Raw genomic sequence first — 61,107 nt, 5'->3', positions numbered from 1 at the left:
TTTCTTAATCCTGAGTTCTAGTTTGATTGCACTGTGGTCTGAGAGACAGTTTGTTATAATTTCTGTTCTTTTACATTTGCTGAGGAGAGCTTTACTTCCAACTATGTGGTCAGTTTTGGAATAGGTGTGGTGTGGTGCTGAAAAAAATGTATATTCTGTGGATTTGGGGTGGAGAGTTCTGTAGATGTCTATTAGGTCTGCTTGGTGCAGAGCTGAGTTCAATTCCTGGATATCCTTGTTAACTTTCTGTCTCGTTGATCTGTCTAATGTTGACAGTGGGGTGTTAAAGTCTCCCATTATTATTGTGTGGGAGTCTAAGTCTCTTTGTAGGTCACTCAGGACTTGCTTTATGAATCTGGGTGCTCCTGTATTGGGTGCATATATATTTAGGATAGTTAGTTAGCTCTTCTTGTTGAATTGATCCCTTTACCATTATGTAATGGCCTTCTTTGTCTCTTTTGATCTTTGTTGGCTTAAAGTCTGTTTTATCAGAGACTAGGATTGCAACCCCTGCCTTTTTTTGTTTTCCATTTGCTTGATAGATCTTCCTCCATCCCTTTATTTTGAGTCTATGTGTGTCTCTGCACGTGAGATGGGTTTCCTGAATACAGCACATGATGAGTCTTGACTCCTTACCCAATTTGCCAGTCTGTGTCTTTTAATTGGAGCATTTAGCCCATTTACATTTAAGGTTAGTATTGTTATGTGTGAATTTGATCATGTCATTATGATGTTAGCTGGTTATTTTGCTCGTTAGGTGATGCAGTTTCTTCCTAGCCTCGATGGTCTTTACAATTTGGCATGTTTTTGCAGTGGCTGGTACCAGTTTTTCCTTTCCATGTTTAGTGCTTCCTTCAGGAGCTCTTTTAGGGCAGGCCTGGTGGTGACAAAATCACTCAGCATTTGCTTATCTGTAAAGTATTTTATTTCTCCTTCACTTATGAAGCTTAGTTTGGCTGGATATGAAATTCTGGGTTGAAAATTCTTTAAGAATTTTGAATATTGGCCCCCACTCTCTTCTGGCTTGTGGAGTTTCTGCCGAGAGATCAGCTGTTAGTCTGATGGGCTTCCCTTTGTGGGTAACCCGACTTTTCTCTCTGGCTGCCCTTAACATTTTTTCCTTCGTTTCAACCTTGGTGAATCTGACAATTATGTGTCTTGGGGTTGCTCTTCTTGAGGAGTATCTTTGTGGCATTCTCTGTATTTCCTGAATTTGAATGTTGGCCTTCCTTGCTAGATTGGGGAAGTTCTCCTGGATAATATCTTGCAGAGTGTTTTCCAACTTGGTTCCATTCTCCTCGTCATTTTCAGGTACACCAATCAGATGTAGATTTGGTCTTTTCATATAGTCCCATATTTCTTGGAGGCTTTGTTTGTTTCTTTTTATTCTTTTTTCTCTAAACTTCTCTTCACCCTTCATTTCATTCATTTCGTCTTCCATTACTCATACCCTTTCTTCCAGGTGGTCGCATTGGTTACTGAGGCTTGTGCATTCATCACGTAGTTCTCGTGCCATGGTTTTCAGCTCCATCAGGTCCTTTAAGGACTTCTCTGCATTGGTTATTCTAGTTATCCATTCATCTAATTTTTTTTTTCCAAAGTTTTTAACTTCTTTGCCATTGGTTCAAACTTCCTCCTTTAGCTCAGTGTAGTTTGATCTTCTGAAGTCTTCCTCTCTCAAGTCATCATTCTCCATCCAGCTTTCTTCCATTGCTGGTGAGGAGCTGCATTCCTTTGGAGGAGGAGAGGCACTTTGATTTTTAGAGTTTCCAGTTTTTCGCTCTGTTTTTTCCCCGTCTTTGTGGTTTTATGTACCTGTGGTCTTTGATGATGGTGACGTACAGATGGGTTTTTGGTGTGGATGTCCTTTCTGTTTGTTAGTTTTCCTTCTAACAGTCAGGACCCTCAGCTGCAGGTCTTTTGGAGTTTACTGGAGGTCCACTCCAGACCCTGTTTGCCTGGGTATCAGCAGCAGTGGCTGCAGAACAGCAGATATTGGTGAACTGCAAATGCTGCTGCCAGGTCGTTCCTCTGGAAGTTTTGTCTCAGAGGAGTACCGGGCCGTGTGAGGTGTCAATCCGCTCCTTCTGGGGGATGCCTCCCAGTTACGCTACTCGGGGGTCAGGGACCCACTGGAGGAGGCAGTCTGCACGTTCTCAGATCTCAAGCTGCGTGCTGGGAGAACCACTACTCCCTTCAAAGCTGTCAGACAGGGACATTTAAGTCTGCAGAGGTTATTGCTGTCTTTTGATTGTGCCCTGCCCCCAGAGGTGGAGCCTACAGAGGCAGGCAGGCCTCCTTGAGCTCTGGTGGGCTCCACCCAGTTTGAGCTTCCTGGCCGCTTTGTTTACCTACTCAAGCCTGAGCAATGGCGGGCACCCCTTCCCCAGCCTCACTGCTGCCTTGCAGTTTGATCTCAGACTGCTGTGCTAGCAATGAGCGAGGCTCCATGGGCATAGGACCCTCTGAGCCAGGTGTGGGATATAATCTCTTGGTGTGCCATTTTTTAAGCTCATTGGAAAAGCGCAGCATTAGAGTGGGAGTGACCCGATTTTCCAGGTGCTGTCTGTCACCCCTTTCTTTGACTAGGAATGGGAATTCCCTGACCCTTTGCACTTCCTGGGTGAGGTGATGCCTCGCCCTGCTTCAGCTCACTCACAGTGCACTGCACCCACTGTCCTGCACCCACTGTCCAGCACTCCCCAGTGAGATGAACCTGGTACCTCAGTTGGAAATGCAGAAATCACCTGTCTTCTATGTCGCTCACACTGGGAGCTGTAGACTGGAGCTGTTCCTATTCGGCCATCTTCGAAAGATCTTTTAAATAACAGTCTCCTACTTTTTCCATTATACCCAAATGAGAAAAAATATATAGTGCAAATGACTGATACGGTTTGGATGTGTGTCCCCTCCAAATCTCATGTTGAAATGTGATCCCCACTGTTAGTGGTGGGGCCTAGTGGGAGATGTTTAGGTCATGGGGGTGGATCCCTCGTGAATGGCTTGGTGCCATCCCCTTGGTGGTGAGTGAGTTCTCACTCTATTAGTCACTATTACAGCTGGTTGTTTAAAGAGATTGGCACCTTCTCCTCTCTCTCTCTCTCTCTCTCTCGCTCCCTCTCTCATTGTGTGATACATCTGCTGCCCATTTGCCTTCCACGATGATTGTAAGCCTCCTGAGGCCCTCACCAGAAGTAGATGCTGGCACCATGCTTCTTGTACAGTCCGCAGAACCATGAGCCAAATAAAACTCTTTTCTTTATAAATTAACCAGATATTTCTTTAGAGCAATGCAAAATGGACTAACACAATGATGAAAGTACTCAGGTTTTTTAAAATGAGCAAGTATGCTCAATATTAATTTGCACTCCCCTAAATTACCCCACATGACATAGTTTAACAATTTAAATATCCATGTTTGATTTACCTGAAATGACCAACAGATTCAAAAGTGGAAGAGATTAAAAAAACAGAAGGAAAGGAGGAGGACTTTTATCCAGACAAGAGTGTTATTAAAACATGAACAAATACCACAGGTAAATTTAGGACTGAATGGTTCCAGATAATGTGCACTTGTTTGAAGGAGACTCATAGTAGTTTGTGGGAATCTCTTAATATTATTCCTCGAGTTTGTTTTAGCAAGTCGTTTGGATTCCTTTTTCTATATTTGGAAACCAAATCTACTCAAATCCCTTTGGACTAAAAAAAATTGTGGAACCTTAGTAAATTTTGCAATGATACTCTACATAGAGTAAAATAGTATTCTTTTGGGTTAATGGCAAGCACATTTATACATTTATATTAAGTTTTATAGTAAGAGTCAGTGGAACTGGTAAAGTAAAAAGCACAAATACTTTAATGGTAAATATCATCATCCTAATTCCACTCTACAGGGGAATGTCAACATGGAGGTGAACACTGGCCAATGTGAGGGAACAACACATTAAATTACAAATAAACAACAAAATCTAATGATTGGCTATACTGATGCCCTACAGAAGGATAATGAGCAATGGAGGTCCTTAACAAATAGTGAAAGCTAAATATAACAGCCAAGGGGCTTACTGTGTAGTTTATAAAGAGGACCCCTCTTTTGTAGTTAAAGAGCAACACAGCTAAAGAGCCCACTCAAGATCTGACAGGTTTATTGAACTTCAAAGATAGTAGAATGCTCTGCCAAGGCAAATATGTAATGCTAAATTCAGCACCCTAGTAGGAAAAGCCTAGGAAAACATGAGATGGGACATTTGAGTGAATACCCTCAAATATTGAGGCTCTCCAGAATCCCCCGAACATTTAGAGCTGCAGAGGTGCCACTGCTCCCTCCTTTAATCCCTCCCTATTAATTGCTAGCACTTTCCCTACATAGCAGCCTCTCCCTCAGGAGTCAGCAGAAGGCTCTCTTTAGGATATGTCCTCACTGTTCTGCTGGCTGCCAGGCTGATAACTACAGTTAATCCTCAGATATCCCAGCTGAATTCATGCAGGGTATGTTAAAGTATAAGGAGATTATACCCAAAGCAGTTGCAAAAGTTAACTAGCATGTTTTAGTAGGAGCCAGGGGAGTACCAATGAGATTGGATTTTAAGGATGCTTGATCAAGCAAAGCGGAACATAGGACTAGATAAGAAATAATTCTTTAATCCCAGAGGTTGAGGTAACTGAATTACAAAAGAATACACTGCAAGAAGGGATTGGAAAACTCAGCAAAGTTGGCATGTTGGGATAATATATTATGTGAAGGAACAATACTCTCTAAAAGATTTTATTTTATAGGAAGTCGTAGAGGACACATAATTTACCAATGCTCTCAGGAAGGCTCTGGTGAGAGGAATCAAGAAGATCATCCTAATATCAGTGATGGATCCCCTCCAAAGACCAGGAATGATGGTATAAAAGGTATTAACACAGCCTGCCTCATCAATAATGAAGGTAAGAGCCCAAGATAAGAGTCTAGATGATGAGGCTTAACTGCCCACTTCCAGGGGGCTGCACATTCTGGGAGAGATAGTCATAGAGCCTTGACCCACAGGGATTTATGCAGATGTTTACTAGAACATGGCATTCTTAGGGGCAAGAACAAATGGACAGTGAATGAGGGTACTGCTTATTACACACAATAAAAGAGGCAAGAATAGATGAGCAGGAAGCTTTTGGCAAAGGCTCACATTTTCTTGGTCCGTTCACAAATCTGAACCAGTTTTAAGACCAGGAAACAATTGACTGACGAGGTGGATGGTTTGCCAAAGAAGAACCCTGCAACCCCAGGGCAATTGCATGCTATGATGATTCCCTTGGTCTTTCCCCAAAGAGATGTATGACAACTTATTCAAGTGATTGATATTGGGTCAAGGGGAGTTATAAGACATTTTGGAGGTTTTGGACACAATATCATTTCGCTGTTAGATTGGGTAGAAAGTTAATAAATAGAACACTGGTCAAAGTCCATCTTATGACAAACTTACTGAGTTTGTAAACTAAGCTTTGGTCATCTCCCTGGTCCCTAAATGTATAATTGGGTTTACCATACTTGGTAATTGGTGTAAACCTTGTATTGAATTTCTAGTCTGTATATTAAGAACTATCATACTGGGGAAGCCCAAGTAAAAGTTTCTGAAACTGTGCAGCCCCTCAGCCAATGTACTAAATAAAAAAAAATACTACATTTCAATGGAAGGGGGTTGACAGAGAATAGTGCCATCACTAAGGATATTAATGATGCAGGGAAGTTTGTCTTTACTATCTCTCTGTTTAACTCAACAGTATGGCCCTTGCAGGAATCAGAAGCATCCTGGAGATTGACCATAGATAGAATACCACAAGCTCAACCAACTGGTGATCCTGACTACAGCTGTGATGCCAGATGAGGTATGTTATAATTCCCTAATTCACATTGAAAGTGTAACTATTAAATTTAAAATAAAAAACAAAGAAGACTAAGTCTGGGAAACTTAGTTATCCCACATTGGAAAAGTACATAATATCATATTATGGTATGGTGAAGGAATTTGTTCTATCTTAGTCAGAAAAGAGCATCAGAAACAGTTTACTATGTGGATCAGACAGCACTAAACATATTGTTCCCTCTGTACTTTCAAGTATTGTTTCCTCTGTACTTACAAAGGCCTGAATCATCACATTGGCCACATCTGACACTGACAGATTTGTACTGGGACTGGCATAATTCTCCTGTTGTATGTCATAATCTGAAGACCACCTGGATATAACTGTAAAACATGATATTGGTTCATTACATCAATAACATCAGGATAAGCAAGGGCAGAATGAAGAGCTTGGTAAAATGTACACTCCAGAGGGCATGAGATGAACACTCTGAAGATTCAAGCACCTGCTCTTTCTGTAAAAATTTTAGACATCTACTTGTCAGGGGCATATTGGGACCTCCCCTCCAAAGAAAAAGGTAAATGGTTGCATTTTGCTTTCTTAATTCCAAAATGGAAGTACCATGGTTTGCAGGTCTCACTGGGTTTTCTAAGGCAATATGTTTCATAGGAATATCCCTTTGGCTCATACATGGTTTGACATAAAAGGGAATCATCTTTGAGTGGTGTCTGGAACAGAAAAGAGCTGTGCAGCAGATCCAGGCTGTGACATAGCAGCTTGTCTTGGTGATTTCAGTTTACCATAACAAAATGCCACAGAACTGGGTGGCTTAAATAACAGAAATTTATTTCCTCACAGTTCTGGAGGCTAGAAGTCCCAAATCCATTTCTGGCAGAGTCAATTCCTATTACGACCTCTTCCTGGCTTGCAGATGGCCATCCTCTTGGTCTGCCCTCACATGACAGAGTCAGAGAGAGTTGCTTTTCTAATAGGTCCACCAGTCATATGGATTAGGGCCCAACCTTTATAAAATCATTTAGCTTTATCTTCTGAAGATCCTAACTCCAAATACAGTTATGTTGGAAATTAGGGCTTCAACATATGAATTCAGGTGGAGGGGTATGTAAAAACAGAATCACAATTTAGGCCCTAAATTGTGGGTTCTGCAGCAAGGTCATGCCATTTAAAGTGGAAAATTAAATGCCTATTAGGAATAGCTTCTACATGCCATTGGGCCCTGGTAGAGACAGAGCACTGGACCATGGGATACCAAGTGACCAGCCACCCAGAGCTGCTCAATTGAGCTAGGTTTTGTTGGGCTACAATCAAGTCATAAATTTGGGTGAGCACAGTAGTTTATTGTAAGTGGAGACATTACTTTAGAGTGGAAGGCGTGAGTAAGCTGCATGAGCAGTTAGCTCAGACTTGCTTGTCAGCCAGCACCTCTCCCTCTAGCTCACACCTTTGCCTTTTATGGGGGCTTCCTTATGTGGGTACATGCTGAAAATGCATGATAGAGTCATATCCAGGGGTGGTTTTGAAGAAAGTGGTGAGGAAAATATCTTAAAAATAAGTGGAGCTTAATCATCACCTCCCCTTGTTTTTTTGGAGCTTTTTTTTTAATTGAAGTGAAATTCACATATAAAATTAACCATTTTAAAGTGTACAATTCGGTAGCATTTAGTACATTTACAATGTTGTGCAATCATCACCTCTACCTACATCTTAAATAGTTTCATCACCCCGAGAGGAAATTCAATACCCATTAAGCAGTCACTCTTCAATCCCTCCTCCTTCCAGCCCCTGGCAATTACTGATCTGCCTTCTGTCTAGATAGATTTATTGATTCTGTATATTTCATATAAATCATACAATGACCTTTTGTGTGTGTCTTCTTTCACTTAGCATAATGTTTTCTAGGTTCAGCTATGTTGTGGCATGTATCAGTACTTCATTTTTTTATGGCTGAATAACATTCCATGTTATGTATGGATATACCACATTTGTTCATCCATTCATCCATTGGTGGGATTTGGATTGTTTCCTCCTTTCAGGTATTGTGAATGGCCATTCGTGTATAGTATTTGCTTTATTTGCTTGAGTATCTGTTTTAAATTCTTTGGAATGCATACCTAGGAGTGGAATTACTGGGTCATATAATTCTATTGTTTGCCCGCCAAAATATTTGGAGGAACTGTCAAATTATTTTCCACAGCAGCTGCACCATCTTACATTCTTATGAGCAATTTACAAGGCTTCCAACTTCTTTTCTTTAAAAAATTATAGCTAACCATCTTAGTGGGTGGTGAAGTGGTAATTATTGTTTTTGCGTTTTCTTGGTAGCTAATGTTGCTGAGCATCTATTCATGTGCTTTTTAGCTGTTTGTATATCTTCTTTGGAGAAATGTCCATTCAAGTGTTTTGCCAATTTTTAAATTGAGTTGTTTGACTGTTTTTTGTTGAGTTGTAAGAATTCTTTATGTATTCTGGATACTGGACCCTTATCAGATGTATTTGCAAATGCTTCCCATTGTGTAAGTTTTTACTTTCTTTGCAGCATCCTTTGATGTAAAAATAGTTTAAAATTTTGATGAAGACCAATTTAGCTGTTTTTTTCTTTGATTGCTTATGCTTTTAGTGTCATACCTGAGAATCCATGGTCAAATCCAAGGTCATTGGGATTTACCCCTATGTTTTCTGAGTTTATCTGATGAAACTTTTGTGGAATAAAAGTTCTCTGAGGTGAGAATATATATAGTCATGTGCAGTGGGCTTATGGAGTGCTTGCTCCAGAAGCATGAAATCACACTCAACTTAGCATCTAACCAGGGAGCTAGCCCCATGACTGTGGTCATTGACCATATCACATAGCGCACGATCCAGGACCAACCAGCCTGATTGTGTTGGAATAGCCTGCTAAAAGCACATTTGAGGCACCAGCACAGGGGCAATACCCATGATAGTGGGGTGCCGTTTTCCTGAATGCCACATGCACATTGAACTTGAGACTTCTATAGAGTATTGTGTTTCCAAAAGGAAAAACTAATCGGCCTGGGAAAAGGGAGATGAAAACAGGAGTGGCCTCATTTACCATCACTCCCAGTGACTCACTATGGACTTTGTGCTTCCCATCCTTACAATTTGGGGTTCTGCTTGGTTACCATTCTGATCTCCAAAGGAGGCTTATTCTTATGTGGGGCAGAGCAAGGGTTTTACTGAACTTACAAGCTGTGGCTGCTGTTGAGCCATTTTGGAGTCTTTAAGCACCAAGCGAGCAGGAAACAGTTGCCCTCTTTGCAGGGGTAATTGATCCTGATAAAAACGTACGTAGGGCTGTTATTACACTATAGAAATAGGGATGAATACGTATGAAGCTCAGGTGATCCACATGGGCACCTTTGTGGTAATTCTTTGCCCAATTATGACTGTGGATGGAGAAGTGCAGTGACCCCCACCTGAAAAAGTTACTGTTGTCTTGGATTCAGACCCTTCAAGAATGAGGGTGTGGGTCACACCACCAGATAACTCACCCAGACCTGCAAAGGTAGGTGATGGCTGCTAAGAGAATTCAGAATGGATGGTTGGAGAGAGAGATGAATATCAGTTGTGGCCCCAAGACCAACTGCAGTGACCGAGTTTGACCCACTAACCTTTCTTTTCTAAAAGTCTTCCCCTCAGGATGAGAGGCCCACTGAGGAGCTCCTAGGATATGCATGGAGAAGTGGATTGATTTGGTACAAGGGGTGAAAAGTGGCAGTTATGAAGTGTGCTGTTTAGATCTCCAAAATATAACCATCCACATGGAGTGCAGTTATCTGACAGCACCAGTTGCAGATGCCCTCAGGATCTTCCTTCAGTGTCCAAGCCAATGAGCTGAGGCCATTCATTCTGGGCAGTCCACAGGCAATGACTGCACATGGTGTTGGTATCAGGGCTCATCGTTTCTAGTTAGTGTAAGACTCCTCCTCTATGGGCAGTCTTGGTGCTGGAGCTCACTGCTAAATTGGTTGAGACTTTCTCAGAATGAGCAGTCTGAGGCTCTTCCTACCTAATCTTACTTCTCCTTTCATAAGGGTCAAACCTGCATCAGGGGCAGAAAGATTTTTTTTCCTACTTGTGCTCTCTCTCCTCTTTATATTTTATAGGCATTATCTCCAACCAACATCTTGTACTTTGAACTGCCTCTTGGCTTCTTCTTTCCAAAGGACCTCCTATCCCAGACTTGCATCATCATCATCACTGGTAGATGATAACTTAGGCTTGAATAAAGTAAGTGGCTCACCTCAGGTCCCACAAATGTTAAATGGACTATTTTTTCACAATACTTATTCTCATACTGAATAATATCCATGAAATCATGCAATTGATGTGCAAGTTATAATTCCCTAATTCACATTGAAATTATAACTATTAAATTTAAAATAAAAAACAAGACTAAGTCTGGCCAACTTAGTTATCCCACATTGGAAAAGTACATAATATCACACTTTTTGTTCTATGAAAGCATATTTGGCCAAGAGTTAATTTTTGAGATTTAGTCAACGTAGTCATTCTGAAGAAATGGAATACCTATCATCTTACTGAGAAACCAATTTCAGTGTTTATGGCTGCCAGCCTCTGTTAGACACTTCATCTTAGTGTCTAACATAGACACTTCCATCAAAACAGCAAAGGAGATAGTCCAGTTTTATGCCCTCCAAGCCAATATTCTATTCCTATGATCTCTAAAATGGAGTATGTGCACTTAAACAAATATGCAAGATAAATTAGAGTGACAAAGGAAATATTTTAACTCTATGAGCATAAAATTAAACTTTTACTAATAGGTTGGTGCAAAAGGAATTGCAGCTTTTGCCATTACATTCAATAGCAAAAACCACAATTACTTTTGAACCAACCAAATACTTAAATAGGTAGACACCAGTTCATATATTCCACATGCATAAAGTATGTACGCTCAAAAATGGAGACAATTGTTAAAACCTGCTGTCTAAAATTAACAAAACACAAACCTTACATTCCAGTGGAGAGGAGGACAAATATAATACATTAATGCTATATGCATATACACCATACATAAAATATGTCCTAAGTGCCATGGAGAAAATGTAGAAAAGGAGAACAGTGAGTGCTAGTGTGAGATTCAAGATTAAATGTGGTTCTGAGGTAGGACCTCACTGTGAAGGTGATGACTAAGCAAAGACCCAAAGAGGGTGTGAAAGCCAGCTCTGTAGGTAACTTGAGAAAAGAGTGCTCCAGAGAGGAACTAGGATTGTCCTTTTGCTAAGGGCGCAGCCTAATAAAAGTGTAACTAACATCCTTTTTTATTACAAAGTTGGACATTCAATAAAATCACGAGTCCTTGGTTATGACAAAAATGTTCTAAGATATGACATTTACCATAAATAATTATGTTGTTAAACATTCTGCTAAAACTGCTCTGGGTGAAGAAAAGATCACATTTTTGGATATGGATGTAAAATCTGGGTGAACTTAGGCAAACAGAAATTAAGAGTCTGCACTTTGGAGTCAGACTGTTGGGGTTTAAATCCCAGCTTTCTCACTTGCTAGGCAGGCAGCACTGGATGTTTCTTAAGGTTTGTGTTTTAGTCTCCAAGCCTTTAAAATGGGATAAGAGTATACACCCCATAGGGTTATGAGGAGCAATAAATGAATATTTGAAAAAATGCTGGAAACATACAAAACATGGTATAAATGCTTTTAAAATAAAACAATTCTCTCTTTTTAGCATGGATAGTGTTTTTTTGTGAGACAGGGTCTCACTCTGTCACCCAGGCTGGAGCCTCAACCTCCTGGGCTAAAGCAATCCTCCCACCTCAGTTTCCCAAGTAGCTGGGACTAGAGGCACGTGCCACATGCACCCAGCTAATTTTTGAATTTTTTTGTAGAGATGAGGTCTCACTATATTGCCCAGGTTGGTCCTGAATTCCTAGTCTCAAGTGATCCTCCTGCCTTGGCTTCCCAAAGTGTTGGGAATATAGGCATAAGTCATCACACTCGGCAAAATGGAATTCTCATTTAAATTTCCTTTGCAACGTTACTTCCAAAGACTTACTTACCTCTTTCACCTTCATCAAAGAAAAAAGACTTACTGACAATTCCTGAGAGACTTTTACACAGAAATGTTTAAAATAGAACTTTTTATACATTATAAGTCTAGAAGCTCTGTCAAATTTATATCAAATCTTTAACTGAATTTCAAAGTGAATGGTGTAATAGATGACCACAAAGATTATCAAATGAATACTTTATTAGAGACATAACACGTATAAAATAAATTTCTTTTCATCATGGAGTTACCAGATTTTAAAACCAACCAACACTTTCTCATTTTTACAGCTAAGACATGTCAAATTCTTAAATGCCATAATTTTTGTTCAACTGCTTTGTCATTCAACTCACAAATCTAGAATGCAATTAATCTACAAATCTACGTATTCACAGATGTGTCTTAGGCCTGGTTTGTAACAATCTAGAAGCAATCTGTTTACCAAAGTGCCACCAAAGTATTTTAAATCAATTTAATGCCACCAAACATAAGCCTGCCAAACCTGGGAAACAAAAATAAAATCTCACAACTAAATTCTAGCAGACTAAACGATTCCAACTAGAATGGACTGTATATCCATATGGCACATTTATGACTTTGTAATATGTAATTCATAATACAGGTTTAGGTGTGTGGTATGGAGCTAGGAAATCCAAGGAAGTGTAGGATATTATAGAAAAGATCTGATGTAAGTATAAAGTCATATGCCTGACTTCCTCAAGCCTTTTGTTTTTCCTCATGTCTTCTGTCTTTATATTTTTATCACAAACCAAGATCTAACAGGGTTCTTTCTAGAGGATTATTAGATAAGTAACACTTGATCATTAAGCACTGATCATGCCACTCATTCACGGTTGTTCTATGTTCCATGAACTCTAATAGCCCAACTTATACATGGCACTCCAAGGGGGTGCTTCAGCCAGAAAGTTAAGGGCTGAAAGAGTAGAACAATACAAAAGCCCTAGTGTGGTGGGAACTGTGGCCTCACTCTTACTTGTTCTTCCATTCAAAACAGTTTGGCACCTTTCCATGACCAGGATCTCTACAGGTAGGTTAAAATACTTTTCTGTGCTATTCAGCCAGAAATAGTTTTTGTGCTGGCTATGATTTTAAAACAGATTTTGTCTGTCACCAGTGCAAAAACAATACAGATGTCTGGGCTAATACAAAAACACGTAAGAATCTACAACTTTATATTTAATACTCTATTCAAATTTAACTCAAAGTAATGCAAAATAATTAGAAGTAAAAACTTAATTCTTCTGAGAGCTCTATTTGGAAAAGCTTCACATATCCACACACAAATATGGGTATATTCATGCACAGGGCAAACAACTGTATTCTGAAGCATAAATAAACTCAAAGTAAGACATCAGTAGCTAGATACCAGTTCCAGTTCCAGTATTGGTTAATGGTCTCTGGGGATCCCATTTTAAGCACTCTCAGATGAGGATCTTGCTCAGTTGTTAGACTATCATTAGTGTGATTAAGCAACTGAAGTTTACTTCATAAATTACTTTTTCCTATATCCAGGACTCTGCCTGAGACAGTTTGAGAAATTTTATACATTCCTCCAAAGGTAAGTATTTGACTATTAACACAAAGGCAATGTGATTATTGCATAATGAGACTAAATATTATGTGGCTTGTCTATTAGGTTTATAAGTTTTCATGATCAGTTCAAGAAAATGCAGAACATATATAACTAATGTTTTACACCAGTGGTCGACAAACTATGGCCCACAGGTTAAACCCAGCCTCCCCTTGTTTTTATAAATAAGTTTTATTAGAACATAACCACACTCATTCATTTCTGTATTGTGTATAGCTGCTTTCACGCTATAACAGCAGAACTGAATAGTTGTGACAGAGACTGTATGGACCATGAAGCATAAAAAATATTTACCATCTGGCCCATTCTAAAAAAAAGTGTGCCAATTCCTGGTTTACACTAAAATATAGAGTTCAGTGGGAAGCCTATTTGAAATGTGTTTTTTTAGGGGCTGTAATTACCAATTAAAATTAAGGTTCAGGTGACTCAGCAACCAAACAAAAGGGATACTAATTTTTTATGAACAATATATTTGTATTTTATGGACATAAAAGGAAACTTTCAGAAGGAAAGGGAAAAAGGAAGAGAAGGGGAGAGATGTAAAATAAAAGGCCATTTCTTTAATACCATAATAAAATTAACATTCCATCCATGAAATAAACCAAAACTTGAGCTTAGAGTCTCTCTCTACTAAACACATTACTTTTGGAATGTTTTTGCATCTGGACAAAATGGTATCCAAATTGATCAGACATATAAAGTAGACAAATGAAACTAACACACGACTGCCAGTTTCTAAGGAGTGTTACGGTCGCCATCTTCGTAAAGCCAGACCCAAACTGCAACCATAACAAGCTGTCGTCATAAAGGCAAAAATCTAAGAAAAAAGAAACAAAAATTCACATGAGATTTACAACACTGACTTATAAACACTGTCCTAAAGAAAAACCATATGAAGTTTGACCAATCTACCTAAAGACACTTCACTTACAAAAATATTTTATATTTTTTTGATGATTTGTACAACTGTTTTATTCCCTCATACAATTACCCAACCCCCTTCCTTTAAACATTTTAGTCCCTAATAATTTTCTCATTTGTGGACAACTTTACACTGAACATTTGTTCACATTCTGGGCTCACTTATTAAGTATTTGTGAATCCCTAGGCACTGTATTTAATTCAGCATGAAGTTCTGTTCATGTAGTGGCTTCACAGCCAAGGAAGCCAGCAACTATCAGAACCTGAGGATGCATCAAATAATTTCGGTGATGATGGAAGGTAACTTTAAAACTCAACTAAGACAAGTGGAAATGAATCATCAGGTTGGCTTGCTCTTGTATGGGAGACAGTCCCAACAATGATCTCTAACAACAAAAATAATATATTATTTCCTCAAATTATCTACACAAAATGACAAATTCACTCCAGTATATGAATTAAAGATGATTTAAAAAACTTAATAAATACCCCAAGGAATATATTTCATCTGCCTATCATCTACTGCAATGGCTGGCATATTTGCCTCCCTTACTCACCTGCACTTTCCTTAATGGCAGGAACTGCAACTTATTCACCCCATCCTCAACACCCAGCAAAATTACTTGATAAATTGTAGGCCCACAGTAACTATTCATTGAATAGAAATAAATTGCAAGCAGCTATCGAATACTAAAGAACAAAACTGGGAAATCTCCCTTACCATCTCTGAAAGTAATCAGAAGCAAAAAACACAATTCTTTTTGCAAAGTAGACATTGCTGTGCAAAGCCAAGCAGTCCTACTGGCTCGCTATGATCTTACATGAACATCAACCTCTTCGTGCTACAGTTTAATCACCCACAACACTGGGGGTGGTCATGGCACTTTGCTTACAGGGTTATTGTACAGATAAATAGCTATCATATATTTAATGCCAATGGCTAGCATTGAAGAAAACTATTGTTGCCTGAGGAGTTTCTTGGAGGCCTTGACAGTAGAGCGGAAGTGCTGGTGAATGGTACTCATTGAATACTTACTGAGGCTGCTACGTTTATGTTATACTGGTTATCACTCAGGAGCGGCTGCCCGGTCACGGTTGCATTGCAATGTAAATCATGCAGGGATGTGGCTGCTGCTTCCAATAAAAAGGCTCCAAAATAGAAGACAAATACTGTAAAATGGTAGGCAAAATCCTAAAAGAGGAGAGAAAAGACATCTGCAATTAAAAAAAAATAAGATTTTTTCTGTTCCTTATTTTAAATGATGAAGTTTAGGTTAGCAAGATCAAAACATTTAATTAAACAATCTTAACTATATTCACTGTTTATCTTAGCTGCTTTACAAATGTCAGGCTATTAGAATCCAAGTGAAAATCAACTGACCCATCTTAATTGGCACATTGGTAAACCCTTCCATATACTGAATTTTATAATAATATGTAATTGTAATTTGGATTAAGATGCCATAGAGATCAATGTTAATTAGGATAATATAAAAAAGCCATAACATATGCTGTCTTTAAAATTCAAGTAAAATAGCATTTAACATCTTTTTATTATGGTTATGATAGGTATACATTATATAATTATTTTTGAGCAGTTATTTTTATCATTAGAGATTTTCCACTGAAAGATACAGAAGACTAATAATAGAATTCAATAACATATATTCATATATTTCATTAAAAACTACTAACATATATACTTCCACGAAAAGTATAAGAACTTGTTTATTAGGTTTTTTGTATGTTGCTGACTTCCATGTGAAGCATAACACTATTACAGTTCATATTGTCTTACCTGAATTAACATACCATCAACACATCACTGTTTAATAGCTCCCACATATCAGGTACCTTATGTGCATTATTACTCATCCTTATAACCACCATTTATTATCTCCATTTTACAAAGAATTTCTTCTTTCTTTTCAGTTAAATGACTGTTTAAAGCCACATAAATACTAACTTTTGGAGGCAGAAAAACATGTAGTGTGTCTGGTCCCAAAGTCCAGTTTCTTTAGTTTTCAAAAAAAATTATTTTAATTGACAAAAATCATACATATTTATCGTGTACATGTTTTGAAATATTTATACATTGTGGGATGGCTAAGTGGAGCTAATTTATATATACATAAATATATATATATATATATATATAAATATATATAAAACCTCCCATAATTATCTTTTTGTGGTGAGAACATCTAAAATTTTTAGCATTTTTTTTTTTTTTTTTTTTTTGAGTCGGAGTCTTGCTCTGTTGCCCAGGCTGGAGTGCAGTGGCACAATCTCGGCTCACTGCAAGCTCCGCCTCCCGGGTTCACGCCATTCTCCTGCCTCAGCCTCTCCGAGTAGCTGGGACTACAGGCGGCCGCCACCACGCCCAGCTAATTTTTTGTATTTTTAGTAGAGACGGGGTTTCACCATGGTCTCGATCTCCTGACCTCGTGATCCGCCCGCCTCGGCCTCCCAAAGTGCTGGGATTACAAGCGTGAGCCACCGCGCCCGGCCAAATTTTTAGCATTTTTCAAGAATACAATACACTGTTATTAACTATAGTCACCATGCTGTACAATAGATCTCTTGAACTCATTTCTCCTAACTGAAATTCTGTATCCTTTGACCAACATTTCCCCAGTCCCCCATCACCCCATACCCTGGTAATCACCATTCTATTCTCTACTTCTGTGAATTCAACTGTTTAAGATTTCACATATAAGTGAGATCATGTGGTATTGGTCTTTCCATGCCTGGCTTATTTCACATAACACAATGTTCATCTATATTGTAAATGACAGGATTTCTGCCTTTTTAAAGGCAATTAGGATTGTGAATATATACTGCATTTTCTTTATCCATTCATCTACTGGCCCTTAGGTTGATTCCATATCTTTGGGTTTTGAATAATGGTGTATTGAAAATGAGAATGCAGATATCTGATTTCATTTCCTTTGGATATATACCCAGGCGTGGGATTGCTGGATCATATGGTAGTTCTATTTTTAACTTTTTGAGGAACTTCCACACTGTTCTCTGTAACGACTGTACTAATTTACATTCCTACCAACAGTGTGCAAGGGTTCCCTTTGAAGTCTACCTTCTTTCCTATCAAACCTGTTATTGATTTCTATTACTGTTATAGCAGTATTACAAAGGAGAGCATTGCACTGCCTTTGTAAATTCCCATACAGCAAATGATACTGTTTATAGAGACTGTTCTCACATCTGGCCGGGCGCGGTGGCTCATGCCTGTAATCCCAGCACTTTGGGAGGCTGAGGCGGGTGGATCATGAGGTCAAGAGATAGAGACCATCCTGGCTAACACGGTGAAACCCCGTCTTTACTAAAAACACAAAAAAATTAGCTGGGCGTGGTAGCGGACGCCTGTAGTCCCAGCTACTTGGGAGGCTGAGGCAGCAGAATGGTATGAACCTGGGAGGCGGAGCTTGCAGTGAGCCAAGATCGCACCACTGCACTCCAGCCTGGGCAACATAGCAAGACTCTGTCTCAAAAAAAAAAAAAATGTTCTCACATCTAAAATACTCTGCTAGGACAAATTTAACCATGGGTAAGAACTACAAAGGTGTGCTTTCTATTAAATAACTGTCATTTGTAAACTGATTCACAAATGCCTTCAAAAGATTTAAAAAAAGTGTTACATACTGGCCACTTGTTTATAGGAGAGATGCTCAAATACATGTGGTTGTTCAACAAATTATTAGTTGATGAAGGTCAAACCCCAAATTGAAATGTCACCATTTTTAATGGCTAAATGAAATGATGCTAGATCTTAGTAAAAAAAATTAAGAGAAAATTTGTCTGAGATCATTAGGCACTCATTTAACTTACTGAGGTGAATCATCAGAAATAGTTTATCTTTAAATAAAGAGATTTGGTGACAGGACCTGCAACTCTTCATGTGATCTGATCCCTTGATTTCTCTACCATTACAAACCTTTTTCAATGTCATCCACATTCACCTCATTGTGGTCCCTAGGAAGCATGTTATAGCTCAAGGATGCTACTCTTTACACATGGTATTGTCTCTGCCAGAAAGGATTCTGCCCACAAGCAATTACTGCTTGCCCCTTCCCCCTCTCTCTCTATTCCTGCCAATTTTGCTTCTTCCTCCCTCCTTTTCGAAGTATCTGAATGAAATTGTGGTTTCAAGGCTTTCCTGTCCAATCCTATTTCTTCCCCTTTCATCTTTTATAGGTGTTACTTCCCAATACACTTCTTGCGCTTCTCACTCCATATGCTTGGGTCATCCTATCCAGCCAGGGTCATATATACTCTTGGGAGAAAATACATAGTGTGGAATTTATGGCAATGCCAGTGTGAAAATCACTATGGAGGTTCCTAGAGTTTTAGAGCCTCTAGTAACCTGCACTGGAGAGTGACAAGTCTTTGAAAAGCAGCTCCTGGTACTAGACCTGGTAGAGAAGAAACACTTGATCATGAGACACCAGTGGCCAGGCATCCAGAACTGCTTAATTTGAATTGGGTCCCATGGAAGCCACTAACTCAAAAAGTCAGGTGGGCTAGCAGCTGTCTCCTTGTGATAGGAGGGGCACATATGATATTGACCTGAGCAAGACCAGTTAACAAGAGGTAACTGCATGAACAGGTAGCCTAGGCTCTTAGACTCTCATATTACCCACCAGAGTGGAACTGCTCTCCTTCCTCAGTTCATATCTATGGCCACAGGGAAGAGGGGTTTCCTTATGCCCACCTGAAGGAGAAAAAAACCCTGGGCTTTGTTTTTGGAAGAGTTGGCTCCTGTGTGGTTGCAAGGTGGAAAGGGACGGCAGCTGTATTATATGTGCATTATAGCCACATTCAGAGTTGGCTTTGAAAGACAGTGGTTAGGGACTATTTTCCCAATGGGTAGAGCTGAGTGATGATGCATGTCATACACTTTACTCAGAAAGAAAAGTGGCCCATGGCTGGGTGTGGTGGCTCGTGTCTGTAATCCCAGCACTTTGGGAGGCCGAGGTGGTGGATCACTTGAGGTCAGGAGTTCGAGACCAGCCTAGCCAACATGGCAAAAGCCCATCTCTACTAAAAATACAAAAATTAGCTGGCCATGGTGGTGCATGCCTGTAATCCCAGTTACTTGGAAGGCTGAGGCAGAAGAATTGCTTGAATCCAGGAGGCGGAGGTTGTAATGAGCAGAGATCCTGCCACTGCACTCCAGCTTGGGGGACAGAGCAAGACTCCATCTCAAAAAGAGGAAAGAAAAGAGGCCCACAGTGAGAATATACATAGACTGATGATCAATAGCAAATAGCCTACTGTACTTGTCAGGGCCATGGGATAAAACAGATCAAAGCTTCAGGGACAAGGAAGGGATACGGGATTAGGCATAGTATGTGGAGATCTTTCTGTCACTTGGTAATGCTTACCAGAAGCATCGCTTTGGAATGCTATGTAGCCAAAAGGACCCTTCCAGTTGATGTTAGCAATCCTTTGTCATCAATTGCCCCATACCTGGCATTATGGGCACACAAACAGAGTACCCATGGTCAGAGAAAGTGGCCATGGAAAGGCCCAAGAGCATGGCCTCCTTATTGCCAAAGCTGATCTACCCACTGCTTCCTCTGAATGTTGAACTGCCAGCAACAGAGACCAATTCTGAGCTCCTGATAAGGGATTATCCTCAAGGGGACCAACCAGTCACCTGTAGTAAATGAATGAAAACTGAGCTCCTACCTTCCTGGAGGGCAAAATATTTCACTCTCACAAAAACAGACACCTGTAATCGTTATTCTCACTAAAATAGAATTACCTAGGGCATCGATTTATGAATTTGCTTTTCTGACTCTCTGAGCTTGAGCCACCAGCTATATCCAAGGATTTACAGACCGCATTCACTCACAGGCATTCACGCAGTCTCTGATCAAGGAAACCACTTCTCAACAAAGCAGGAGTGGAAAAGGATGCCTACCCATGGGCTGCACACATACTGCACCACCTAGAAGCTGCTGGCCTGGCCTGATAGCATAAAGGAATAGCTGGCTGAAGGCACGGCTTGGAGGCACTAGTGAGGATGGGGGTCATCCTTTAGGATGCAGTAGATAAACTGAAGAAGAGTTTCCTACATGTTATTGTGTCCCCATTGGAAGAATGTAAACTTAGTAAAAGCAAGAGTTTCTCCACTTGTCATCGCTTCTAATAACCTGCTGAAATCCTTTATGTCCCCACAACTCTAGGTTTTTCATAGTCAGGGGTCCTTGTCCCCTCTGTCCTTGACAGAGGATACAGCAATGGTCCCATTGAGCTACAAGCTATGGCTACTCTCTGGCCACTTTGGACTCTTTTGTCCAGGGACAAAAAGGCAGGAAGAGGAGTTACCATCTTGACAAAGGTAGTTGCCACTAAACATCAAGAGAAGGTAGAGCTGCTGGAAGTCAGGATGGCAGTAAGGAGCATGTATTGCCCTAGTGTATGTGCCACAGGAGGGCGAGAGGAATTATATGTAGACCTCAGGTCATCTGCTTGAGGTCTTCTTGGAAGTCTCTCTGCCAATTGTGACTAAAAACAAACAAGTGTAGCAATGCTGGCCTGAAGCAGATGTGGTTGCCAGGTGCCCTGACTCTCTCAGGAATGAGATTTGGATTCACCACCAGGAAACCACTGAGACCACCAGACAGGAAAGCTGAGAAGAGGAATGTAAAATGGTCAGTGGAAGAAGAAGAGTACCAGTTGGCCTTGAGACCAACTCCAATGAACGGAGATGTCATGTATCCCTCTAACCTCTCTCCTTTAAGTCTTTCTTCAGGAAGAAAGGCACACTGGAACCCCAGAGGAGCGACTTCACAGATGCGTATGGAGAAATGGATCTGCAGTATGAGAGGAGAGAATGGAGCATCTAATTGTGCACTGCACACATTTTCCATCAAGAAGGAACTTGGTTTAGCTGTGAGGCATGCAGGTAGCTGACAGCCTCCAGCTTCAGTGGATTTGAGATCTGCTACAATGCATGAGCCAAGGCCACATTCTTCCTGGATATCCCCCAACCCCACTAATGACAGCACAGTGGAGGTACTAGTGCTTGGCCACTTGTGCCCAACACAAAACTCTCAAAGGACAGGCTGTGCTCTGACGTTTTGTATGAATTTGGTCAAGACTTTGTGGAGTATATCATTCTGGGTCTTCTTCCTGATCTTACTTCCTCCTTTATTTTCTTTTACAAGTGTTATCTCCCCTTTCCCTTAAACAAACAACAACAACAAAATGCACAAAAAGCCCAAACCAAAACTCTTGTACTTCTCAGTCCATCTTAGAGTCTGCTTCCCAGTGAAGCTGAGATGACACGTATGTTGTTTTGGCATGCTAGGATTTTCCTTTTTGGCTATTAACATAACAATGCATTAATTTTGTAACAATTTCTTTACTTACATTGTCTACTACAACAAAATCTTTGAGAGCAATAGATCTGTCTTTTTTCACAATTGTATTCCCAGGGCCTAGTATAGGGCCAACTACTCAGTAAATATTCCCAACCCCTGGTGGACTGTACCTGTGTTTGTATTTGGCCATCCTGAGTGTACTATTCCAATTTGTGCCAGGTGTGGGATGTGCGTTGGATGTGTGTTAAGAAGGTCTTCCACAAGGCTCACTCATTGCATTTGACAGCCCAGATCATTTCTGCTAAGCCAGTGGTTCTCAAATGTTAGCCTGCATCAGAACCACCTGAAGAGCTTGTTTAAACAGAAACAACTGAGTCCTACTCCCAGAGTTTCTGACTTAGCAGGTCAGGGTGGAACCTGAGAATGTCCATTTCTGACACATTTCCAGATGCTGCTGCTCTTCTGGCCAGGACCACCATTTGTGAATCTCTGCCCTAGGCCCCTGGCCTCCACTATTAGCAGATGAGCCCAGCCTCTTTCTTAATTGCCTTCATGTGCTCTTGCTGTTTCACCAATCTTATCAATGCTCACATACCCCAGAGCACTGCCCACTCTGTGTTTGCCTTTCCTCAGCCTCAAGCATAGCTTCCACCCCACGCCCCCGCAAGTGACTATATCTCACATTCTTGTCTTAAGCCCATGCTTTGCTCTTTGGTTCAGGGTCAAACTTCCATCTACTAGTTAGAAAAAAGCTGCATTGTGTATAGGGGGATCCTCGTTTACATTAGCAGCAGCAAGAAAAATGGATGACAACCACTTTGAACCTGTTTTCTCATTTGTAAAAATGAGAACAAGAATACTTATCACCCATAAAGAATTGTCATTAAGGTCAAATAAGCAAATGAATATGGGGCCAGAAAATATAGCTGAGGACATGTAAGATATTAAGCAGTGGATGGAGCTGAAGGCCGTTATTCTAAGTGAAGTAACTCACTTATTTGAAAACCAAATATTGTATGTTCTCAGTTGTAAGTGGGAACCAAGCCATGGGCATGCAAAGGCATACAGAGTGGTATAATGGACATTGGAGACTCAGGAGTGGGTGAGAAGAGGGGAAGGAGGGATAACAAACTACATATTGGGTACAACGTATACTACTCAGGGGGCTGTTACACTAACATCTCAGATTTCACCACTATGCAATTCATTCATGTAATAAAAAACCACATGTACCCTACAAGCTATTAAAATAATATATTTTTTTAAGAGTTTTTTTTAAGTGATGTCCATAACAGGCAAATGATCAAATGTGTGCCAGTTATGCTTTGGGGGAATAAAGGGAAACATGTTTAATTGCATAGGATTTTTAAATAGCTCTATTTTTCTAAAATGTTATCTTTCCTTAGTACCCTTCCCCTACAAAGGGGACTATAAATTTAGAATCTTCTGTTTAAAGTTCCACAAAAATGGTATTTTTTCCTCTCCAGAAAAAAAATACAGAAAAGCTATTTCAAAACCAAAGTCTCCTTATTTTCCTGGAATAGAATGAGGCAAGTATTTAGTACTTTATATCTCTTATTAGATATTACATTTTTATTTCACAGCTAGAAAGCTCAGGAAAAACTGCTGAAGCTATCTATCATGAATGTAAATTTAATTTCTTAGTCAATAAAACCCAGAAGAAATAGTAAACTCAATATCCTACAATAAATACATCTAGTAAATAAGTTCTTTATCAAAATGCATTCTTGCTTCCTTCAAGCATGGTATAAAATGGTAATAAACTATCATCACAAGAGAAAACAACTATTTTTGAGCCATTAACGTCTAACAGTTCCAGAATGCGACAATTAAAAATTGTTACCAACTTGTGACAATTCCCTTATATACATGGCTAAAAAGTTTTCCTGGGAGAGGGTACAAAGTATGTTACCAAACCTATCAAAAGCAAGCCATGCAATAAAAAATGACTGAATGATAAAAGATACACACACAAAAGAAGAAAAAAAGAAACCCTTTCAAAATAGGGAAAACATTTAATAAATTCCTTGAAGACAAGAGTTAGATATTAGAAAGCACGCCTACCATACAATCAACCCTGTGCACTGCTATTACCATTTTGCCTCAGTAACAGTGGACTACTCCAGCTAAAAGACCACAGGTAACCTCTGCAGCTGACCTGTGAAACAAAGATTTCCAATTTCAGCTGTCACTTTCATAGAGTAGCACAATTAAAACAACAGAAACGCTTGACATTTAATTTTCTGAACATCAGATATAATGCTACAAATGGGTGGGAAATGCAAACTTGGGAAAACAAATTAATAAGGACATGAATGACTGTACTCAATACCACATATATTATTACCATTTTACAGAGGAAGAAATTAAAATTGAGAGAGGTTAACAATTGTGCCCAAAGCTACACAGCTACTAAGCAAACCAGATCTATGCTCAAAGGCCATGCAGGACTGTAACCATGGTACTCCACTTCCTTCTTAGCTTTATACTAAGCTATGCCATTTGCCCCAGGGCTGGCTTAAAGGCCAGCCACATTCCCTACACTTCACCACTAATAACATTTAGGATTACAGTTCCTCTTATGCCCTATAAATAAAACAAGAACAGATATTTAACATCTGCACTAAAGCTGTGGAATAATATGTTATACTTGAAAGGAATATATATAAAGCCTGACTGAAGGTCTGATGTAAGCTTCTAAACACCAAAGTGTGATCATAACCTAATGGGGGTTCTTCCTGAACTTCCCTGAAGCACTGAGATCCACTGAGTCATTCTAAAACAGTCTTAGAGAATAAATGGCTGCAAGCATGAAAGACAAGCTCTATATACTAAACAAAAAGTTGATCTAATTTAATGGTGTCATAATTTTAAAAATTGTGTTGATTGCAATTTTTTTTTTTTTTTTTTTTTGAGAGACAAGGTCTTGCTCTGTCTCCTTGGCTGGAGTGCAGTGGTGTGATCATGGCTCACTGCAGCCTCGATCTCCTGGGCTCAAGTGATCCTCCTGCCTCAACTTCCTGAGTAGCTGGGACTACAGGAGTGCAATACCATGTCCAGCTATTTTTTGTAGTTTTTGTAGAGACAGGGTTACACCACGTTTCCCAGGCTGGCCTTGAGCTCCTGGTCTCAAGTGATCCTCCTGCCTCAGCTTCCCAAAGTCCTGGGACTCTGGGCATCAGCCACTGTACTTGGTCACAATTTTTTTTTTTTTTTTGAGATGGGAGTCTTGCTCTGTCACCCAGGCTGGAGTACAGTGGCACAATCTAGGCTCACTGCAACCTCTGCCTCCCGGGTTCAAGCAATTCTTCTGCCTCTGCCTCCCAACCAGCTGGGACTACAGGCACACCCCACCATGCCCAGGGTAATTTTTATATTTTTAGTAGAGTCGGGGGTGTCACCATGTTGGCCAGGCTGGTCTCGAACTCCTGACCTCATGATTCACCTGCCTCGGCCTCCCAAAGTGCTGGGATTACAGGCATGAGCTACCATGCCCGGCCACAAATTCATTTTAAAAAACCCACCAATTTTTAATTTGGGACAGACATTTATTATCAATATGAAACATGCCCTTTTCTAAGTATTTGTTTTCTAAAAAAAAATACATATTTAAATATCTGAGGCAGAAATTAATGGAAAATTTCAAGATGTGACAATCTTTAGTTCCCAAAGGCATTTGTTCAATTGTTTGATAATTGTAATGCAATTCATTTGCCGTATGAAATGAAACAGTTTTTGAGTAAGAGTCATCTAAGTTGTAGGAGTAGCAGAATTATTTCTCAGCTCTATCAACACAGAGATTTCACAAACTGGGGCCCTGTTGTCCATCAAGGCAGCCACACAACACCACAGCACCACAGCAGTCTCTGTGGTTGGATCGCTTCTCTCCCATTAGAGGCAACAGGCAGAACTGGGACTCTGGCATTTCAGAACAGAATAGGATACAGGTTTCTCCCATCTTCCCGCAACAGACTTAAAATAAAAAGTCCTTACCAGGAAGTTCCAGTTAGCATCAATTTGAGTCACCATGCCAGAGAGGAACATGCCCAGAAAGAGGAGCGAAAAGAAAAATGCCGTCACGGACACAAACATGACCCATCCTTGTAGTAGAGGTAGAGGAACATTGGAGGAGGCAACCAAAATCCAGACAAGACCCCCGAACAGCTGAAAGAGAAAAAGAGGGTAATTGGTTTGCTTAAAAGATACCTTTCATACAACAGAATTAAACATGCTTGTATTACCCTCAGCGTTGCCTTCATTTTCCTCCCAGACCCCTGCACATATTCCAGCAACCCCACCCCTTCGATTTTCCCCTTATTATGTAAGATGCCTTCTTTCCTCAGGTGCAAGACCAATCCTCCTGCTTGGAGAACTGATCCAACTCCACACCTGTATCTTCAGGCTGGACTCTCTTCTTCAACCCATGTACATGCCCGGTATTCCCTCATCATTGACAAATACCTTCCTTTGACTTACTGATTCTCTGACTACCACCTTTTCAATGAAGGTATTTTTTCAGTCAACCATTTTAACAAATTCATCTTTGCTTGGTCTCCACTTCCTCTCCTTGAAGTTGCTCTTCACATCACTATAAACCAGCTTTTGATCTCATTGCTTCTTACACAGTTAGTAAAAATGGCTAGAATAATAGTTGCAGCTGTTGTATATGGTGGTAAACAATAAAAACTACCATCATTTATTGAGTATCTACTATGTGTTCGACATAGGAATAAGTACTTCACATATCTGTGGATCTAAGTATCAATAAATATCTACTACAGCTCAGGCATTATGCCAGGTGCTGGGAATCAAATGGTAAACAGGTTACACTTGGTTTCTGTCACCACAGAACTCACAGTCTATTAGAGGAAACAGACAAGCAAGCAATTAAAAAGCTGCTTCATAAATGTCACAATTGGGCAAATACTGGGCACTGCAGGTCTACACAGCAAGGGCTATAAATCCAGATTTGAAAATACTTGAAGCAACAATCCCAAAGCACAGGGCTATGGGGTAAAGCAGAGGAAGGAAAGGGGGGTTCCAGGGTGGGAGCTGAGAGGAGCCCCGCACAGGTGAAGAACAAAGCTCAGCAAGACAGGAGGGGCATGTGCTGGTGGGGAATGGAGAGAAGTGCACTGGAGACTGAGCGAGGAGGTGCTAAAGCTCGGGCTGAGGAACTGAACTTCACCTAAGGGTGATGACAAAGCCAAGATCATCTTGAGCAGAAACTAGCATGGTCAAGATTTGCCTTTAGAAATTTCTCTCTGGCTAGAAAGTGAGAATGGACTGGGGAGGAAAGGGTGGATGGTGGGGGAGCACATCTCTGTTTCTCAGCTCTATCAACACAGAGATTTCACAAACATTGGGTAACACAGGAGACTGTTACACCAACAGAGTGTAAGAATTAGAACATTGAGGACAGAGAGAAAGGAATGGATTAGAGTGAAATTTAGAAGTAGACATGATAATAGGTGGTAACTGATCAAATGTGGGACACAACAGAAAAAGGACAGATAAGGAAAATACCCAAATTTCTGGCACGGGCCACTAGGCTTGAGAGAACACCACAGGAGAAATGGTGTGAAGATAATAAGTTTAATGCATCTATCACCATTGGTCTCCTCCATACCACCATGCATTCTTTGCATGGCATTCCAAGCCACTTGTGGTCTGACATGTCTTTTTCATCCTTGTCTCTTGCCACTACGCCCCTCACATTTTGTATTAGGGGGAGAAAAAAAATCCACAGTTCCAAGACAAAGATCTTTCACATCAGAGTGGCCTGTTACTTGCATGCCGTGAATGTCATTCCCTCCCTATGTGTACTTGAGATTCTCCCACTCATATCTAATCTTGAGCACATCATTTACAACATTTTTACTGAGATCCACCCCTGCTCAGTTATGCCTCCCTCCTCTGGGCAACCTCCCTACTGGGCTTTGTTACATCAGTGAGATACACTGTAATTAAATCCCTTTGGCTCTCCATCTGCACTACCAGGCCTTCTTGGCAGCATACTGCTTTAAATGTCTCTGCATCCCAAGCCATTTATTAATCTACACAGTAATCCTTTCCTAACCATCAGTCAGGTACTATGCTAGATTTGGCAGCACAAAACCTTAGGCTACACACCTGCCCTGAAGACACCTCAAAGCAAGTGAGAATCAATCTCTCTCTCTCTCTCACACACACACACACACACACACACACAGGGAGAGTGACAGAGGACACTCTCAATTATTTGCTTAGTAAACAAGCTAGTGCTCATATGAGAACAGTTTGAGCTCCAAATATTAAAAATCAATACTCATCTGTACATTGCATTTAAGTATCTAGATATCCAAATTACTCCACAAGTCACTGGAAGTTAAAAACACAAGTTTTAATTCAAGCTTCAAGAAAAGGCCCGATGATATAATTTGTTACTACTTTGAAGAAACATTTTTGAAAGCATAAATGATCACTTGATCAATGATAATCAAATCAGCAGTCTAAAAAAATGTATAGTTGTGGTGTATACCCCAAGTCCTAATGTCAAATCAAAAATTAACAATTGATCCAAAGTGTTATGAAATAAATCTAATGAATATCAATGCATCTTAAACATTTAACTACCACCTTATCAGTGCCTATAAAAAACTTGTTCCTAATAAAATATTATTTACCTTTACATACTATTAAATAAATATCTGAAGGTGATAAGAATGTCTTCAGTGGATCAATCTTTCCTTTTTTTCTACTTTCTTCTTTCTGGTAGTCTTTTCTTACTCTCCCACGAAGAATAACCTACATAACTTTAAATACAGTTTAAGAAATATACATTATTAAGCCGGGCGCAGTGGCTCACGCTTGTAATCCCAGCACTTGGGAGGCCAAGGCGGGCGGATCACGAGGTAAGGAGATCGAGACCACGGTGAAACCCTGTCTCTACTAAAAAATACAAAAAAATTAGCCGGGCGTGGTGGCAGGCGCCTGTAGTCCCAGCTACTCGGAAAGGCTGAGGCAGGAGAATGGCGTGAACCTGGGAGGCAGAGCTTGCAGTGAGCCGAGATTGCGCCACTGCACTCCAGCCTGGGCGACAGAGCGAGACTCCGTCTCAAAAAAAGAAAAAAAAAAAGAAATATACATTATTATTAAGTATCTCTTCTGAGTTATTTCCTGAGAACCTATGTGCAAATATAAAGGATAATAAAAAGCATTTGGCCACTGTTTGTTAGGGACAGGCAGAGCCAAATAGACAAACATAATAATATGAGTTAGGGATTATGATACATTCACACCTCTAAAGAGGAGGCTATATGATCCTTTGGAATTAAACACAGCATTTACTAAACCCAGACTGGACCTCAAACAGGCCAGCCCTGAACCTACTGCTAGGTACTATAGAAGAACACTCAAGAAAAAACAAAAAAGGCAAGGTTCCGTCTCCAGGAGCTTGAAATAAGGAAGAAATAGACACCATTAAACTGATTCAGGAGCAGATTGTGGTGGGTGCTATAAAAAGAGCTCAACACAGTGTGTTCTGAGAGGCTGGGAGAAAAGAGAAGAAATATAATGGGAAGAATCTGGAAAGGTAGGCAGGGGAGGCAGGCTTCAGAGTAAGCTTTCAAGACAGACCAAGGCTTTGACAGCAGAGGCTATACTGTAAAAACAGTATAGATTAACCGTTCTTATCGTACTCAAAATTACAGCCCTTCAAACACCTCAAAGGCTTAGAAGGGAAACTAAACGCTGTATGAACAGGAGTCAGATTCACCTCCTCACTTGTGGGGTATGTGCTGCATGGAAAGGAGAGAGGGAAGGAGTGTATGAATGCCCACCCCCACCCCCGCCCCCACTCATGTAAATACATGTGATACATCCCTAGAGCTGAGATTCTGTGAAATCTAGGCTTGCTTTGGAAGAGAGAGGATGGGCCAGAGAACATAATTGAGCCCACTTTGGAGGGCCACCATCCTCATTTTGAGACTGTCATACTGGTGTATGGATCACTCTGGCCTTGACACAGTTATTATTCCTTACTTTGTGATTTCCTTTTGACGAAAGCTACTTTTCTTCTTGAGCTTCCCAACTTGGCTCCAACTTAAAAAACTGAACTTAAAAAATTGAGATGACCAATGCTCAGTATATTCATTTCATCTAATTCCGGGCATTAGTGAACTTAGTGTTTGCAAAACGGTGTAATTATCAGCATTCCTGTTTAGTAGAGATGACTCTGGAGGTGGCCATATTTTTAGAAGTAGAAAGCAGAACACAAAAATGGTTAAATCTGACAGAGAACAGATGATAAATACCATAGCAACTGCAGAGTACACACTGTGAAGAAAGGTATTCGGAACTATTATATGTTTCACCCATGTTGTTCTCATCATCTTGGATCTGAATCCACATTCTGACCCCTTCTCTACCACTGCCTTCCACTGCTTTCTAGTGTTCTAAAAAAATCCAATAATTATGTATAAAATAGCCCAATGCACCTCAATTTGAAATGTCTTTAGGAAACTAAGTCAGTGCTTATGACTTCAAACCTCAAGCTCTAACAAAAAGACAACCTTTGCTTCCAGGCAATACAAAGGTAAAAACCTCCTAGGAGTAGGTATCAGACTTTCCCGGCAACTCAGTTACCTTTTATCTTCTTAACCCCACTTTAGGTGTACTGGGTGCATACCACAAGTACTCAAATATATTCTGAGTTGCAGTTATTAAATGGCTACACATTCCTAAAACAACTGATCCTCTTTCTGGTTTAACATACATTTGTTGTTTGCTTGTTCTCTGCAGACCAGAAAGGTATGACTTGGCTGAATCCCTCCCATAAGAAAACCACAGAAGTATTTATCCGCAAATCACACTAAACTGAACCCTCAGGGTTTGATGTTAAAACATGTTTTCACTAGAAACTGTGGAATGGGAAAAATACATAGTCCCACGGGAAAACATGGTCTTGAGCAAGTAGCAACTCTTGCAATTCTGGGTGCATGAATTACAGACTTCTTAACTCATCCCCTATTTGGACAGTCTTATGTTCCCAAAGGATTCCTTTTGCAAATGCCCTTTTTCTTTTCAAATGTCACTTATTTCCTAATTACCTGCTTTTAAACATACCCTCTGACAGCTAAAAATTTTTTCAAACCAATTTGACACCTCCATCTTAGTACACCCACAAAGTAAACAGGCTAATTTCTACTGTGACCTATTTTCAATTAATCTTTGGAATGAGAATAGGAAAAGGTAAGTGAATTTGAAAGGATAAAGACTGGCTAAACTACCCATAAGGGAAAACATTATTTAGAACTTTCTGTATTAAGCTCCCTCCTTCTAATTCTATTATCTCTATACTGGATATTTCATTATTCTACTGCAGTGAGAATGAACACCCAGCGAACATAGAGGAAAAGCAAAAAAATATTTGTCTTCCAGTCTGGCTTGTAGAGTTAGAGTAAGAGGTTGAAGCTAATGGTGATAGCAGAAATATTACTTAACATTTACTGAGCTCTTATGTTATAAGCACTGTTATGAGGGTTTTATTAGTGCCAATTTAATCCTCACAAACCTTGAAAGACAATATTATTATTCCTACTTTATCGATAAGTTAATTGAGGTACAAATCCATTAATAACTTGTCCCTAGTTATATAGTTAATAAGTGTTGGACCTGAAATTTGAACTTGGCAATTGGCTTCCGGAACTTATGATTTTTAACATTCTGCTATTCTGCCCCTCTCATGGTTTAGTGTTTATTCTAAAGCAGGGTTTCTACCCATATTCCATATGATTTCCTAAAATCATATAAAATTGGGTGGACAAGGACATATGCATTTTTCTGAGGACACAGTTGACACCTTTCATCAGAATCACAAAGGGGCATGTGGCCCCGCCACCCAGAAGTTCAGAACACTTTATCTACTTGTAACCCCTTCCATTTCAATGGATGTTTACTTATGGGGTGCTGCACAGGAAACATCATGGTTATAGAAGTGTTCAGTATGTTCAGAAATTTATCAGCTAGAAAAAAAGATTATCTACAATTAGCTACATTTTACATACAATTCACATTTTGAAAGATTTCTTTAAACTAGAAACATACTTCAGCCAACAGATACAATATAATAACTGGTAGATGTATTTACAAAGCAGCCCACACAAGTGTGGATTCATTCACAATGCGACTGTAGATCACTGGTACCACTATGAGGCATACTGCTGCCCCCCTCCCCAAGCTCATCATCTTCCCTGTAATGCTTCTTTTCCTACCACCCTCTCTCTTTGCACTCCAGCCTCTACCCCTCATCCCCTGAGCATACAGAAATGATCACACTTGACCATGTTTCTGCCCAGCATGCTGCCAGTAAAAATTCTGCTGGATAACTAAACTTCAGCTACCATGTTTTCCAGAAAGACTTCCCTGGCCAGGTGCCATCCCTCAGTGCTTCCACGGTTACCGACGCGTGTATTCTCCAGAGCAATTACAACTGGATCAAAATCATGGATCCACATGCCCATTTCACCCACTAGACTGTGACGTCAGAGTTGGTGACACTGCCTTCAACATCTCTGTATGCTCATTACCCAGGATGGTGCTTTCTACAGAAGGTCCTCAACCCACCCGCCTTGAAATGAACAGAAACCAACCAGCGTGTGTAATGAATGGTTCCAGAAGAGAATGCTCTAGGAGTGCAGCTTGGGATGCTAGGAACACACTCCTGTCTGGATCCCAGCTCACTCCCTGGTTCATGGTGGATGTCCAAAAATAGGCATGAAAATGAGTGAAGCGAGAATATGTACTTCACAATTCTCAGGTTATTATTGGTGACACCCGCCACCTAGTACCAGATCTCAGGAGGCTGATATGGAAAGTTATGGGAAACTTTGTACCTCTTGCCAGTTGAATTCATGACACCCAATTTTAAATCTTTTTTCGGCCCCAAATTTGCCCACATGACCTATTTCTATTGTAACTGCCACTGGAACTTTTGACCAGGGTAAATCTTGTGCCTTCTCCCAGTGCCTCCTGCTCCCCTCATCAGTCCCCATCTGTCCTCTAACCATGCTGACTTCCGTCCAAACTGCTTCTGGACTGGCCCTGGCATAGGCCTGCATTAGAGATGCAAGGCAGCAAGGTGTTTATTTATTTAATTAGGAAAACAGAACAAATTCTGGGATGTAATGAGAAATGACAAACACATAAGAGGTTTATGACCAAAATACGTTAATACTCATTGCAAAAGAAGTTCTACTTTTTAACTTTACATTTGAAGGCTTTAAAAATACGTCTGAGAGTGCTATAGAGAGTTATACTTTCTTCCTCCCCATGTGACCTAAAACTCCAATTCAGCTGCTTAAATAGCCGACACTGACCCTAAAATGGATAGCTCATATTACAGAGGAGAAATATGTTCTGGTTCTTTTTATTCCTCTTTATAATAATTCCTCTTGATTTTGAAAATTATCTTTTCATGTTTGCAGGTAACTAGTTATCACTTTTAGGTTAAAATTGTTCCTGTGTGCCAATGCCCTGATATTGGCCAGACCCATATAAATCACTGCCTCTTTACTTTCTTTTTACCTTCCTCCTTCTCATAGCTATTATAAAAAAGTTGAGATTGTCATACATGTTGTCTATAAAAGGACGTGGTCTTCTCATATAAAATAGAACGCTTAGGAAATTCAAGTCAAAGTGCAGAGGCCTGGAGAAGAATTATGGCAGTTTACATGTTGGGCAAAATTTAAGAGGGCATCTACTCCCAAGCTGCACTTCTCCACTCCAGCCAATGTCTCCAGACTATTTTCACATACTGCTCAGTTTGTACTATACAGCAAACATGTAGCATTTGTTAAGTACTGCATGTGCATGATACTGGGTATGCCAACCTGGTTCCTGTCCTTTGTCATTACAGGGTCATTTCTATTCCGCCATATCATTGCAAATACACCATGTCCACAGCTCCTACCACTACGTACAACATTTCTATCAGGCTCTATGAAACAAATCTCTTCTCCATGACTTTTTCCTTTGGAGCTCAAGGTGAATCTTTTCAGCTACTTGGTTTAAAGTTTTCCATATTTCAGTTCTTTGTATTTTTTTTAAAAGGACTGCCAGTTGGAGCAAATAATTGTTGATAATAATCTCTGGCAGGGGCATTGGTTTATTTTCCCTTATGAAACTTTAAAGGTTATTTATTTATTCATTTATTATTTTTGGGATGTAGTTTCGCTCTTATTTCCCAGGCTGGAGGGCGATGGTGCAATCTTGGCTCACTGCAACCTCTGCCTCCCAGGTTCAAGCAGTTCTCCTGCCATGGCCTCCCAAGTAGCTGGGATTACAGTCATGTGCCACCACATCCGGCTAATTTTGTATTTTTAGTAGAGATGGGGGTTTCATCATGTTGGTCAGGCTGGTCTCCAACTCCTGACCTCAGGTGATCCACCTGCTTCGGCCTCCCAAAGTGCTGGGATTACAGGCATGAGCCACCGCGCCCGGCCTAAAGGTTATTTTAATGTGGATGAAGATTTTTAATCCAGAGGCAAAGGAAAAAAAATACAGTTTTAAAACCCATTTAGGAGACAACTATGTCCATGGACAGCTCCCTCTTGCACACTGCAAATAAACAATGTCCCTTCACAGTCAAAATTTATTTTCCAGGCAATAAACTCTATACATCAGAACATATAAATGTTCCTAGTCCAAAGACAAAGCTTTCAGTTGAAAATAACCTGAAGTCCCTTTCATAGATTTATCTGCATGACTGAACCTGTCTCCCCTAAAGCCCCTCCCTCACAATCATCCTTTCATTAACATTTGTTTTTCTGGCATAATTCCTCTGAGTTACATCTTGAAGTTTAGTCTAGGTATCATTTTGGGGCAAGTCAAACTTTACATACTTAGTTGACTTCCCAAACCTCAAACCTCTCTCTCTTCTTCTCCATCCTTCTTTCATTGGTTCTATTTCAGGTTCTTTTCATCCCTTATCTAAACTATTGCAATAAGCCCCCTAACTGCTCTTCCTGCCTTCAGTCTCTCTGTTTTACAACAAAACTTCATCACTCAAAGGTTTCTAAGACACAAGCTGGATCAAGTTTATCTGTCCTTCACAGCTTTCCATCGGACAATAAATCCAATGCCTTGGCCTAGCATTTCTCAGCAAACCAGAACCTGAGTCCTACCTGCTGTTTTTCCTTCTTCTGCCACTGCTCACCAAAATCTCACAACTGACAGAACATTCTTGCCATTGTCTTTCTTGTCTCTGTGTTTGTACATGTCCTTGTTTCTACCTGGAATTCTCTTTCCCATTTTCTAATGAACCATGGCTCATTATTGAAGGCTAACCTCAAATGTCCCCACCTCATTAAAGCTGCCTGTTCTGGCCTCTCCAGAAGTCAGATGTACTCTATCCTGCTTTTCCACAATACTTTTTATAAACCTATATTAGCACTTCATACACAGCACAGTAATTCTTTCTTGACTTTATATTCCACCAAACAGTAATTTCTTTTAAGGGCAGGAGCTATGTTAGTTACTCTATTTTCAGGACATAAAAGAAGGCTTGATGCATCCTATGTTCTTAATTATAAGCTGAGTAAACGAAAATTACTATGGCACCCAAAACACTGCAGTTAGAAGCATGTGAGTAAGAATCCTAGAGTATCTCCCACAAAGATAAATGTGAATGAATAACTTGGGGAATGTAACTAGTTTCTTAAACACTAAAACTGCAAAATAAAACACAATGAATTAAATGATTATCTGTATTCTTTTTTGTGATTAACACTATTAAAAATTCAATTTTTCTTGCGCATTTTACAAGATAAGCTCATTGAGAGCAGGGACCCTAAATATCTTGTTCAGCCCAATAGTGCAGATGATCCAATGTTATTTTTTAAAGTAGATAGACCCGCCTGGAAAATGTTTTAGCTGCAGTTCACTTCTCACACTTAATTCTTTCTTCCCTGAATGGTAGTTACTTTTGTGAATATACTCTCAACTAGGTTGTAGGTCTTTCTGGTGAGGAAGGGTTTAAACATCTTTGTTCCCAGAGGAGTGCCTTGCACATAGTAGGTATTCAGTAAATACCCGATGAGTGACTTTTATAAAATATTCACTCAAAAAACTGTAAGATTTTGAAAATGAGAATTTTGAAGGTGATGTCTTCCATTCTAAGCTAAAAGGCTTAGCTTTGCAATATTAACTTAGTATTAAACTCTGTGGCAAGCATACATTGGTAAGTATTGCTAAGGCCAAAATCAAAGAGCTGACAATTAGGTATCCAGGTGTGGAACACACCTATCTCCCTATCTCAAAAAAAAAAAAAAAAAATCACTATGCTTGTGAGCTTGTAATATTCTCCACTTAAGAAGCCAGTGCTATAATGCTTTTCCTGGTGCTCATAGGCTGGCACTATTTATATATTTTGTAATATCTCCCCAACAAATGGCTTATATCTGACAGGCTGTGAATAGAATACCTTAAGGGGAATTGGGAATGAATACTTTGAGCCAAGTTAAATGGTTAGTGTGAGAACCGAACTCCAAGAGCATGGTGTCAATAGCGTAGTCAACTGTTGACAGCCCAGTCCTCCTTTGTCAGGTACAATTTTCACATGTTAAGTTTCAGAAGGCAATGGGATAGCAATGAAGAACTCTTAAAGACAAACGAATCTGAACAGAACGTCAAAATTAAAATGGAGTTTGAGGATATTCAGAAACACTGGCAGAGGTTAAAATAATGGGTCCCCAGAATGGAGATCACTTAGCATTTAGGACAGTGCCTGGGAAATTCTCACATTTACTTTACAGGTTGAGGAATTTCTGAGGAGGAGCCATGGGAGATGGCCAATTTTAAAAGAATCAGAAAATTAGATGGAAATTGAGACATCTAGGAGCTAAGTTGCTTCAAAAGTGTTCACTTACCTTCTATCTGTACATCCATTTAAGATGAGTATTCTAAATGTAGGGGTAACAAGGCAGCTTTGATCTCTGCTCTCTTAAATCATGTAAACCAATATCTCTAAACAGTCCTAAAGGATGAGAGCCGAGAAGCTATAGTTTGACTCTAGTGTGGTCTCTTGTTTTGTTTCTCTAAGGTCACCAATTTCATTGGAACATTTTGGTCATTTTTCAATGGGGTGGGGGAGAGTGATATTCAAGTAAAGGAGATAAAGGGGGCCTAAAATGTAAACTTACTGAGTTGGCCATAAAAAGAGAGAAGCAAACTAATAAGCTTTTGGAAGTGATGCTGTTCTACCTAGCCAAGAGTGTGAGACATGTTTCAGGATGTAAGAAGCCAGAGGAAACGAGATAAGAGGATTAGATTGGACACTTCTGTGAGTCTGGGATCCCTCCTAGGTTGGGGAGTGGTGGTAGTTTCAGCAGATTGAGAGAATTCACATCTGTGAGAGCAGAGCTGTCTTCTCTGCAGTGCATCCCTGCCTGTATATCAGAATCTGAATATTAGAATCACCAGGGAAGCTTTAAAAAATAACTAGTGAACTCTGGCACTCCCCCAGAGACTCTGATTTAATTAGTCTGGGCTGGCAACAGTATTTTAAAAAGCTGTTCAAGTTATTAAGTACAGCAAGAATTGAGAACTAACCACTGGGCTAGATTAAAAAAAGATATAATGGGGAGGGGGAGGGGGAAATTGACTAAGTCACTTTCTACTCTTTTCCCTCAGAATTAGGCCTTGTTTCCTAAAAGTCTGACATGACTACAGGTTCTTGAGATGGTATTTGATTAGAGGGCATATGGATAAGCCTTCTTTGCATATACACATGTATATATATTTACATATACACATACATGTATCTTTACATACATACATATATTGAATAAACATTAGAAAAATATAACCAGAATATCAAATTTGAAATTTCATGTATATTATTGCTTAAGAAGAGGCAAAAGTACTGAAGTTTAGAAAGTATTTCAATGAACTGTCTGTAAATTCTAGTACAGGTGGAATGTGGATACGGCAAAAACTTCTCAAAGAGGTAGGCAAAAAACTGGAGCTTGCAGAACACGGAATAAAGTAGACGAGAACCTAAGAAATCGTTCTTTGCAGATCTTCCAGTTTTAAACGTATCTCCCTCCCACAGCAAGGCAGCCAGCCCAATGCCATCCGCTCTCCGCTCTTCCCACATGGATGCCTGCACCTCATCCCAAGCACTCAGATGCTTCTGAACCAGGCTCAAACTCAAACCAGCCTCGCAGTCAGAATCCCATTACTGATGTCATAGCCTGCAACTCACTCACGTCTCGACCTCTTTCAGATTCAAATCTGGACTAAACTGAACTTAGGGTGGTGTGGGTACCTTAGCATAATAGAACAGTGCTCACAAGGTGTTCCAGCTCCACAAGCACAAAAGTGAAACCAAAGCGACCCAAATAAAGGTTATGCAAGCTCAAACGCAAGGGTGAGGGGACAGATGAAAATCCTAAACCGAGCAAACAATACCAGCCTGCTGGAAAGGCACTAACTCGCTAACATTTCACTTTTTATTTGCCATTCTCAGGCATGATGCAACCTCAGGTTGCCCAATTTATATTTGCACATTTTCTACTTGTCCACAAGGAGCTTCGAAAGTTTCCAACTCCATAAAATTCCATTTAAAAAGTTCAAGTGCTACCTAAAAAGGTTGCACGACAGGCAGGTGACCCCACCTTTACTTGGGCCCAACAAAGAGTGCTAAAAAGGTTTGGAGTTGGCGTAAGGAGGCCAGGAAGTGAGAAGGTGCAAAGGCAGCCACGTTTCCACCTTTCCCCCACCATTCTCACGCCCACTGGATTAGAAACTGCCCAGGGCATGGCACATAACTCACCTTTCTCCTTGCCCTGCCTCCTGCCCAGCTCCTGTTTCCAATCCAAAGGCCACTAATGATGGCAAGGGTGAGTGGGGAAAAAGCATGCTCAAGTCCTCAGCCCTCTTCCTCTTCCTGTTGCCTCCCGCCCCCACCTTCCACAGCGTGGCAGCCTCCAGGTCACCCAGTCATCGACTACACCTTTGCACCACCCAACAAAATGGCAGGTTAGCAACAGGCGAGGCCGAGAGCCAGGAGCTCGCTCCGGCCAAGCGCGGCCCCTGGCCATGCCCTGGGTTTCTAAAGGAGCCTCTGAGCCCCAACACCTTTCTTTCCTCCACGTCCCCAATGTTCGGCCCTGCCGGGCCGCCTACTCGTCCTCCCCAGGCAATTTCCGTCGCCCGAGGGGGAGCAGGTGCCCGCGTAACAGGTGCTAGGAGGGAGGGCCCGGGCGGCGGCGCGGGGCTCGGAGAGGACCCCGGGAGGGAGCGCAGGACAAGGCCACGTCGAAGGGAAGGAGGCCGGAGCGGACGCAGAGGAAGACAGCCCGGGGGACAAGGATGCCGCCGCCTGTCCTCGCTCCCCGCACGACCCTCGCTCCGGCGGCCCCACTTACAATCTCTAGGCAGACGAAGGCGCCCGAGTAGGTCCGCAGGATGTCGGGGCCGGCGGGCAGGGTAACCCGGGGCGCCGGGAAGGACACGGCGGGGTTCGGGGGCGGCGGGACTGACGCTCCGCCGGCCGACATGCTGCCGCTGCCGCTGCTGCGTCTCCGCGCGCCGCCGCCTGCCGCCTGCCGCCTCCCGCCTGCCGCCTCCCGCCTCCGCCTCCCGGGCTCCTGCAGCCGCCGCCGCCGCCGCCCCTCGGCTCCGCGGGGTCCGGACGCGCCGCGCGGCAGGAGGCGTGGCCGTGGGGGTCCTCGAGCCCCGCCCCGTCACGTGGGCCCAGGTGAGCGCCGCTCCGCCCTGGCGCCGGAGCCGCTCGGGATCACGTTCACAGGTGCGGCTATTGCAGCCGCCGGGCGCGGTCCTCCCAGCTCCGCCCACCTCACCTCCTGCTCCGCTGGCCAGCGCCAGCGCTCCGCGGGTGTCTCCATGCGCACCCCCATAGCCCTGATCGCTATTTTTACCTTCTAGCCCTCCCCTTAGTTTGCACCTGTGCTCTCCACCTGTCTTCTCCCCAAGTCTCACAGCGCGCCCTCGCCCACTGTGCTCAATTTGACAGATACACAGGTCTTGGGGCTGTGACTCAGAAGGTAAAATCGAGGTCACCAGTCACACTTAAAAAGTGGGGTGCTTATGTTTTAAATGGGACTCGAGTGGGATTTTTTAAACGCCACTCGGGCAGCGTCGCGCGTGGGAGTCGGATGAGTCAGCTGCAGCAGCCGCTGGCGCGGGGTCCCTGCAGGTCACCGGAAGTGTCCTCGTTCACGAAACGGGGATATAAAATCCACTGGCATAGATGCTCACATTAGATCATATAACATGAAAAGAGTTTAGCGCACAGTAAGCTCCTTAAATGCTAGCTGATAAGATGATAGCTCTTTTCCTTACACAAGCGCGTATCACTGCTCAGTGGACACACGATGTTGCATGGGTTATATTTTTTTACGTAGAACTTTTAATTATTGATTTCACTGGTATAAAACTACTTGCTTATTGCCTTTTAAGGGCTTAAGGGGATTTTTTGGGGGGGGGGGTTCTATGTATGGTTCGAATTCCCTGCCCTAGTTTATCCCCATTTATCTCCATTTTATCCTTGGTTTTACAACACGTTGTAAGTTCAACAGAGGAGATGAGCTTAATTTTCTCGTCTACTAAAGATGAGCAAATCTACACGCATCAGCACACACAGGTAGACCACGCTGGAAAAAAACATTGGCTAATCTCATCAGACATTCTCCAAGTTGAATCCTGACCTTGCCTGTCAGGTTCAGTCTCTGAGGAACTGCATTTAGCACTATGCTCTGGTCAGCAGATTCTAGTTACTCTACTTCTCTATTATTTTAATAAGTGAAACTCATAGGTGTGGTTGTGGCGTCCGGGTAAAAACCACAAAACAGGGTGTGGGTGAAACCTTTTGTATATCCCTCCTCTGTCCACCTCTTAGTCACCACTTTCTGGTATTTGATGTGTGGTGTTTATTTAACAGGAAATTTTAAGTTTTCTGCATTGATTTGTTTGATCGATGAGCCCTTTCTGTGTTCAGACTCTGAGTGGCAGGGGATGATCTTTCTGTTTTATTTTCTGCCTACGAATTCTCAGTAAGCACTTAAAAAATGTTCAGAGACTTCAAAGAAGTAATCATGGAGATGATCAGCAACTACACTATGCCCAAAATATTTTAGTGAATGAACTTAATATGTCCTTGGAGTTTCTAGAAGGGCTAATGATTCAGAAGAGCCTCAAGTGAGCTTATTTTAGCATTGCCACCTAGGAGAACACTTTCAACTGGGTCTTTTACTGCGCCCTCCTTGCTGTACTGCATATCCTCAGCCATCTTTGCTTTGCCTCTCCTTCCTGCTTCCACAGTGACCAGTGGCATGAAAAAGGTTGTCAGTGAGCCCTCTGTTATTGTAACATATTATCTGCTTGAAAAAAAACACTTTTTTTTTTTTTTTTTTTGAGACAGAGTCTCACTCTGTCTCCTAGGCTGAAGTACAATAGTGTGGTCTTGGTTCACTGCAATCTCTGCCTCCCGGGATCAAGCGATTCTCCCGCCTCAGCCTCCTGAGTAGCTGGGAATACAGGCACATGCCACCACACCGGGCTAATTTTAGTATTTTTAGTAGAGACAGGGTTTCACTATGTTGGCCAGGCTGGTCTCGAACTCCTGACCTGGTGATCCGCCCTCCTCAGCCTCCCAAAGTGCTGGGATTACAGGCATGAGCCACTGCGCCTGGCTGAAAGAGAACTCTTTTCTAGAACGCTTTTTTCTCTTATGATCGCTACCAACACCTGTTTGTTCTTGATAATACCAGTTTCCTTCTAGTGAAGGCAACACCTCTAAAATCAAAGGAAGAAAATGCACTTAGCTCCACTCCACCCCACTCCTCTGGCTCTTCCTCCAGGACACTAACCATGAGCTCTTAAGAGTTTCAACTTTCTGCTCTTTTCCCATCCTGTTCTGGTGGTTCCTGACTTCCAGCATAACTTTAACTCTGCTCATAGACTTCCTTTGAACTCCATTTTTATGGAATGTCAACATTCGTATTATAATATTTTCAATGATCTTGACTCAAAACGACTTGCTACCATCAATAAATTCTCACCTTATTGTTGGGAATTTTTTTGCTGCCATTCTCTTGGACACCGACATTCTGATGACTGTCTCCTACTGGTTTCTCTCTTTCATCCCCAATTCTTTGGCCTCCAGCCTTACCATCCTTTGTATTCTCTCATTGGCCCCATTCTAGCTTTTCTAGCTTCCCCATCCAGCCTGTGCTTATGGGAAGGCATCTTCATGATGCTCGTATTGGTCCCACGTTGCTTCCCATCTTGTACTTGACTCTAAACTCACTCTCACCATTCCTTATTCTTCAGCTTGAGTTCAACCCACAATCTACATCTGCCCTCTCTGAATCATTCATCACACTGCCCAGGGTTGCTAAAAGAAGGTCATAATGAAGACTCTTCGTTCCACTACTAATTCATGTGATCTAATCTTGGCTGGGCCTTAGGGATTCCCAGTTGTCATTTTCCTTTTACCTCCCCCCGCCCCCCCCCACTGCCACCCCCATGCCCAGCAATATTTCTCTCAGTTCTTATCCCATAGCTTTTGTTTTACCCATCTTTGTGCCTGTCACACGTAGACTTATGTTCGGCGAATGAAAACAAATCTAGACTGTTCCACCCTTCCATAGTTTCTTTTCGCTTACAAGAAATTTTAGGACATCTAGCCAGTAATACTTGTTTCATTGAAAACACTGCCATCAATCCAGTTATCCAAGACAAACACCTGGGTGTTTCCTTTGGTACCTCCTTCTCATGACACATATTTAATCAGTCACCAGGTTCTGGCAGTTCTACCATTTTATTTTCTAGAATATATGCACTTTCCATTCCATTGTTCTGACTCACTATCCCTCTCACAGTGAATGCTCTTCTCAGAAGGAATATGCTTCTGACAGTGAATTTCCCTCTCTTATATTCTCTGCACTGCTATCTGAATGATCTCTAAACAGAAAATTTATTAGTCACCCCTCTACTTAAAATGCCTCCAATTCCTTACTTTTCTCAGGATCAATTACAGGTGCCCCGGAGTGCATTCAAGGTATTTCTGGCACGTGGCTTCTGATGAGCCCTCCCACCTCACCAGCCTTGTTGATCCACCTACATCTTCAATACCTCCTGCCTCCAACCTTTACACATTCTCCTCTCTTTCGCAGGACATCCTTTCTTCTTACCACTCCCGTATCCTAAACCTATTTTCTGTTTATTTTGGATCACAGGGACAGATCTTTCTGGCAGCCTTTCTCTGCCCATTCAAGATTATGTAGGGCCCCCTGTCACCCAGTGTGTTTCTATAACCTGCTGTGGTTAATCCACATAGAGAACGTATATTACTGAATTGAAATTGTGTTTTTACTTGTCTCCTATTCCTTGCTGGTGTTGTGTAACAGGATATTAAATTGAAAAGTTCAGTGGAGGCACCAGGAGATGGTAGATATCAGATACCAACATGAACTGTGAATCAGACCACCGGAAGTTTTAAAGTGGGCCGACTGTGATCTCCTTAGACAATCTATAAACCCCTTACTTCCATCAAGAATATGAAAAGCTCAGGAGTTAGAGGATTTGGAAAGATTTCTTTTTTGGCAGTGGAGTGGGGAGGCACCGTGCTGGGAATAACACTTCACTCTTCCCCTCCTCCATCCCCTTCTTCCTCACTGGAGGAAACAGCTGAGTTTCATTCACATTATGTAATAGAAACTCAAGTAAAATCAGCTGACCAAGTGAACGCTGCATCTAAATTTCTATGCTTCGTCGTTGTTCCTGTGCTACTTCATGTTTCATAAGAAGTGTTTCTTTCCCTAGGCAAAGTTGAGCCCCATCTCAGCTTTTTATCATTTCCCCTTTGTATTTTTCTTAGGAAATTAATTCTTAATTTTCTTTTCTCTCTCCTCAATGTTCAATTTTTGCTTTATACACAACCTTTCTCTTTGAATATGTGTTTCCCTTATCATCAAAAACAGCAACAAGTAATTCCAGTCCAAAATATAATAACCAGGACTAGATTAACCTTCCTTACACAAAACAGCTAAAATCCCAGAGGAAATATATGAAACAATAGTTTCAGACATTGCACTTCAGGTAACGCAGAACAGTGATCCATTGGAGATGGGAAAAAATGATGTGAGCCCTGCGATTTCCCCAGCTTGGGGAGAGTTTTCAGAGCACAGGGAGGGGAGACACTGGTGGAAGCTAGCAGTCTCCATGAGATGAGGTGGTGAAGCTGGGAATTTGAGGAGGCCAACCAAGCTAGAGTTCACAGAGTACTGGGAAGAAAAGAGCTGCATACAGATAAACACTGGGAGGCCAGCAAAGGTCCCCTTTATTAAATCTTCAACTGAGTGCTGATTAGCACATGAAGGTGACTAACTTACCCAAGGCCAGAGCAAAAACATTCCAAAGGAGCAGAGGAATGATCCCAGGGATTCATGCAGGACCAGGAATAGTTCATGTTTCCACCATTCAGAGTGGAAAATCTCCTAATTAATGGAGCACTGGATAGAATATTCAGAAGAGTATTGCCTCAGTACTGGGGCAAAGTCAACCTTAGGCAAAAAAAAAAAAAAAAAGAGGCTGCTTTCATTCTGCTTTACAAAGCTTTATAAAAAGCATCAGAAGGGTCAAATAATTCAAATGAACCACAGAACAATGCTCAAGAATATTATAGGAATACAAAAATGTCCAGCAATCAAGATAAGTTTCACAGTGTCTGACAAACAATTAAAAATTGCCAGGCATACAAAGAAGCAGGAAATATGATACATAGTGAGGATATAATCATTCAATATAAGCAGCCTCAGAAATCACATAGTCGATTGTGGTAGTAAAAGGAACATTAAGACAGTTGTTATGAATGTATTTTATGTTGAAAAATAGAGTAGATATTGAGTACATCATGTAGAAACACAGAAGACATTAAAAAAAAAACCAAACAACTTCTAGATATGAAGACTGCAATGTCTGAGATGAAAGATAACCTGCAGAGGATTAACAGGTTAGACACTGCAGAAGAAAATTAGTTACCTTGAAGATATAGAAATAGAAACTATTTAAAATTAAACACACAGAGGAAAAAATAGCTGAAAAAAAATGAACAGAGCATTAGCCAGCAGTATAACATTAAGTGGTTTTTGTTTGTTTGTTTTTTGTTTTGTTTTTGAGATGGAGTCTCACTCTGTTGCCCAGGCTGCAGTACAGTGGTGCAATCTCAGCTCACTGCAACCTCCACCTCCCAGGTTCAAGAAATTCTCCTGTCTCAGCCTCCCGGGTAGCTGGGATTACAGGCACTCACCACACCAGGCCTGGCTAATTTTTGTATTTTTAGTACAAATGGGGTTTCACCACGTTGGCCAGGTTGATCTGAAACTCCTGACCTCAAGTGATCCACCCGCCTCGGCCTCCCAAAGTGCTGGGATTACAGGCATGAGCCACTGTGCAGGGCCAAGTGTTTTAATATATTTGTATAATTAGAGTCTCAGAGAAGAGGAAGACACGGGAAAAATATGGCTGAGAGATTTCAAAATTGTTGTAATTTATACCCAGAGATTGAATTAACTCAATGAATCTTAAGAATTGAAAACATGAAATCAAAACCAAGGCACATCATAATCAAATTGCCTATAAGAAATAATAAAGAGAAAATCTTTAAGTATACCACAAAAAAAGACACATTACATTCACAGGGATGAAGATAAGAATAGTAACAGACTTCTCATAGGAAACAATTTAGGCAAGCAGAGAGTAGACCATCTTTAAGCTGCTAAAAGAAAATAAACACTGTGACCTTAATTTTATACACAGGAAAAATGTCCTTTAAAATGAAAATGAAATATAGACTTTTTCAGATATGGAGAAGCAGAACAAATTTGATAGCAGCAGATAATGCGCTACAGGAAATGATAAAGTCTTTCAGGCAGACATAAATTGATGCCAGTTGGAAATCTGCATCAACACAAAGAAATAGAACGCCACAAAGGGTGAATATTTGGATAAATACAAGACATTTTATAAATTTAAAAAATTTAAATTATTGTCATTGATTAAAGCAAAAATTATTAGTGTGTTTAACATTTATAATATATGTAAAAATAGAATATATGACGACAACACCACCAAGGTCTTGAGAGGGAAATGCCACATGTAGTGTTCTAAAATGTTTATACTCCATTTGAAGTGTGTAATAGTATGTGAGGTTAGACTGTGGAAAATTAAAGATGCATACCATAAACCCTAAATAAATTACAAAACAAGAAAGAAAGAGTTATAGCTAATAAGTCAACAAAGGAGATGTAAAGGATCATGGGAGATATAAAATTAATCCAAAAGAAGTCATGCAAAGATGAAAAAGGAAGCAAAGAATCTATGAAACAAAGAGAAAATAGGAAGATGGTAAAATTAAACCAATAATTACATTAAATGCAAATTCCCTTCAAATCTTCAATTTAAAGGCAGAGATGATCAGATTTGATAAAAAGCAAGACACCACTATATACTGTCTACAGAAAAACTTACTTTAAATATAAAGACGAATATATTAAAAGAGAAAGGAGGTAAATAGTTATCTCATGAAAAAAATAAGCAAAAGAAAGCCGAGGGGCTATATTAATATCAGGCTAAATGGATTTTAATGCCAGAAAGTTATCAAAGATAAAGAATGTTATTTCATAATGATAAAAGGGTCAATCTATCAAGAGGGCTTAAAATTCCCAAATGTTAATAAACCTTACAACAATTTTAACAATAGATGGTGCAAAATAATAGGATGCAAGGAAAAGTATAGAAATCCACAATTACAATTAGAAATCTCATTGGTTCTTTTTCAATAATTGATAAAAAAATTAGAATATCAGTGACATTATAGAAGGCTTGATCAACACTATCAAACAACTCCCTCTCTTCAGCCTGGCTCCCCAGAGGCAGACCCTGAGATATGGATTAATGTGCAAGTAATTGATTAAAGAAGTAGTACTCTTGTGCTGAGTCTGAAAAAACAAACAAACAAACAAACAAACAAAATGGTAAGTAAAGCAGGACAAGGGAGAGGAAGCCAGGCAAGAGTATGATTTCAGGCAAAAGTCAGCCTAATCCTGAAGAAAAACTGGAATGTAAGTTACGACTCAGTGTTGCACAATCTGATGCAAGACTTTCTTATGTCTTCATGTCTTCACCTATCTATCACTGTCAAAGGCTAAGGAGGAAAGGGAAGGAGGAGCATAGACTCCAAACTCTTCTGGCTTTCTGCACATGCAGGCAATGCACCTCCAGGAGCTCAAAGTTGTCTTCCAAAAATGATCCCTAGGTGTTGACAATGGAATCCACACCAAAGTGGGAAGACAGGTGCACAGAAATGGTGTAAAGGGATTTGAAGGAATCTGGGAAAGCAATGACATTATCTGCTTCTCTCCCTAATCTACGCGCCTAACTTTGATTTCTCTCTCAAACTTCAGTCCTCTGCTTCTATTGTCTGTTGGAATACACATCTACTTTAAGCTCGACAGATACAGATTGGCTGTTTCTACCCAAATCTCATCTTCAATTGTAGCTCCCATAATTCTCATGTGTTGTGGGAGGGACCCAGTGGGAGGTAATTGAATCATAGGGGTGGGTCTTTCCCATGCTGTTCTTGTGGTAGTGAATAAGTCTCATGAGATCTGATGGTGTTATAAAGGGGAGTTCCCCTACACAAGCTCTCTTCCGTGCCGCCACGTAAGACGTCCCTTTGCTCCTCCTTCGTCTTCTGCCATGATTGTGAGGCCTCCCCAGCCATGTGGAACTGTGAGTCAATTAAACCTCTTTCCTTTATAAATTACCCGGTCTCGGGTATGACTTTATTAGCAGCATGAGAACAGACTAATACAATATATCTTATAGGCAATTTTATCTTTCTCTATGAAATTTCACCTTTTACTTTTGTTTCTTCCTTCTGTTCTTGCTATTACCATATTCCCAGTTATTCAGTTTTTAATTGCATTTTACAAAACTACCTTTCTTCTATTGTACTTCCATATCCAGTGTTCAAATCTTTGCAATCTTACTTCTTTGATAACTCATACATCTGTCCTATTCATTTATTCCTACGACTTAATGCCCTATTATCTCTTCTTTTTTTTTTTTTCTCGAATATCTGATTTCATTGAGTCTAGTCTTCTTATCTGCTGGTAAATTTTAAATAGTTCTGTGACATTGACTTTATCAAAGCACAGCCTAGACACATCATTTTCCTTCCTAATAGCTTTCGATGGCTGCCCATTGCATCCTAATGAGAAACTGGACAACTTGTTACACCTCATAACTCTGTACATTCTGATTTCTGTGCCTTTGTTCATCCCTCCGTTTGTCCAGACTCCCTCCTTGAACTTTTGAATACCCAAATTTGATCTATGCTTTAAGATCCTGCCTGAAAAGGACCTCTTTCAAAAGGCCCTCTGTTGTTTTCCCTTTTGATCTTTCTGTCTTTCCAACACTTTTCACATTCTATCTTACATAATTATTCATTCATTACATCATTCATTAGCTCACACTCACACATACGTGTGTGTGTATATATATATATAATATCAATACACACATATACATGCAAACTCACATATATACATATATATGTAGGTATAATGAATTAAAGTGATTATACACAGACATACATAGTACATAGACATACATATATATAGACAAATATAAATATACAGGGGCTCAACTTTGCCTAGGGAAACACTATACAGACATATATATACACATATACACATGGGCCATAGGTGCTGATAATGGACCTCAAGAGTTCGGCTCACATGAGTTTGCATGTATATATGTGTATATGTAGACAGACATATGTATATGTCTGTCTGTGTATAATCACTTTAATTCATTATAACCTCTTTTCTATTGAGAATTTTTTTTTAAATTTCTGTTGAGAATTTTAGGGGTTTTTTTAGAAACAGGATTTCACTCTGTCATCCAGGCTGGAGTGTGGTAGCATCATCATGGTTTACTGCAGTCTCAAACTCCTGTGGCCAAGCTATCCTCCTGCCTTAGCCATCTGAGTAGCTGGGACTATAGGCATGTGCCACCATGCCTGGCTAATTTTTAAATTTTTTGTAGAAACAGGGTCTTGCTATGTTGCACAGGCTGGTCTCAAACTTCTGGCGTGAAGTGATCCTCCTGCCTTGGCCTCCCAAAGTGCTGAGATTACAGGCATGGGCCACTGTGTCTGGCCTGTGGAGGATTATGTTTGTGATCTTCCTTTGTATGCCCTATTGTCCCCTACTCTCTCCACCATTTAGGCACAGTGTTTTACACATATTAACTTATTTTTTCATTCAGCAAATTTATTTTGTGGTTATTATGTGACAAGTCTGTGCCAGGCACTAGAGATACAGTGGTGCATACAATAGGCAGAGGCCTAATCTTCATCAGGCTTACAGTGCAGTGGGAGACGTAGTTATCAGTGAACTCAATATTTATTTAAAATTATGGTAAATGTTATAAAGGGCAAGGATGTTTCTTATCAGTCAGAGTTCTAAGTTGCAAGCAATAGAAACTGAATCTGGCTGATTTAAACAGAAAAATAATTTATTTTAAAGACATGTAGTATTAGTTCATGGACTTGGCAGGAAGGTTGAGAAACCAAGCTCAGAAAGTGGACAGGAATAAGGTCAGATACACAGGCAAACTCACGGCCAAAATTAAGTTACAGAAACAGTCTAGTGAGAACACTACACTCAACTTCACCCATCACCAAAATCCGTGCCTTGTACTTCTTACACTGCCAGAACTGGATCAAGGATTCCACCATTAGTACCAATGCCATTACTATCTCTGTGGATCCCTTAAAACTGGATGTTGGTGCAGCCACTGTCACCTCCCTGAGAATAAATGCTCTTCTGTCCATGCTTCATTGGGTCGCCAGCGTCTCATTCAAAGCTGGAAGCACGTGCATCTGACTTGGTAAACCCAGCTCATATATTTGTAATCTAGCTGAAAAGAAAGACGGGAACATGGGAATCTACTTTTAGACCTCCATCGCCGGAGTTGGGGTCTACTTCTCACCATAACATGTATTTTGGAAAATTGGCCAAATAATGGCTTGGCCCTTATGCTGGGCAGCCTATAAGACCTTGTCAAAGGTTTTCTTTATATGGAGAGCATATGAGTGAATGACAGAATCTTCACCTAATGTGGGAAGTTGGGGAAACCTTTGGTGAGTGAGTGACTCAAAGTGCTCCTGAAGATGAATAAAAACTAGACTGCTGAAGAGTGGAGGAGGAAGGGGCATTATGAATGAAGAGAAGAGCGTATGTGAAGGCTCTTATTCAAGAAGGAGCTAGGTGGTGAAAAACTGAGTGAAATCTATGTATTTTGAGATGAAGCCAGGGAGTTAAATGAAGCTTTGGTCCTCCAGAGCCTTATGGTTCATGCTTCAGATTATGAACTTAATCCTAAGAACTCTAAAAGAACTTGATCATTTGAGCCTAGGAGTTCAAGGCTGCAGTGAGCTATGACAGTGATGCAGGAGTCTGGGGAAGGGAAGAGTGTGGTCCCTTAAATGATATGGAAGTGGGGAAGAGAAGTGCTGGGTAGAGGAGGGGCGGTCCCTGGCTAGGGCTCCACCCCCATGGAGCTAGGTGAGGACAGGCACTTCTGCCTTCTTGCCACGCCCCAATCCTGGGCCTATAAAAACCCAAGACCCTAGCAAAGCAGAGACACAAGGTCGTGAGGAGCACATCAGCCAAAGAAGGTTCAAGCAGTTGGTTTTGGAGAGGATGTCCAGAGGAGAACACTGGTAGAAGAGCACACCGACAGGCACCTGCATGCCAGCAGGCCATTGACTGGTGGGACGAGGCGGAGTTTGGCCAGGCAGCTGGCTACCGAGCTACCCAACTCCAGGGAAAACCATCTCCCTTCTGGCTCCCCCATCGGCGGAGAGCTACTTCCGCTCAATGAAACTTTGCATTCATTCTCCAAGCCTACATGTGATCTGATTCTTCTGGTATACCAACGCAAGAACCCAGGATACAGAAAGCCCTCCATCCTTGTGACACGGTAGAGGGTCTAACTGAGCTGGTTAACACAAGCCACCTATACATGGCAAACTAAAAGAGCACCCTGTAATGCATGCCCACTGGGGTTTCAGGAGCTGTAAACATTCAACCCTAGACAATGCCATGGTCAGAGCCCCACAGCCTGCCCGTCTGTATGCTCCCCTAGAGGTTTGAGCAGGTGGGCACTGAAGAAACGAGCCACACCCCCATCGCATGCCCTATGAGGGGGACAAGGGAACCTTTCTGGTTTTAATAGCACTACTGTACTCCAGCCTGGGCAGCAGAGAGAGATCCCATCTCTTAAAAAATGTTTTTAAAAATAATTTATTCACTCTCAACCCTGCTTAGCAAAATAATTGAGCACTCATTAAATATTTATTACAACAGGACTCAAGTGATTCCTTATATATCCTGTTCCCCCACACATGAATAGCCAACTTCATTATCAACATTCCCCACCAGAGTGGTACATTTGTTACAAATGATGAACCTATATTCACACATCATCATCCAAACTCAATAATTTACATAAGGGTTCACTCTTGGTGTTGTACATTCTATCAGTTTAGACTTATGTATTTATCATTGTGGTATCAGAGGAGTGACCTTATGAAGCCCACACTTTAAAGAAGTAACTCAGGGTGCTACATAAAGAATAAATTGGTACACAAATGTTGAAACCAGCAACTAAATTGGAAAGTAGTATGGAGAGGGGGTAAATTTACAAACTTTGGAGAAAAGACTTGCGTAGCTTGAACAAATTATTTAACTTTCCTAAGGCACATTCCTCATCCATAAAATGGGGGTTATTTTCCTGTCTTTATCCACTTTTGAGGTTATTGTGAGGCAAAATGAATTAGAGGATGTGATTTCAATTGTAGAATGCTCACAAATATGATGTCATAATAAATATTTAGTGAGTACTCAGTTATTTTGGTAAGCATGGCTGAGGGTGAACAAATTATTTAAAAGAAAATTTTTAAGAGATGGAGTCTCCCTCTGTTGCCCAGGCTGGAGTACAATAGTGTTATCATAGCTCACTGCAGAGTTGAACTCCGGGACTCAAGTGATCCTCCTGCCCCAGCCTCCCAAGTAGCTGGGACTACAGGTGTGTGCCACCATACCAGGATAATAAAAATTATTAAACTTGTGGGGAAATATTCTAGTTTCAAATTTTACAGAACACTATGTATTCTAATGAGTCCCTTGTTTTTATATTTTTAATCACATTTTTGTAAAGAGGCAGTGCTATTCTGCAGATTACAGAGGACTTATCCCAGTACCTAACTCATAGTAAGCATTTAATAAATGCTAACCATCATTACTAATAATGCACACATCATAAAAATTCCTGAAATGTACATTATGTTGTATATGTATATGTACATTATGTTGTATAATGTATATTCCTGAAATATGCATTATGTTGCATCTTCATTTTGGTAATTGTTTAAATTTATCCAACAGAAAATGACTTTGGAATCCATAAAAGAAAGAAATGCATTGGTGTTTACAAAGGCAAGAGGGAACAGGTGTTGCCGTTACTTTTACAGAGGAAATCACATTTCAGATGGCCAATTTCACACTTAGCATTGTCTCACCAGAAGAGAGAAATAAATCTTTCCCCAGTGAATTTGTTCTATCAATGTTTTTCAAGCTTTAGACATAACCACATTTGGCCTAACTACAAAATTTTCCAAGGACAGATACAGCCTATTTAGCTAATTTTCCTTTAACTATATCACACATGAGGACATAACTCTTGGAAACATCATAGCAGAGATCAGTAGCTTGTTGGAGCTTTTATTCTTTTTTTAAGTCTGAACTGAGGGGAGAGTGGATTGGACCCATCAGTGCCAACCTGGTGACAGACCACCTCAAAATAAAAATAAAATAAAATAAAATAAAATAAAATAAAATAAAATAAAAAAGACTTTAAGAGCAGTTTTAGTTTTACAGCAAAACTGAGTGGAAGGTACAGAGATTTCTCATATACCCCATTCCCCCACACATGAATAACCAACTCCATTATCAACATTCCCCACCAGAGTCGTTACATTTGTTACAAATGATGAACCTATATTCACACATCATTATCACCCAAAGTCCGTAGTTTGCATAAGGGTTCACTCTTGGTTTTGTACATTGTGTTGGTTTGGACATATGTATTTAACGTTATAGTATCAGACATAGTAGTTTCACTGCCCTAAAAATCCTCTGTGCTCCACTCATTCATACCTTTTTTCTCTTGCCCCCTGACAACTACTGAATTTTTTATTGTCTCCATAGTTTTGCCTTTTCTAGAACATCATATAGAGTTATACAGTACGTTGCCTTTTCACATTAGCTTCTTTCACTTAGTAATATGCATTTGTTTCCTTCATGTCTTTTCATGACTTAGCACATTTCTTTCTAGCATCAAATAACATTCCCTTGTCTAACTTGTGGTTTTTAAGGAGATAGATGCCTAAAAAATATGGTTTTTGAAGCAGGAAGCATAATTTGCCAAAAAGATAGGTAAAATACCAACATATAGCATGTGTCATACAACCTTTTATCCCTATACCCATGACAGACATCAGTAATCAATTGTAGCATACTTTTCCTTGGAGCAGAGAAAAAAGTCTGTTATCTCTGTTTTTAAAGTGTGAAGAACTGTTCTGGTGGCAATGAGGTGTTCTACAAGACAGAGGAAAAGACAGCAGAAGACCTATTTGTCATGGCTTTTTTTTTTTTTTTTTAAAGAAAACTACTTGAACTGTCATCTAATATAGATTATTCTGTGTTGATTAACTCATCAGTTACATTCCAAGAATCTCTTGAAGAATCCGGGGTATATGTGTCAATGAAAAAGAAGGAGAAACTGGTCCAAGAATGATCCCCTGCAGACTGACCTCCCAGAAAAGGAGCTGACTTTGTGCAAACTCTGTGCTAGCTGGTGTGTCCCAGTTTTCAGGATGATCAATCCTAGTTGAATGCAAGGCTTGAGCTCCAACCCTCGATCATGCCAGGGGAGGACTGATGTGTCTCCAACCATAAACCCTGATGGTGCAATTCCTACTGCTAGTTTGATGTATCATATAACTGAAACTACAAAGCTTAGACCTCAATGCCCAGGACAGAGACTCTTGTTTCTCACTACTCATGAATAATAAACAAGCAGGATACAGTTGGAGCCAAGTGTCTGCCACATCATAGCAGATAATCACACAAGGGAAGGAGAAACAATGCTTCTCTAATCATGTAGCGTGATTAAAACTTCACAGCTCATAGTTTAGGGTCACCTGACTCTTATGCATGGTTATGCTACAACTAGGAACCTATCGATCTGCTACTGATTCTATTTCCAATAGTTTTTATCAATGAATGCTATTCTAGCAATACCCCCATCCTCCCTCTCTCTCTGTCTCTGTGTGAACATCGATCCTAGTATTCAAGAATGTTAATTATATCTCAGTGTAAATTATTTTAATCCAGTTTCTTTCTTTTTAAATGCAGATCAGGTATTGAGGGTTAGAGAGCTTTGAATTGAGAGAAAAGAAGTAATTTCAGAAGAACAGAATAGTGTTTAAAGTGATGCAAGATAAATGTGGAAATCAGTGTACCTGCTTTAAAATGCTTCTCTGTTGTCCATGTCTGACGCCCAAAGGATAAAACATGCTGATCTACTCAGTTGAATAATTTTTCTGTGGTTTCACCATCTGTCTTTTTTATAAATTCTGCTTTTGTTGGGTTTTTTAAATTCTCATCTCAACAGTTCCTAGCCAGAGTCTTGACTTCTTTCTCACTAGCTTCTTCAGAATACCAGTGCACTGATCTCACATCTGTTTGGGTTTTCTTCTGCATACTCACCTCTTATCAATTCCCTCTGCTCCAACAGCAGCCAGAGCTTAAGTGCCACCCTCTAAACATAGAATCTACCCACCATGGCTCAGTTCCCCATGATGGCCTCCATCCAGTGATGTGTTGGTAAATGTTTAACAACCACTGGGGGTAGGGGGGAGCTCTAAATTCTAGCACCTGCTGATTCTGTGGTGTGAATATTTCTGCCATTGCCAATTTCAAGCTACCAATGTGAAGTCACTGAGGGTGGAATTACAGAGGTGTGCAGTAGAACATACACTCTACAGAAATGACAGATGTAGATAAGCTCCAGGGAAAACTTCAAAATTGTTGAGTTTGAATATTTATTACTTTATAATTTATCTACTTGTAAATGTATATAATTTAAACTTTAATGATGGCTATAAATTTTGTGATAGGCAGCTTTCAAGTTTACTTAAAAATTTGACAGCTCTCGTGAGTTGGTACAGGCTGACCCCAGCACACCATTGCTTCTATCTCTCCATTTGTCTGGGAAGGGGAAGAGAAGTGGGCAAGTCGAGGGAAGAAAAGGCCCAGAAAATGAATGATTATGGATTCCCCTAGATTGAAATTGATAACTGATAACACTATACATACTCTCTCTCTCTCTCTCACACACACACCCCCCCCCCCCACACACACACACACTTATACTCACAGAGAAATCAGAGGCAGAAAGAGTCACATTTTACAGCCCTGTCTTGAAACTCCTAGTTCTACTCTCTTCCAGTTGCATGCCCTGACCATCGAGACACTGGTGGTTGTTGAAGTGAAGCAGAATGTGAAAATATTCTTTATCTGTCTTTCTCAAGTCCCACCGCAAACTGGAGCTGTATAGGCTTGGTTGGTATTTTGATTCCATGAATGGATTCTGGCACTAATGACCTGAATGGAATTTGCTATAATTTCACATTTTTAAAACAAATTTGTGTTAAAATGTATTTTCTCTGAATTAATATTAAATTAAAATGATTCTGCTATGACTTTCTTTTGTTTCCAAGTAATCTCTTCTCCCATGTTCAACTGGGTGTTTTCTTAAGAGATCAGGAAAGAGGCCAGGATTGCTAGAATGCTAACTTTAAACCATAATAATAAACAAATATACTTATCTTCTTTGTGTAAACTTTCCCTGCAGTCTTTATATGTATTGTCTTTAGCTGTCTTTGGGATTTTTTAAACTGGTTTACAGTCAGTACGATCATTAGAAAGCAGACTTCTTTTTAATTAAACATTTTTCATTGCAATAATTAGTCTGCTGTGTACTCATTAAGTGGAATTATCTATAATTTTCTTCTAAACATTGCATTTGTTTCACGGCCTTAAACTATCTCAGGGCTTCTCCCACGCTGTGTACTCATTAACCTTCTCTGTTCAAATGGATCCTCATTTGAACGTTAATGAGCTCAATCTCTTTTTTTTTTTTTTTTTTTTTGTGGAATAACCAATATTATCCAAAGAAGCAGGTCCACTCATCTTTTTGTTTATATGATGGTTTGGCTTCAGTGTTTTATAGAAACTGGTTTTTCAACTGTTGTCACTAGCAGATATCAAAATACTAACTGTATATAATTGAGAATTTTCAATTGCACACAGTTGGCATTTTTTGATATCCACCAGGGACAACATTGAAAAACCAGTTTCTATGAAATTCTTGAGCTAAATTTTATATATAGGGTAAATATTTATATATTTATATCTATCTAATCAGTTCTATAGTTTATATATACAAACTTATATACTACTAACAAAATGCATGCATTATATGATATATATGATATACATTAGCTATATCTTTATATATACTGATACGACAGTTATATAATACTTGTGTCTACATATAAAAACTGCTATGGCAATATGCTATGGAAGTTAACTCAGCTATTACATCAGACTTCCTGGGTTTGAGTTCTAGTTCCACTGCTTATCAGTTGTGCGACTTTGGGCACGTAGCTTTACCTCTTTGTGCTGCATATTCTTTTCTTGTGAAGTAGGAATAATAGCACTTTTCTCTTAAAGTCTTATCGAGTATTAGTTAGCATGTAATCAGGGAAGTAAAACCTCCTGAGTGTTATGGAATAAAGCATGCATTGCAGGAATTCAACCTTACACAACCATGGGAAGAATCTGGGGAAATAAAGTCCTGAAAAACATTGGAAGAAACTTGTGAACCAGCCCTAGCATGGTGAATAGGTGGGAGGTTTCCAGAGGCGAGGTACATCCAGCTGCCATAGAAGCCCATGAGGTGATGGTGGTTGGCTCTTTGCCGCTGCTGCCTGAGTTCTCAGTAAAGCACCTCGAGGTGTGCCTGTGTTAGGGTCCAGAGAAACTACAGGATGCCCTGTTAAATTTGAATTTCAGATAAACAACAAATAATCTCTTGTATGGAATAAATATTGCATGGAATATACTTGCGCTTTAAAAAATGCTACTTATCTGAAATTCAAATTTAGCTGAATATTCCTGTATTTTTATTGCTAAATCTGGGAACCCTGGCCTGTGGTAACTTTTGGTCAGCAAGGCCAGCATTTGGGACAAAGAACCAGGCATGGAGCAGGAAGAATCAAGAATAGGCCAGTTTGCTTGTTGAGCATGTATTTTCCCCTTCTGGTTATAGGACTTTGCATTTCCTTTAACAAGTTCCGTTTACCCATTCTCAGTCTGTGTAGTTTGGGTAGCAAAAATTCTGTTGTCACCTCCAAGGGTAAGAACATGGTGGAGCCCTGACCAGTTTTCGTATTCTATTCATGATCCAGATCCATCCTGAGAGATTACATTCTGAGGTTCCTGTCCTGTTGGAATGTTTGGGAAAGATAACCTCTTTCCCACCATCACCTTTGCAACTGTCCCTCACCACCTCAAACCAACAACGACCAGAGTGTAATGGCTATCCCTTCACTTCCACCTCACCAAATCTCACTCAGATTTGCCTGTGGCTGAACTTAAACTGGAACTATATGGGTAAAGGAATCTGGGAAGTGAAGACCCAGCTCAGCTAAATTGACCAGTGCAAAATCACATATTGCATCGTAAAAGAAACAATACATGTAAAATCTTAGAGAAGCATCTACACACAAGATATATCCATAAAATTGTCCTTCTTTAATGTTGCTGCTGGATTTTTTGTTTTTGCGGTTTTAGCAATTCTGCCAGATGGAACCTTTGCCTGAGAGGGTCATGGGATTTAACAAAGAGTTATAAGAGGTAGGAGGTGTAGCATATGGTTAAGCTGGCAACTAAGAAAGAGTTTCTTTACAGCCGCAAAAGACAATTTTGCCTTATGAGTACAAAATAGAATTATCTTGGGGCAATAAACAGTTTCTTCCAGATAGGGACAACCCAGTGAACTGTTACCCAGTCCAGTGTGGTAACAGTGCACGCTTGTGTAGATGCAGGTAGCTTTGGTCCTGTTATCGTGATTGGTTTGTAATTCTTGCCGGGTACTTCAAAGGCAGTTTGTGCCTTTTAGCCCCTTCAGTAGTACAGACAGAAATGTTTGAAAATGGGCTGTGAATAGGTCATGCAGTACTGTTTTAGACACATCATATCACTCTAGGTATGATATTCTCGGGCAGCTGTGGAAGAGTCCTGGTCTGGTGATCTGTTTTCATATTCCTGCTGTGCACCTTACAACCTATGCCCCTGCAGAACCATTCAGCATCCACTATTTCTTCTCATTGTACCAGCAGAGCAATTTTGCCTTTGGGGAAATACCTTTCTCCTATCCATGCATTGGTTAATGCTCCTTAGCCAACAGGTGACCATATGACCCAAGTTAGGCCAATCATATCTGTGCTCTTGGGTCTATGAATCCCAAGCAGAAAGATAAAAAACAGCAACAACAAAAAGCAGGATTTGATTTGCATCACCTGTGAAGCTGTGACTAGCAAATAGTGCATCTAAGTTTTGCCACTTAGATTGTTGCTACCAGTGTGGACCAGCAGCCTCAGCATCACCTGTATGCTTGTTAGAGATGAAGCATCACTGGTCTCACCTCAAATCTACTGAATCAGAGTTTGCCTTTAACCAAGACCCCAGGTAATTCCTATGCATGATTATAAGGCATCTCTTGCAAATGTTTGCCTGGTGCATATGTCTTATTTCTGACTTCTCAAATATCTACCTATTTACCTGCATTAGGATAGGCTCTTACATGTGCGTCATGGAATGAGTGGTACCTTGACCTCTTCTGTTAGTCTAGGTCAGTGCCAGCAGACATTGGGAATATTTATAAAGTCAGTGTTTTCTGGCTTCCTATTTATTCATCAGCCTTCTCTCTCTTCCTCATTCTTTCATGTCCACCCCCACCTATTATTTACTATATCTAATTCCTGTAAAGTTCAACACAGTCTCCCTTTCAACTGCACCTCAACATGATGTAAGCTGGTAACCACCTCAGAAGTTATCCTTTGAGGTGAACATCAGTGGTTTGCTTGTTGAGCATGTATTTTCCCCTTCTGGTTATAGGACTTCGCATTTCCTTTAACGAGTCCCATTTCCCTAATCTCAGTCTGTGTAGTTTGGGTAGGAAAAATTCTGTTGTTGCCTCCAAGGGTAAGAACATGGTGGAGCCCTGACCAGTTTTCATATTCTATTCATGATCTAGATCCATCCTGAGAGATTACATTCTGAGGTTCCTGTCCTGTTGGAATGTTTGGGAAAGATAAACATTTTCCACTGGATTGGTGCTCTAAGGATTTCTTGAACCTGGATATGCCAGAGACCATCTTGTAGAGCTAGGCTTTCTGGAAAGAAAAGCCAAACTGAAGATAACAGAATCTGTAATGAGAAGAGAAACTGTACCATGATATATTCATTTGAGCTCCTGGATCCAGTTTTCAGTTCAACGGCCCAATAAATTTTCTTGTTTGAGCTGGCTTAGGTTGGACACATATGTAAGACAAGGTAAGGCCAAAACCAAGGCCTAAGGGATTTGACCTGTAAAGGTACAATGAGCCACTTTATATTTGGACAATTTATTGCTCATACAGTATAGAGAACAAAAAGAAGAGTGTCATAGATGCTAGCCAAAAAAGATGGATGGCTTATGGCACAGATTGTGGTGATATTTTCATGGGTGTACACTTATCCCTCGCCTCATCAAGTTGTATACGCTAATTATGTACAGATTTTTGTGTGTTAAAAACTAATAAAAAATAAAATTTATGATTTAAAAAAGCAAAAATTCAGATGAATCACTAGGTGTGAGATATCCTGTTTCTGAGAAATTAATTCTAGATGTCAGCTAAGAAATTTTGTATTCTACACCTCTATTCTGAGGATGATACAGAAGCCCATACTTCATCAGAAACCCAAGGAGAGAAGTAGCAGGAATAGGAAGGCAAGTGTTAGATAGCCTCATAGTTGTTTCTTAGACGTGTTCTATTCCATCTTGTTCCTGGAGAATCGTGAGTTCTTCTGCCAAGACTCAGAAAAGCTGTGGTCTGACCCTTGTTTGAATGGATACATGCGAGGCATCCAGTGGAGCAAGATAGAGCTCCCTTTACAGGTCCCGAGTGATACATCTTCTATACTGGGCATTTGTCCTTTTTGCCGTAGTACAGGAACCTCCTTCCTGAGTTTGGGGAATTTCCCCACCTGAGATAGACACCCCTTCCCGCAGATAGAAACTAAAATGCTAGGAACTCACTTTCTACTCACTTTCTAGTCCCCTTTGCAGTTTGGTTTGAGCATGTTACGTTGGATCCACCTATCAGATGTGCCCACTTCACATATTGACTCAGAAGCTAGTAATGAGATGAAGATGAGACCATTTGTGCTCTGCAGAAAAAATACCCAACTTGCAGTGGCAGCTGCTCCAGTGACAGCTTTCATTATGTATGCAGCAGGTAAATAGAGTGTTTCTATTCATTGCAAGTGGGGTCCTTAATTGATACATCCTCAAAGAAAATTTCTGCTACTTACCTGTTTCCTACCACTTTCCACTTGCCATTTATATAACTCAGGCATCCATTCATCCATCGTCAAGCCATCTTTACATGAATTGTTTTTTTGAGACATCGTCTTTCTCTGTCACTCAGCCTCAAGTGTGATGGCAGGAACATGGCTCATTGCAGCCTCAAACTCCTGGAGTCAAGTAATCCTCCCATCTCAGCCTCCTGAGTAGCAGGGTCCACAGGTGCACAACATATGCCTAATTTTTAATTTTTTTGTAAAGATTGGATCTTACCATGTTGCCCAGGCTGGATTAAAACTCCTCCCCACTCAGCCTCCCAAACTGTTGTGATTACAGGTGTGAGCCACTGTGCCTGGACTTATATGTGAGTTGATTATCAAATTTTTCAAGACGTAAATAAATGCATCTAATTATGGCATTTCAGGTTTCATGTTAGATAATGGTGTGTGATT

General features: G+C 40.5%; 1 protein-coding gene and 1 long non-coding RNA gene across 2 annotated transcripts; one reads left to right on the top strand and one right to left on the bottom strand.

Moving 5' to 3' along the window:
• Window positions 1-4,804: 4,804 nt before the first annotated feature.
• Window positions 4,805-26,468, top strand: LOC131384282 (uncharacterized). Its single transcript, XR_009214963.1, has 3 exons — window positions 4,805-4,932; window positions 5,764-5,868; window positions 26,164-26,468. It is a non-coding gene; the product is annotated as an uncharacterized LOC131384282 (long non-coding RNA).
• On the bottom strand, window positions 12,098-39,627 carry MAL2 (mal, T cell differentiation protein 2). Its single transcript, XM_032760325.2, has 4 exons — window positions 39,229-39,627; window positions 25,814-25,984; window positions 15,484-15,639; window positions 12,098-14,343 (listed from the first exon to the last, which is right to left on the bottom strand). The coding sequence occupies exons 1-4, from the start codon at window positions 39,358-39,360 to the stop codon at window positions 14,272-14,274; spliced, it is 531 nt and encodes a 176-aa protein (XP_032616216.1). The 5' UTR covers window positions 39,361-39,627; the 3' UTR covers window positions 12,098-14,271.
• Window positions 39,628-61,107: the final 21,480 nt, after the last annotated feature.

This window comes from Hylobates moloch, unplaced genomic scaffold (genome assembly GCF_009828535.3).
Source record: "Hylobates moloch isolate HMO894 unplaced genomic scaffold, HMol_V3 SCAFFOLD_9, whole genome shotgun sequence".
Classification (NCBI taxonomy): Eukaryota; Metazoa; Chordata; class Mammalia; order Primates; family Hylobatidae; genus Hylobates; species Hylobates moloch.
The sequence above is the reverse complement of the archived record's forward strand: the minus strand, read 5'-3'. Positions and strand labels throughout refer to the sequence as shown.

Bases quoted from the DNA above. Each gene is read 5' to 3' on its own strand.
- MAL2 (XM_032760325.2), bottom strand. From the start codon at position 39,360: ATGTCGGCCGGCGGAGCGTCAGTCCCGCCGCCCCCGAACCCCGCCGTG. The intron at 25,985-39,228 runs GTAAGTGGGGCC...TTTCTCTTTCAG, and splicing joins CCTTCGTCTGCCTAGAGATT to CTGTTCGGGGGTCTTGTCTG. The intron at 15,640-25,813 runs GTAAGGACTTTT...CTCCTCTTTTAG, and splicing joins ATGCTAACTGGAACTTCCTG to GATTTTGCCTACCATTTTAC.